Raw genomic sequence first — 66,635 nt, 5'->3', positions numbered from 1 at the left:
GCCACCACTGCTCACACCCGTGCGTGGATTTTGCCCCGTTAACACGTACAGTTAATGAAGCCGAGGGCACAGATGAATTGGCTCACTCCATCCGATGTGTGATGCAGGCGAAACTCAGCACAGGCTTTTGCTTTTGAGAACATCTGGGCTTGGTGATCTCTCATTAATTCCCTGGTATAGCAGACCCCAGAGCACCGGGGCTGGTCGTCGCCTCTTCTTGTCTTTGCCATTAAGAAAAAAGTGGTTTTATGCTGATATGATCAGCCTACACATTTCTATTGGGAATTTCCCGATACTAATGCTTGAAATACTATGCAAAACTCTGTTCGATTTGTGGTTGTACATGAATTTCAGCTGCCTTTTTTGAAGAAAGTTACATGTTCCCCTGCTTCTTCCCTTCGCCCCACTGAGTTGTAGGAAAAACAAGCTGAAAATGCAACCCAAGTATATCCCAGAGACAGAAAGAAGCTGAAAATAACTGAGCACTCTTTTTTTCACCTAACTTCGTGGGTTTTGGAGCTGATCTGATACCCTGCGTAGATCTGTCAATACTGGAGTAAGAACAGAGCAGAATCAGAGCAACTACTGGTGGAATTTCATCTTTTTAATCTCAGTTTTTCCAGGGTTTAGCTATTGATTTTTAAGTTATCATTCTTATTAGTGGCAGCATTTTTATTGTGCTAAATGGATGATAAACACTTTATATCAATATAAGAGCGATTCAGCTTTCAAACAACTGACTTGGACAAGAGCTTGGGCATTCAGAAGCCGCCACCTCTGAGCTGTAGCTCCCAGGAGTGTCACACGGGACACGGTCAGGTCCTGGAAGCTGGAAACACCAAAGCCCTGCAGGGGCTGCTACGTGGGACCTGCACAGCACGGACCAACAGACTTTGGGTACCACGCGTCTGAGGTTGAGATTGGCATTACAATCTAAAATAAGTCCTTAAGTCTATGCTATCTTGCACATTTTAATCAGACTTAATGCTCTTTAGCATTGTAATAATTTCTGTTGCTCGGTTTAAGTACATATTATCCTTTAATGCTGAGTGGAAGGGGAGCCTTTGCCTCCACGTCTGAGGGGATTGCTTGAAAATGTGGAAAAGGCATTGAAGTCGTGGGATGGAGGTCGTGTCTGGTTCTAGTGCAGAGTTTTCCTCCTGTGAGGGGCCGTGGCCATGGCGCTGACTCTGCTTTGCTGATCTTCCACAGCCAAACAAAACGCAGCTGAAATCTGGAATATTGTGTCCAGTTGTGGCCCCTCAGTTCCAGCAGGACAGGGAACTGCTGGAGAGAGTCCAGCGCAGCCACCAAGATGCTGAAGGGAGTGGAGCATCTCCCGTGTGAGGAAAGGCTGAGGGAGCTGGGGCTCTGGAGCTGGACAAGAGGACACTGAGGGGGGACTCATTCATGTTTACAGATATATAAAGGGTGAGCGTCAGGAGGATGGAGCCAGGCTCTTCTGGGTGACAACCAGTGATAGGACAAGGGGCAATGGGTGCAAACTGGAACACAAAAGGTTCCACTTAAACTTGAGAAGAAACTTGTTCCCGGTGAGGGTGGCAGAGCCTGGCCCAGGCTGCCCAGGGGGGTTGTGGAGTCTCCTCTGCAGACATTCCAACCCGCCTGGACACCTTCCTGTGTAACCTCATCTGGGTGTTCCTGCTCCATGGGGGGATTGCACTGGATGAGCTTTCCAGGTCCCTTCCAACCCCTGACATTCTGGGATTCTGTGATTCTGTGATCTGCATTTAGATGCAGTAAACTGCTTGTAGTCAGCAGGCGTACTGTGGCACTGGCAGAGTATTTCCAGCTCCTGGATGTTCACCAAAAGAATTACCCGAACAGTAAGTACTTCTGAAAATGAGATTTGCTTTAATGCTCTAAAATTACAGGCCCTGTGTAATGTTTTGAAAAGAGATACACAGAACGTTACATCACTTGGGATTTAAAACCAGGGATCACAGGCATCACAAATATTGTGCTTCCGGATGTTACAACAAACGCAGCACTTTGTAATACTCATCAACTAGCGGCTCGGTTAATATAAGTGCTTGGCCGTACCCCAGGAAGCTTCCAGATACAGCATAAATCACTGTGTCCCTCCTGCTCTGTCGTGCCACGGCTGCTCTGGAAGGTTACACAGTCTGGCTGCTCCTGCATCAGCCTCTGAAATGCGTGCGGCTCAGGGGAGCACGCGGAGCCAGCGAGAGGCATTTCCAGCTCACTTCGAAGGTATTGCTTTCCCCTTCCCTGTTTGTGAGAGAGAAAAAGGTCCAGGAGCCTGTGCAACCTGTTTGATTTTACGGTACTCTCATCTCTGCATCCCAGCAGCGTGCGAAGCCGCGGGCTTGCTAGTGCTGTACAAACACGATAACCAGGTCCTGGCATGACCAGCAGATCATCGACACAGGAGCCACCCAGACCGGCCACAAAGGAGATGGACACAGCTGTGCAAGCAAGGTGCCAGGAGCACGGGAAAAGGGGGGATTTCTGGCTCACTGAGTGAATTCCTTCGTACCGCGGCAACCTCACCAAGTAATCCTTTCCATACACCGATCGTGCTCCGTGTTAGACAGCAGGGGGGTTTCTTGCCAATAGCGTCCTCCATGTGAGGCTCTTTGCAACCCCTCTGCTGGTTCACAGCTTCCCCACCTGCAGTTCTTCAGTCTATTCCCATGTTTTTGGTTTGTTGGAAAAGCTCTTTTTTCTTCCAGGAGAGTCGAGAAGACAGAGAATTACGAGCACTCTAACATCACTTTTTGTGCAGAAATCACACATGCCCTTTTCATAAATTAGGCCATCTTATTAATACTGTTCTATTAATTCCGAACAGTATCTTTTGTCTGCTACTGTGTTTTAATTGTCTGTACAAGCTGTCTGGGAGCTAGTGGGCATTTAAAATAAAATAAATTAAACCTTGTTAATTATTGCTGTTAGCTTTGCACAGACGATGCCTCAGAGCTCGCTGTCCTCCAGATCCACAGTTTTATTGCTCTGTCCGTTATGTGAGTGACCTGAACGAGGACCAGATCATGCTGCTGGTCAGTTTGCTGGACTGAAACACGAGAGGGAGGATTTGCTTCAATGCGTTCTACACGATGGCATGCGGGCTCCTGTCCCACGAGGTGCAGAGCCCACGGGTCCTGGAGCCGGTACAGGGACATCTGCACCATCCAGTGCCCACGGTGGGGGAATCAGCTCGCTGGAGCTGATCTTTACTCATTGCAAACAAGGGATGTCGAGGGTCCCTGGGTCCGTGCTGCACTGAAAAGCAAAGCAGGGAATTGAGCAGTCCCCCTGTTAACAACAACCTCACTCCTCCGGGATAAATCCACCCCTGGACCTGTTGCCAGGTAGAAACCATCTAAACGCTCCTCTGGGCTCATGTTGCCCACTTGGGCAAGGAGTTGTCCAAAAAACAAGCCCTTGTCTGTGGGTACCTGTGGAGAAGAGAGCAGAGCACCTGCGGCCCGAACCCCCATGTGCTCCCACGCGGCTCCGCTGCAGGAAACACCCGGGTTTTGTTATTTCCTGCGGGAGGTCACATTTGTGCTCTGGACACGACCACCGGTTGGTATTCCGCTTATCCTTTCCAAGCAGGAAATGGGTGCTTGTCATCTGTTTCTAGACCTTTCTGCCCCAAACCAGAATCGTCCTGAAAAGCAGCTCACCCACCGGCACCCGGGACCTGCCTTTCAACTGCTGGACGTAGACAGGGGATAATTGGATTGATTTTAACAGGTTTGAAGCCACAAAGGTTTCTCTTCAACATCCAGAAAGCAAAACTCCACAAGACATTCAAGGACCGATATTTCTGGAAATGAGGTGAAATCAGAGAAATTACAGTCGAAAGAGAGGGTGTGAAAATGCCCCTAAATTCAAAATCAGTCCTTGGGATTCATTTTGCACCACAGCTGCTTCTTGCTGAAGCGCCAAGTTTTCTTCCTGGGGAATGCAGGAGTGGGTCTTTGGTGATTTACTGCATGGTCTGAACTGAAAATGTTTGAACAGGAAGATATAATTTTGGGGAGTAACCAGGCATATTCCTGTCTGAGGAGTCTCCGGGGGGGAAGTGGGCAGGACCGGCAGAAGCGCCTTTATTTAAAGCCTCTTTCTTCTGAGTGTGCTTGTAGCTTCTCATCATTCTCCCTGCTCTCAGCGATCCATTCTCAGAGCTGCCGGCCAGGGGCAGGACACGCACCCATCCCTCCCCATTTGACTTTGCCACCAGCTCACCCGTGTCCCTCTCTGGGCTCCTGCGCTATTTCAGATCCCTCCCCGCTCTGAAGTGCTCTCTGACCGATGATCACCTGCAGCTACACCGGTAGGGAACCTGTCATCAATGGGCTGTAGACACCTCCTATCTCTGTCACAAGCTTGACACCTTCCTCACGGTGTCAGCACCTCAGCACGCACCAGAACACTTAGCAAGACAACCGAGGGAGATCCTGTCTCTTTCTTCTCCTTTCTGCTACTAGATTCCTGGGTTATTGTTTTTTATTGATAATTCTCCTCCTCTATGTTCCACCACCTCTTTGATTATTTGCTACAGTTGTTGTTCCATCTCTGCTGTAGCCCTGCAGGACTTGCAGCCTGTTTCCCGGGTGCTGTCTCAGTGTGGCCGGGTATCAAAGCCGCCGTCCTGCCCGGGGCCTGCACACAGTTTTCTGATGTCCTCAGAGTCCTTTCCCAGAATAAGCTGTTTCAGCCCTGGGTTGCATTGATTCTATCCTTTCATCTCAAGGCTGCCTGATTAAAAGGGCACTTCAACAGGAGCAGCGTGGCCATGACAGAGCGAGGGCACCCGCGCCCTCCAGCTGTTACCAATCACTCCAACATCTGCAAGTCATTACGAATGGCAGAGAGCCAGCCCCGTGCCAGGGAGGTGCCCCACGAGCCTGTAACGTGTTTGGGATGAGCCGCAGGCAACCAGTTGGAATTAATTTCTCCTGAGTCAGGAAACTACAGCGAGTTGGAGAAGGGGACAAGAGCCTGGACTTGGGGTGTTCTCTGAAATCACTGTTCATATTGCACAAGGCTGCCTTGCTAAACTAGGGATCTATCTCCTCTCCAAAACTAGCAACTCATCTACAGGGAATTGAAGACGTTTGAAGTCTTCTACATTGACAAACAACAATAAAAAGAAGGGGATCATGAATATCCTCCCATCAAGACCAGCGAGCTCCTGCACAAGAACCTTCACCAGCTGGGAACAACACAGCCTTGCTTCCCCATCCCCCTGGGCTCAGCTTAAAACCCCCAGATAGATGTACCACACGTGTAGAAAGCGAGTAAGTCAAAATGCTGTTCTGTCTTCTCCACTGCGCATCACCGCTGCCCTGCCAAGGTGAGCACCGGGGTGGCTGAGGAGGAGGAAGGAATGATGAAAATAGGACTACAACATCATACCCCAACACAGGGACTGAGGCTGGTGTCCGTGTTGCCTTCCCCCATGCACCACCACAGGTGCATCTCCCCAGTATTTTACAGAGAGCAAGTTCTTCTTGACATTACACGCTGGTTTAGCCATCATCCTCCTCCCCAGTGCTGCCGTTTCACAGAATCCCAGAATGTCAGGGGTTGGAAGGGACCTGGCAAGCTCATCCAGTGCAATCCCCCCATGGAGCAGGAACACCCAGATGAGGTTACACAGGAAGGTGTCCAGGCGGGTTGGAATGTCTGCACAGAAGGAGACTCCACAACCTCCCTGGGCAGCCTGGGCCAGGCTCTGCCACCCTCACCAGGAACAAGTTTCTTCTCAAATTTAAGTGGAACCTCTTGTGTTCCAGTTTGCACCCATTGCCCCTTGTCCTGTCACTGGTTGTCACCCAGAAGAGCCTGGCTCCATCCTCCTGACACTCCCCCTTTCCATATTGATCCCCAGGAATGAGTCCCCCCTCAGTCTCCTCTTCTCCAGCTCCAGAGCCCCAGCTCCCTCAGCCTTTCCTCACACGGGAGATGCTCCACTCCCTCCAGCATCTTGGTGGCTGCGCTGGACTCTCTGCAGCAGTTCCCTGTCCTGCTGGAACTGAGGGGCCACAACTGGACACAATATTCCAGGTGTGGTTTCGCCATGTTTAGAGGCACACAGAGCCAGGCTGGCTTGAAATGGAGCAGACTGGTGTCTCTGAGCTGGAGACCCTCACGCCGGCACCTTCCAGCGCTCAGGGCTGGGGCAGCTCCTGCGTCCGTGCTGCTGCGCACCAGAGGAACAGCCCAGCAACAGGAAACGCTGTTTGCTTTGTTAATGAAACAACCTAATTAAGTCCATGTGGAGAGAAAGCAAGAGAGGCCGTTTAGCTTCTCTTGCTAAACATCAAGTGTTTACCCTTTGGGCACAGTAATCCAGTGAGTTTATTTCCCTCCTCTCACCGTACACACAGAGCATCACATCACTGAGCCTCCTCCAAACTCACTGTAATTAAAGAGCTTCTCTAACGAAGCAGCATGGCTGCAGCATAAGGGACTAATTAGAACAGAAAATTCCAGTCTCCAAGCGCGGCTGCTGACCGCCCATGAAGCGAGGTTTCGGCACGGCTGCAGGCGGCATCCCACCCCCCAGACCCCCGCAGCTGCTCCAAGTCCAGAGAAAATAAACTGGGTGGCTGAAATCCCAACTTTCCGGGATTATTCAAAGAAGAAGAGAACACAACCAGCCCCTCTTTGCAGCGCCCGGTGCCTTTTCCATTGGTCACCTTGTTATCTTTAGCCCCGATTGAGATGGACCAGCCACGCTGGGTGTTCAGCCAGATGCTCCCTACAGCATCCAGTGTAACTTTGGGGTTTCTGCACTGACCGGCGCTGTTGTTCCAGCATGAAGAGCAGCAAAGTTGGGGCCAGAGTTAAAGATCACTTCCCTTAGTGCTGCCTTTGGAGCTGAGCACCAGTTATGAGCACAGCACCGCTCTGCAGGAGCACAGATGGAGCGGGACGGGTGTTTCAGCCACACTGGGATGCAGCTTTCGGCAGCAAAAGGCAAGTGGTGCTGGCACGGGGCCGGGAGCAACATCCACCATGGGGCACAAACCCCGTGACGGCGGCAGAACATTATGCAATGTCCTATAGCAACAGGTCAAGGCGACTTGAATATAGACACAATACAGTGTTAATTATGTGTTAATTAGGAATAGAAGTGCCATCATCTATAAACATAGCTCTGCAAATCATGCACAGTCGTCTACCCCAGGCTCCTGTGCTGTAGGGTGGGAAGCAGCACTTGATTTCACTGAGAAACTTGTGACGCTCATGCACTTTCAGGCTAGAACCATCGTCTTTCTGGGGTACAAACAGGCTTTGCACCTGTTCTATTACACATGTGTGCATAACAAATGGGAATACGTATATATAAAAGAGATGATATATACTTATATATATATATATATATATATATATATATATATATTCCTTTTATATGTGTATCTATGGGGAAAAGCTAAAAATTCCAGGGACATCACATGCTTATTTGTTTTATAACTCACATCATAAACTCTACCACGAAACTGCCCTAAGCTTAAAAAAAGAATTGGAGTGTTTAGCTGTGGTAACATTAGACCAAAGTGGCCTACAAAAAGAATCATTCCTGCTCCTCTGATCCATCAGGTAGTTAATCAAGACTGTAAGATTGGTGACCTGAATTAAGACAACATGTCGGTTAATGTAATTACAGGACAATTACACAGATCCATTCCCCATGGACTGCACACCGTATTTACAAGAGAAAACGTTGTCACACACCCAAATTAATACCAAAACGCATCTCTAGGGTATCAGACAGGTAATGAAAGTTGTGGAGCTCCGGCTCAGAATTAAAAGCCCTATTGAATAAATTTAAAAAGCAAAACCAACTCTGAGTTTATTTCTTAATGCATAGATGGCATTCCCAGGATTACTTTTATTTTTCTAAGCGCAGGGGGGAAAAAAGGTTTCTCTTTTTTAAGTACAGGAATTTTGTACAGCATTTCCAATAGAAGTGCATGATGTTTTGCGCCCAATGGTAAAGGATCTTCCCTAGGATAAAAAAAAGACATAATTTAACAGTCTAAAGACAACCTGCTTGTGCTTTGCAGTGGATTTAGAAACACGTGCACACACCACTGTGATGTCTCAACCACAAAGCATAACATAAAAATACATAATGCATCTTAAAAATTACCTGATGTTCACAGCGTCTTTATATTGTCCCAGAATTCTTCATTGGCTGAAGGACCCAGGGAGGGGGAAAACAAATTAAAGAGCATGTTTTACACACTGGAATGCCCTTGTTCTTGTTCCAGCGTGCGTTGGAGCTGTGCATTGTCTGTGTCTAGCACCGTATCCTACGTCACATGAATGTTTGTTACGTGGCACACACAAACCGCATACAAGAAGTTTTACCATAAAAATGAAGATATTTATTCAAGAAGTACAAATTTGATGGTACCAGCCATCTTTGAAAGCCATTCCCATGAGGCAGAGAGGACACAAAGTCTCTTGCTCAGAGCACAGGAAAGCGAGTGTCTCGCAAACCAGCTAACGCAGCCATCCCATCATTGCTCAAAAGCCACCTCCACTTTCTAAACATTCCCTGGACTTAAGAGAGGCACAAATAGAGTTTTTAATGCAAGACCAGTTAGTTATTTTAATAAAGCCATCAGCTAAAATTTATTTTCATTTTCCTTGAATTGCCTCCAGCCTTGCACTGGATTCAAATTTCCTAAGGAAAAAAATAAAGGGACTAGGGAATGAGCAGGTGCAGAATTTTTGGAGCTCAAGATGAAGTTTTAAGGCAGGAGTCAGGATTTTAAGTTCTCTATTTGCCCCATGGCTCTGATCGAATGGTCTTCATCTGTAAAATATACAAATACAGAGTCCTACCGGATAAACACCCAACAAGTGGTCCTGCTGGCAGGAACACGCTTTTTCAAGGAGAGTCCAGTGGACACGTTGATGATAAGTCTCAAATCCACAGTCAGAAGCCTGCGGGTTAACACAGCTCATCCTCCAAGGGTTTCACTTCTGCAGGCTCAGTGGGATGCCCCTCAGAACGAGAGCTACAGCTCCATCGCCTATAAACAGCAACACACGCAGCTACGGAGGATCTAAGCGGATGAAAGGTGGAAGAGGAGAGTCGTTTGCAGAGCAGAGCAATCAAAAACGCTTTATGAAAAGTCTTAAAGCGGGCAGGGTTGTATATACAGTCATTAAGCAACGCAAGTGTTTGTAGCTGCAGATGGAACAGCAGGACATTCAACTTCTTTGGGAGAGAAAGCTTGGAAAGTTTAACTCAAAAGGCTTCCTGGATGCATTAACCTGCACAGCAGCCCATCGGCATCTCAGCCCATCGGCATCTCAGCCCATCGGCATCTCAGCCCATCGGCATCTCCTGGGCTTGAAGAACATTTTGTTCTTTTTCCCAAGTAAAGTTTGCAGAACGTATGAAGCTCATCCCCCCACCCAAAGCAAGTTTTCAAAAGCACCTTTCTCACATAACCCCTACAGCCTATTCCAGGTGGATGCAAACTGTCCAAGAGCCACCAGGCACCGTCCAGGAGGGACTCGGAATTACGGGAAGTGGTGAAGGGCAAAGGAAAACCAGCCCATTTCCAACAGAGACCACCTTCATTTCAACACAACAGCAGCGGAGCAGCGCAGTGGAAAAGCCAGCCATATTTTTCTCTTTTTTAAATGTAAACATTCTCTGCATAAGGTGCAGGGTCTGGGATGTATGTACAGTGACATAGAAAGGAGCTTGTAAAATACAGATCGAGTCAGAAACGTAGCTACAGCTTACGCTTCCGAAGAAGAGAGAAATGGAGAAACACACAGCATTTAATTCATCAACACTTACACAGCTAAAGCGCTTTCAAAGCTCCATGGCTAAAAGCATCCCGCCATTGTAACAAACTAAGATTTATTTGTTTTTAATACTTTGAAAAAGTTTTTACATTATTTACTAACAATGGATATATATGCAGAAGCACGTCATACTACAGCAACATTTTGCCTGTCAGCCATCTGCTTTACCAAAGGTTGCGCACGCTGCCACGTGTTGCCTTGTTGCTCCAGCGAGCTCCTTTCCTCTCCTCCTCATTCAGGAACGTTCTGTGAAAGCAAAGAGGAGCTGGGGTTCGGTTTGGTTGCTCCTGGGGTGAGGTGGGTATTTTGTTGTTGTTATTACTACTACTTTCAGCATTGGGGGGGGGGTCTATTAAAAAACCCCAATTTATTACACTGCTGACTCGCACCATTTAGTTTTCCAAAATATCTCATCGATCCAAAGAAGCAAAGGCTTTCAGAAAACTAACCCAAATGCTTGCAGTGCAGCTATTCCACACTGTGTTCTCTGCAGAGGACACCAATGAACTCTGATGCACAGCGAGCCGAGGAAGTCAATGAAATGGGTGGGATGTTCAGAAGGAGCAGCTGTCACTTGGTTGTGGAAGACGACCCCGAGCATCCTCCTGTAGCACCAACCAACGTCCCTACAGCACCCACAGCTCAAACAACGTCCCTACAGCACCCACAGCTCAAACAACACCCCTACAGCACCCACAGCTCAAACAACACCCCTACAGCACCCACAGCTCAAACAACACCCCTACAGTACCCACAGCTCAAACAACACCCCTACAGCACCCACAGCTCAAACAACACCCCTACAGCACCCACAGCTCAAACAACACCCCTACAGCACCCACAGCTTCCCGGAGCTCCCTCGCCCCAGATGCTGCCTGTTCACCCCTCTCTGCTTTTCAAGCTGTTCGGGTGTGGGGACTTTCACCTGGTTATTATTTCTGGGTCAGGCAGAAGCAACAATGAAGAGGATAAAAATCTGAATGACATCAAACAGGCTTCTCACTAACATGGTAAGAAGTGTGATCTGCTGGCATCAGCTCATAGCCAGGACTAATTGAGAGTGACACAAAGGGGTGAAGTGTCAAACAAATAAAATAAAACTTAAAAAAATCTCTTACTCCTCACTCGGCATTGCAGTTCATGGCTGCATTCATTAAAAAACCTGTTGCATTGCTCCAATTATACCCAAGCTCGGGTCCCGCAGGAGCCCCAGCCCAGATCCTGCACCAGCATTTGCACCAAAGAGCATCTCGAAGGACAAAGACCAGGCGTTTCAGGGACAGAAATGAATGTTTTCTCAACGTACGTTGCAACCTCTAGCTATATACAATGGGATAGGTTAGTCAACATGCTCTATGCCTTCATTACTGGTATTTTTTTAATATATATATATATATATATATCTAGAATTTTGAAACATAGAATCTTCTCCTAATACAACTCTTGTAAAATTTGTTTCCGACAGGGTGTTTAGCACATCTGTCACTTTATACAGAAGAGGTTAAAAAGTCTTAACTTGCACCAATGAGAACATTTTATCCTTGATTTTTTTTCAGTTTTAGATGAGTTTAACGGACAAGACGGGGGAGGCTGATAGAGAAAAGAGTATTTTCATGAACGTGTTCTCTGTTCTACTCAGAGGCTGCTCACCACATGGCCCTCAGGTCATCACCTTGCTCCCCAGCATAAAAGCAATTAATATAAAACATAGTCATCTATTACACATTGCAAAACTGAACCTTTTCTAACTAAGAGAGGGCAGAGGGGAAGAAGGAGCTCTCCCAGCCCCTATACGCCATAATCTTGAAAACAGTCCATGATGACAATTGCCTAAAGAATAACGTAGTGTTTTAGCGTTCACAGTTACAGAATTGTCACCCCAGTTTGCTACTCCTTAATCTATCGTCATTTCCTCCCTTCCAGAAGGGACTGCAGGGAAATGACATCGTAAAGACCATTTATACAGTTATGCCATACAAGTAGTGTCTTCCTGGCATGAAACCACCCTTTGCCCAGTGAAAATCCAAGGGATTTTTGAGTTGTTTATACATCAGATATTTTCCCCCCTCTGGAATGCAAAAGATCTGGCTGAAAAAAAGCCAGTATAGTAAATGATATTTTTCTTAAAAGAACCCCACAATAGAAAACTTTTGCTAAAGATCAGTATTTATCTGTTTTGATTTAATATTTAAAAAGAAAAAAGAAAACCAAGTCACTTTGGTGTTGATGAGAACAGGGAACTCACTTTCCTTCGCACAGCTCTGCCGCTGCTCGTCAGTTGTCCTGTCCCACATCAGGGCCGAAGGAGCTGCCAGAAAACCGCAGGCTTAATACAACACAGGGACTAAAATGAAACCTGTGTTTATCAGGGGCAGGGCGGAAAAATGCATATGAAACATGGATCTGTTTTCCAACCATCAGCATAAATTCTGCGCCTGCTTCCATCTGCTGGGAATGACTCGTGACATTGCACGAGTGACTCTGCTGGCTCTGGCTCTGCGCTGATGCTCATGGAGCAAGAATTCCCTTTGAGTCCGAGAAACTGGGTTCTACGGAATCAATGAAAGAGCAAACGTAACAGCTTTAAAATTCTCACTCAAACCCACCAGTTTTGCCACCAGATGAGAAGCAGCCGGGACAACTGTAGCTTTAGACCATTGATGCAGAGAGGGAAGACAAAGCAATAAAAATAAGCTATTGATAGCTGAATAGAACATTTGGCTATGGAATAGCTATTCGGCTGTGGAAGAAGTGAAGTAATTTAAATGATGGCTGAAAAAACGAGCAAACTAGAAATCATGTTTAAAAGGAACAGAGCATTTGATCTCAACCGAAGGCATTGCCAGAGAGGGGTGCAGGGCAGCCAAAGGAACACAGAGAGCATCTCTAACTGAGGGAATCAGCAATTAGATTACCACTACCCACCCCCCCCAAAAAACATGCTCCGATTCAGATTTTTGAGACTACAAAAGGATTTGTCGTTTGCCGAAAGGGCTCCTCGTACATTCTGAAGGGAAAGCACTGGCTGTGAAACGGCACCGTCCCGCTCTGGGCCGCGGGGTGTGCTGGTGAGGACACTGCGCTTGTCCTGGCCGCAGGGTCACCAGAGCGAGGACACCGGTTGCTGCTGCCCACGACGCTCCCATGAAAAGCTGCAAACCGTGAGCTGCTGCGTCCTCCTCACCGTCTTCCACACTCTGTGCCCTCTAGGAACCGAGCAGGAGGAGCTGCAAACATCCACTGCGTCTGGGTGTAAATGCAGTGTAACCTGTGCCTGTCACGGCGGTGCCGCCGGACAAAGGCGATGCACCTCATGCTTAAGCACAGCGCACCGCTCAGCCAGGCTGCTCAAAGCTTAGTTTAACAATCTGAGTGATATAGAGTAATTCGGCAGTTGCCAGTCAGCCAGTAAACCTCAGGCTAAGTCAGTCTTGTAGCAAGTAAGTTTACAGTACAGTACGTGAGAGTATACATTAAGTTATTGCCTAAGGCTCCGGAGGGCTGTGCGCCCAGCTCGGGAGCCAGCAATGGCACAGGACCGTGCTGCCAGCTTGGAATGTACGATCGCTCGGTGTGAGCATCCCCAGGAGCTGCCTGCGCAGGACGGAGCCCGAGCGCCCAGCCCAGCGCTGCACCAGAGTTCGGAGGAACCAGAAAGGAACCCGGGAACACGCAATGCAGGGCATGCCCGGAGCAGCTGCAGTTCTTGCATGAACTGTGTCTGGTGCTGATATGAAATCTTATAAATTGATTAATATTTTTTAAAAGTGCTCTCTGTTGCTCTGGCTCTGTGGATCAGGACACCACCTGCGGTTTTAGGAATCGTTACGTTTCTGTATTAAGTGAACTACAATCTCTTCCCTCCCTCCTTGTACCTCCTCCCTTTTCTCTTCCCCTTCCTTTGCCCTTGCCCTGTGCTGCTTGCTGTTGCATTAGATATGAGATCAGGCAAACCCCAAAGGCCAGTTTACATTTTTATGTTTTGTTTTTGCAGATCTCCATCACAGATGGAATTTTTGCTGGTCATTTCTTGGAACCAATCCATTAGCAGGACAAACCGAAAGAAGAGAGGGCAGTGAAAACAAACCCCACGACAGAGACGGAGGAAAGAAGAATCAATAAACAAGCAGAAATCAGTTTTCCACCGGGGTGGGATTTGCTAAGGGCTGGCTCACAATGACTTGCACCACGTAGTCCTTTGGGATTTTCAGCTCCTCCAGTTTCATTTTGTCAGCCAGCGGCCTGCCCGAGAAGAACCAGCGCTGGCTGCCCGGCTCCACTCCCTCCACCGCGTGCAGCCGCCTCTTCATGTGGTACACGGTGTCCATGCTGCGGACCATGAGTTTGAGGTCTTTGCCTGTGGACAGGCGCAAACGGAGCTGGCATTCGTGCCCTGAATTGGGTGGGGGATCAGGAATATCCAGAGTCTCCAGGTCGCCCTTCTCCTCTATCATGTTGATGGGTGGCGCGAGGCAGTAGACAGGGAGCTGGTACCGGTTGCCCAGTTCATCGTAACACTCCGTAAGAGCACCTGGGGGAGGTAAGAAGGGAAAAGATTAACACGAATGCATCGTACGTTGAACATTGAAGCACTGACCCCACTGTTCGTCTGAGTGCTGAGGCTTTAAAGGATTGATTAAATATATATATCTGAAGTTTTCATTAAAAATTGCTTCACTTCATTTTCATGTGGAAACTTGAGGTTTACTTAAAAGCATCCCCTAAAAGCCAAATACATCCCTCCCTCCAGATAAATCAGGATAAGCTTCAAAAGCTGCGGGAAGGGAGAGATGAGGGAGGATGACGTTCTCCCCACGTCAGAGTATTTCACCCACGGCACAGCCTGAGGTTTGGGCCACGTTTGCACCCAGAAAACCGCACTCGGATAAATTACACGATCTTACACCCAAGCTCTGAAAAGGCAAAATGGCAAAGGCCGAAGGCAAACGACCACTATGAAAGAGAGATTTTCTAACTTCTCAAACATTCAGCAATTGCTGAAACGGTTTCGCACAGGACTCGTGTTTTAGCAAGCGCTGCCAGAACAAACAAACACGACCACCCAAGTCGGACAACGCTGCGGCTCCGCACACAGAACAGTGTCACTGCCCCAGCACACACTTCACATTTGCACAGCATCTGTAGCTCCCGTTTTCCAAGCCTTGAAGTTTCAGGAGTGATTTTTATTTCCCCGGACTCCTGGGAGGTTCCTCAAGATAACCCAGGTGCTCGTGCTGAGGACGAGAATTAATACACTTGCTGAAGTAACGAACTCAAGCTGCCTTCTTCACACACTTTGTAAAGACGTTTCAAGAACTACCCTGTTAAAACAGCAGGATTTTCAGAACGCGTTAGGAGCAAGAGAAGCCCGAAAGCAGAGCCCTGCTGCGTACAGCACACACAGAGAGCCAGGAGGAGATGCAGAGGAAGCTGCGTCCTAAATCACAGCAGAAATCCCTGCCCAGTCTGGCTATAAAAACCCAGATACACTCCAAGCAAATGCTTCTCCCTGTCTCGGATTTACCTGCTATAACAAACTTCCACATTTTTGCCCCTAGAGGGGGCACATTCACTTGCAAGATCACCCATCCCCTTGTAGCTGGAAACGTCTGAAGAGGAGCCAAGTCCTTGAGCTACACAATATATCAAAAAGTCTTTGACTTGGCAGTTGTGCACACAACACCCAACGGCTCCTTGGCAGAAACTAAGGGTTGTTTTTTAGTTGGAGATTTTTTCACGCCGACGGTGAGTTGTCTTAAACTTTGCTGTTTGATCAGCAAAATTACTGCAATATAAATTAATGTTTACAGATATATAAAGGGTGAGTGTCAGGAGGATGGAACCAGGCTCTTCTGGGTGACAACCAGTGACAGGACAAGGGGTAATGGGTGCAAACTGGAACACAGGAGGTTCCATTTGGATATGAGAAGAAACTTGTTGGGGTGAGGGTGGCAGAGCCTGGCCCAGGCTGCCCAGGGGGGTTGTGGAGTCTCCTTCTGTGCAGACATTCCAACCCGCCTGGACACCTTCCTGTGTAACCTCATCTGGGTGTTCCTGCTCCATGGGGGGATTGCACTGGATGAGCTTCCCAGGGCCCTTCAACCCCTGACATTCTGGGATTGTGTGAAAATGGTAACTTGGGGACACACTGTGTCACTCAGCCCACTGTCACAGCAGCATCTTGCACTGGAAATCTTTCTTTTAGACAGAAACCCCCTTTTTTAAGGATAACTTGTGTTGATGAAAACACACAGAGGAAATCTTTGGTTAAAAGGTCAATGTTTTGGGTGCAGCTGCTTTTGTACAGGCAGAACCGAAGCGGCTGTGGCCAGAGATTTACTGAGAAAACAACAAAAGGAAATGCAGAAAAATACCATTATACCACTGATTACAGTCTTGTATCATCAGTAATCTCAGGGCAAACCAGCTTTTATCAAAAGTGTACTGGATCTATATCTTTTGTGGTACTTTGTTATTTACAGACCAGGCCCTGAAGTTCCCATCCTTCGGTTTTGTTTTTCTAAGTCCACTTTGTTCTGTACGCCTGATCTATCTAGTAAATGTCACAGTACTAAATTCTGGATCACAGTTCATAGAAACAGAGAAAAATTCAAACTTCAACAGCCTTTCAATTCAGCCAGAACAGCCAAATTCATATCTCTGTTTAAAAGCCATGTATCTCAAAAAGAATGCTCCCGCTTTACAACAGCACATCAAAGAGTTAATTTTAAATACAATGGGGTCAGCTTGCTAAGGAATTCCTTCGGTATTCGAAGCTGAACTAAGTATGCTATAAACAGTGGATTGCTTAATCAAAATCAGATAAGCAATATTAACTGCTGTTTCAGGGGATTTTTGTTAACTTGGAGGTTTATTTTAAACAAAGAAAAAACAACAAAAACAACCCCAAACAAGCAAACAAAAAAAAGACACAGTAGGGGAAACCTCTTGCCAGTAAAAACTGCACAGTCCCATGCCAGGCTGAGAAATGGTTTATAACATATTGTTAATGTAACGACGGGTTCCCATGAACCTCCCTGGTAATCCCATTCTTCCACCTATACCGGTGAAAACATCCCTAAGATTTTCAAGTCCTGTTACATACCACTCAATGACGTTCTCCCCACTCAATGGCTTTCAAGACTGGATATATTGATTAAACCAGAGAACACAAGTCTTGTGAGCGAAAACCCTTCGCAATTTTGCTTCTGTAACTGAAAGCCATATTTCTGATCCTTCACAGGATCCCAGAATGTCAGGGGTTGAGGGGACCTGGAAAGCCCATCCAGTGCAATCCCCCCATGGAGCAGGAACACCCAGATGAGGTTACACAGGAAGGTGTCCAGGCGGGTTGGAATGTCTGCACAGGAGACTCCACAACCTCCCTGGGCAGCCTGGGCCAGGCTCTGCCACCCTCACTGAGAAGTTTCCTCTCATATTTAAGTGGAACCTTTTCTGTTCCAGTTTGTACCCATTACCCCTTGTCTTACTGGTTGTCACCGAGAAGAGCCTGGCCCCATAAATCCTTCCTGCAAGATACATCGGCTTGGGCCACAAAAGTTAATCAGCAGGAAGCGGCGCTGAAAGAATGTCAGGTTTTTATGAGAAAACACAGAGGAAAAAAAGAATTACTATTATTATTTTATTTTATTTTTTCGGTTTCCCCGTTACCTAGGCAACAAGAGTCCTCACCAGCCATTTATGGCTTAGGAAGGATGCAGCCTCCAGTAAACTGAAGAAGGAAAAAGCACAGCCAGCAGTGGTGCTGCAGCTCAGCCCTGCGCCCCCCCCAGGCACCGCAGCCCGACCCTGCACCAGACGCTAAGAACCAGACGGTGAGGAGTACTTTGAATTGTCACTGCTGATCCCATACAGAAACTGTGCAAAAGGGGCAGATTTGGGGAAGGAAGCAGCAGAGAGGATGGGCGGCAGGCACACGGCCCGGGGGGATTCTGTACTGGACGGAAAAGGCCAAGATGTTATAACAAGATCTTAAATGAGGAGAGGACAAATTAAGCTTACCGGTACTTCATATACTTGAGTACTCCTTGTGTATTTAAACACTCCTCTGTCCTGGTTTTGCTAAAAACAAGTTTCTCTTTTAGTGAATTTGCCTGTCAGCTAAAGCCTTCATATTATCTGCATTTTCCTGGAGAACCAGACACCTGTTTTGGTAAACCTAGCAATGGAATGCAAACTTATTGATAAGCACGGATGGACATCTCGCGAGAGGGGCGACGAGAAACAAGTGACCGAGAAACTGACCAACTGTGTATAACATCCCATTCACGTGAATACTTCATATAAAAGTGGGAGATCATGAGGATCTCGTCCCTTTTGCCTTTGCTTTTTCCCTTCTGCTTATGGCCGACATTAGGAGAGGACCTTGTTAGTCGTCCCTGCGAACTGAGGCCTAATGAGAGACTGAATCCAGCTCCGGTTGGCTGCAGAGTCCAGTCCAGGACTTTGGGTGCCAGCTCTGCAGTTGCTGAGACTTTCAAGATTGGTTTTGTATATTTTGTATTATTTTCTCTATTCCTATTAGTAGTATTAGTAAAACATCTTTAATTTTCTCCAACTCTCTTCACTCTGTCCTTCTTTTCCTCCCAATCGCCTGTCCTGAGTGGAAATGGGGGAGAGGGAGGGGGAAGTGGGGGGGGGAGAGGGGGTTAACAATATATCTGCCAGGGTTTTATTGTCACCCCGCAACCTTAACCCTCGACATCCTCTAAATGTTGACATGACTTTAATAAACTCAGACACAAAACATCCTGATAGCAACATGAAGATCGGCCTTTGAGGAAAGCCAATGACAGCACCAACCAACAAACCAACCCGCACACCCAAGCTCTAACCCTCTCTAACTTCTATCATTCAGAATTAAGCTGCCACAGCACACACAAAGGACTGCTCTGAGGATCTCATTGACCAATTCATTTCTCTGAAAATCTCCCAGTTAAACACACCGCCAAGCAAGCTTCAGAGCCATTCACTATCGAGGCTGCGACACAGGCATGGTGTTAACTTTATAGGCTTGATTTGAGTCAGACAGAAGATACAATGCTAGAACCACAGCGGACGGGATTATTGCAGTATTTCCAAAGCAGTATCAACCTGGAGACTGGGGAATTCTGGAAGGAGCTGTGAGGCAGAGCTTCTTGTTGGTTGCTATCCAGGTAGGAGACAGCTTGAGCATTTAGGCAGGAAAACAAGCAGATGTGATAATCACCAAGCATACGGAACTGGAACATTTTGTAATTAATTGCCCCGCAGGCCATAAAACTTCATTTTACTGAGATTATTAGGATGGAGACATTTCTCTGGATTAGTAAGGGAAAGCACTAAGGAGGACTGGTTGAAACACCACGTCCATCCCCGAACGGTTCAAGTGTGGACTGACTTATCCTTCCATGCTTGAAAGCACCAGCAATTTAAGAGACCTAAATGACACAAATCTAAACTTTTTCCAAAGCTTCTGCAATCAGGCATATATGACCACATTCATCCAAAAACATAACAAGTTTTAATGCACTTTAAAGCTGCACGCCATTCTCTCTTCAGAAAAGCAGCAAATGTATTGCTTTCTGTTCATTATGTGCCTTCTGTTTCTTTAAGATTTCGAGCAGTTTTGAGACTGATTGCTCAGAAAAGCCCAAAACTTAAAAATGGAGCAGATTTCCATCTCGTCTTCCCTTCCCCCAGACAGACTTGCTGCAGGAAGAGAAATTAAAACACAAACCAAAGCCCAGCATTGCAATGAGACTAGCTAATTTAAGGAGCTTAAGTGTCTGTGTATAACACATTTGCCAAAGGAACAGCTGGTTCATTTGTTTTTCTTACTGAAAAGCTCCATTCCAAACCCAAGCTGAGCCTGGATTGCTGAATAACTTGGCAAGAGTTGAGCTTTCACCTGTAAACTATTGGTTTGGATCCAATATAGGTCACTAACACCCGAATCTCATGATGAGCATCAGAAAACAAGTGGGTCCTGCAGTACAGCAATTCCTAGAGAGCAATGACTGAGACAGAAAAGCTCAACTATCTCTTAATCTTTCTTAGTCACTGATTGCAGGTCACGGCTGGGAAACACAGGATCTTATAAGGAAATAAAATCCGTACTGACGTCAAGAGCACGCGAGGGTGATGAAGGGTGACTCTGCTCAGCACACGGACAGGATCGGGACAAGTGCAAACACGCAGTGCTTCGTTCCAGCTCACCTACAACCACCGTGAACTGGGAGGAGTCAATAGGAAAAAAGCTCTTTCACATTAAACCCCATATAACTTAATAATGACTAAAATGGCTTAATGCCGCAGTTAACAACTGCAGCTCTGCCGTTTTCTGGAGGGCAACGCGTGGGAGTACTCGTGCAAGCCTGTGCCTTGCACCACGTACAGAGAACAACAATGGGCTATACTCATTAATTGTGTACGTAAACACATAAGCCCCTTCTCATGCTTCTTCCACACTAATCTTCCAGGGGCTATGCAAACTTAGACTATCATACTGTACAAACTTAGACTACCACACTGTACAAAGCCTTTATAAAGGCACAAGTTTGTTTCCTAAGCCACAGCACAACTGCAGACACAGAACAGCTCTGCTCTCATCTTCAGCCTCCCTTTTGTAATAAAGTGTGGGTTTTGTAGATAATAAGTGTTAAGCATTTAACAGTTCTCATTTCCAAATCGCTGAAAACCAGCTCTTCCATTATGGGAACATTATTGGTCTGGCTCAATTCCACAAAGCAGAACAACTCCCAGAGCCAGCAGTGCTCCGGGAGCTGCTTGGTGTGCGGGGACCAGCTCAGTCCCACTGGTGGCAACTGGCACAAGACAGGCTGGAATTGTGCTTGGTGCGTTACAGCAAGGGGAGGGAGGAGAAAATTAATACACTCTGCTACTGCCTTTGTATCATCCCACCCTGTTTCTCGTAGCTGGTTCACTGATTCAGCTGTTGCACTGCTCATGCTCATCTCCACTTGGATGTTCCTTAGAAAACCCAGCTCACCCAGGCTCCGAGATTGCTGATAGAATAACATACATTCAACTCTCCGAAAAGGCTCTGCAAGGCAAGAACCTGAGACACACTTACTTGCAGCAGAGGGTTGGAATAGACAGCCTCAAGGTCCCTTCCAACCCGAATGATCCTAACTAGTTGCTTTTGCTGTGATAATATTATACTTTAAGTGCAGATCTCAGAGCACCTAGCCAAAGATCCCCCGTGTCTAAGTCATCCTGCTTCAACCTAAGCACACCTTACCCCTGTGTGGGGCAGGTTTGTGAATCAAGCTGGCGATCTCATGAGTAAACCATTCTTAAGAAACAGTTTTAGAACTCACACCTGCATGCTGGCACAGGGGAGGAAAACCCAAACCGCTATCACCGAACCAGCAGCACCCAGTACGTACTGGGACCAGAGGGCAGAGGGACCAGGAGCAGAGCTGGTGCTCTGAGATGGCATCATTTCCATGCTCCCCTGCCAAAGAAACCAGGATGCATCTGAACAGCGAAGCGAGACAGGGGTTTGTACAGCCCCTTGATCTGCTGGCTAAGAGGGATGTGCCATGGTCACCCAGCTGAGGCACGTCCCATCCATCTCTTGCAAGTGAAAGCCAACCTGTGTGCCATTTCTACCTGTGTTTGTCAGAAACCTTTTGTTCAGGGTGGGATTTTGGGCAGAGAGAGCAGGGAAGGCGCAGGGGGTGTTTATTTTGGGAAAAGGCAGGTGCCGATATGCAAGGTGCGTTGCTGGGCATGCTGATCCCCTCTCTTTACCATAGCAGAGCACCAGCATCAGCTAATGCATTAGCACTAATCAACTAGGCTGAAGGTGAAAGATAATTAAGATGAACACAGTCTTCTGAAAAACAGAAGTTTCTGCACTAGATAAGCAAGCCAGCTATCTTTAAATTTTAGTCCCAGCTGGTAGATGTGCAACCCTTACTGTCCCCATGGTGCCAGATGGGGAGAGCAGGGCAGGAGAGAAGAGGGATTAGCTGCCATGGGAGGAGGGACCCATGGGGACAGAGAACAATCTGGGAAGGAGAATCCTTGTGGGAAAAGAGGGCTCAGGGCTCTGAAACAACTCCCTTAAAATTCCCCTTAAAAATCCTCACCAATGCCAAGAACTGCAGTGCCATACCTGTCAAAAAAAGCGGGACCTGCAGCCCCACTGTGCTCATCTGCCAGAGAAAGGGGGAAACCTACGCCAGAAAACTCAAAACTTGACAGCCACGTAACTTACAGAAGAGAGCTAATTCTTCCTTAATACAATTGTACTAGGGCACAAACAAACACTTAGAAGCCTACACAGTTCATTGGCTTTTCATCTCCGCTGGCTGTGCCAAACAACTAAGACACCACCGGGCTGTACGCACCCGTAACCCACAGCGCGGCCAAGGACCGACAGTCACCAGACCAGGGCTCTGAACAACTACTATGAACTAAACAACGAAAGAAGACGGTGAATTTTAACTGTGACCATGGATAACCAGTCACACAGTCATGGAATCCTTTATGACAAGTTTCCCTATCCCTTTCCTTGCAGGTTTTTGCTATAATACAAACTCTAGAACAGACCAATTCATCCATGGCTCCTTCTTTATCCAAATGATGTTTGATAGAGAAAGTCAATTATTTATTAACACTCGGTAGTTGTCATGTTCTCAATACCATATGTACTGCCACTTCTACACTGCTCTCTAAACTTGGATCTAATACTGCAAGAAGGTACCAGCTTCCAAGAAACATTACATCAGGGTTCAACGATAACAAGTCTTTTTACTAATGAAGTATTCATGTACTATTCTGCTTTGCATGTCATTCAAATAGATGTCTGTCTAGACAGGCTTCTTAGATAAAAATGTAAAAAAATATCTGGTTGGTAAAAGAGCCTCTCTGCATACCCTCTTCATTCCCATTTGCTTTTCTCCATTACCCAGCTTGTCAAATGGGCTGGGGAGATTTGCAGAAGAAAAGAAAGCGTTGTATCACAATTACCCGAGCCTGCACCGTACCCCTGCACAGACAGCTGACTTGGCAATGGCTAAGGTGAGCAGGTTATCTGCTTGCATGCGAGTCAGACCTGCATCATCCCCTAAACGTGCACGGAGCAGAGCATTTGGGGATCTGCACAGACCCCGAGATCCCAGCCAAACTAAGAACTCAAGGCCTTGCTGCAGTTATGACCTTCTACAAAAAACCTGCTTGATTACTATGGAACAAATTAAGGCAGCTCTGAGATTTCATTACTTCTGTATAACAACTAACAGTAGAAACATGCACACACACACACTTCATTTTGTCGTGAGTTTTCTTTGCAATAAGGCTACAAAACACACATTGATGGGGCATTTTGCAAGCACCAGCAATGACAGAAACAAGCAGTACCACCTTTGAAGACCATCTTTCAGACAGAAGGCAGCATTTAGGGGGCTCTCATTGCCTTACACTGAAATTGCCAATGAGGAATAAATTTTAAACACTTCATATTTCTTTTTCTCATTTTACCAGCAGACAGCAAGGCAGAAACAGATACCCAGATTCACCACTGTAAGCAGCCAATGATGGAGCAAATGTCACTCCTGTGGAGTACCTAATAAACTAGATTATCACATCCTGACCACTATCAGATACCAGAGGAATATTAGTCACTTAAACATATTCCTGTCTGGAAGATCAGCAACATGCAGATCAGCAAGCAGTCTGCAGCTTCTTACATGAAGAATCTGCGATGTTCTTTTGTCATGAGTCCAGGTTTATTTTGAGCATTTAACGACCATCATGTAGAGTCAGTAATATCTTTTTTTTCCTTTTAAACAAGTTAGCTGCACTTTACTGGTCACACATTAATGGTAAAAAAAAGGCAGTTCTGAAAACAGTGTTGTAGGGGCACCTTCACTGCACCAGAAAAGGCAAAGTGAAACCAAAGACAGGAAACACGGGCCTAGGGGAAGAGACCTGAGTCAAGCAATTATGGTTGATGAAGCTCCTCAAAATACCTTTCAAATAACAAAAGCAAAAGTTAAAAATATTTAAGGAAAACAACTGTAGGATGTAGCCATAAGTGGCTTTTTATTTAAAGAGTTCATAGTTTCTAACCTGCACTTAAGATATATAAATACTCCAGCCAGGCACAACTGCTTTTCATCCTGATGGTTTGGTTCAACACTCCATTTGAAGAAAACACGGAAATCCAGCATCCCCCAGAAAGGATGTTGCGCATCTATTTTAAAAACATTAATCACAGCAGAAATGATGGAAATCATCATCTTAATTGCAGCTGCAGATTGAAGAGGCTTTTGAGCAAACAGACTCGGCTTCAAAGTGAGGAGGAGTGCGGTGAAGCAGGACGGTGTAACGTGTCCCGCACCAGCACCGACGCGCTGCACCCGCGGGCAGACGGAGCTGTGAGGGGGCAAGGAAATTAAAGCAATTGCAAAATATGGATGGGTCTTCTCACCATCTTCCACAGTAACCCTTTGCTTTAAATCAGCACAAGTCGCATTTTACCCGGTGAATTTGTGTACTTACTCCTCAGTGTCTGGGTACTGGCCCAAGCACATTAGCTGGAATTATCTGGAATTTTGAAGAGAGTGGAGAACAAAAATAAGTGAAAGGAGCGCACCATCAGAATAAAAGCACCTCCAGTAGTGATCCGCTAACCCAATTCCAATGATTATCTTCAGAAGACTCAATAATTAGCTATCGTAATTTCCCCTCATTCTCAGCTTGCAAATCTCTGTGCTCAGCTTTCCAGCACATGCTACGCACAGCGGTTGCAATGCAGAAAGAACACAAATATTGGCCAAACTTTAGCCTGGCTGTTATTTGCTTCCTTGAGAACAAGAGAAACACCAACGCTGTGGAGCACGACGGGGCAGGCCCGGCGGACGCAGCCTTCTCACGCGGAACTCACAGATTACACAAGAATTTATTGGCATTTCTCTAATTTTCAGTCAGGGGATCTCTTGAACAGCTCGCTTTTAAAAGAAGCATCTCTCTAATGAAAAGTACCACACAAAGACGCGGTTTTAATTCAGCCACAAGCTGCACGGTGGCAGCCTGGCAATGGCTGACATTCCACGCATCTCTGCCTCTCACTTCAACCACATCCAGCTGAGCACAGTCCCGGGACACGGGGGAGACACCCTGGTGCTCTTCAGAAACCTGGAGCCCCAGCCAGCCCAGGGGGTGGAAATGAATAAGCCATTTAACGGTGCTGTTGAGAATCACTTCATTATGTGGCAGATGATGCAGCGCGTCGCATTTTAAAATCACTGCTGGTTTAAATCCTTCTCTTTCTAAAACACATGCAACTGGGTGTGAAAGTAAAGGCCCTTCACAATGGTCCCTTCCCACCACCTGGGAGGCTGTGGATTCACAGAGGTTTTTCTGAGCAGCAAAGCCACCCCAGTATGGTCTGACTCTCAGCTCCTGCTCATTCCTGTTGTCACAACATCCATCGAATCGCCCTGATATAAACTGCACAGGGGAAGCGGTGAATGTCAAAAGCAACCCAACGTTGTGGCAAAGGACATTTTAAACCCAAAGATGCACACTGACGCTGCTCAGCATCCTGCAGCTCCAGGGACGTGCAGGGGAACAAGGAGGTTCACTTAAAAACAAGGGTTTATCTTCCTCAGTTTATTTTGTGCTTTATAGGTACCTTCACAGTAACGTGCTGCTTTCCATGGGTCCTTTCAGAGTGAAAACCGGAGCGAGGATAAAACAAAACGCAGCTGAAGTGCAAAAACAACTGTCTGAGACTCCAGGTCAATGCAAGATGGGGTTATTTCCATTCACTCCCTGCCCCTCTCCCCTAGAAGGCTTTCAAAAGGGAAATGGGGAAAGCACTCAGTGTAAGCGTTCACAACTCCACTTAAAACATCAAAACCTAATCAAAGGTTTCTCCAAAGCTTCCAACTCCCAGCTCTGAAGCGGTTACTATGAAACAAGGTGTTTCTACTGCATTGGAGTCTATAAATTAATGCTGCAAACTTGCCCTTTTTCAGTGGGAAGGTAAACAAAATGGATTGCTTTAAGCATCCAAGAACTGAAATAACATGCTGTATTTTCAGCCGGGAAGAGCTGTTTTCTCACTCATGTTTATAAATTGAATATCTCCTCCTTGAAGTTCCAGTTTAAAAAGAAAAATGCAGCTAAGGCTGCCAACTGTGCCAATATCACATGCTGAGGCTTTTCAGATTTGACAGCGCTGTTCAACCAACCAGCAGCAGAAAGTGGTAAAAGAGAATGTGAAACGAGGCTTTGGAAAAGATGCAAACATTTGCAACTTGCATCTACATTTTCAGTTCTCAATCCCTTTTCCAAGGGACAGTAAGAGGTGAAATAACCGGCGTGATAATTGCCTTCTGCCTTTTTAAATGTGTGCTTTATGCTGTATTTCTCGCACCGGCATGATCTTGGTATGTAAAGTTTTCATAAAACTATTGCAGGAAAGAAGTCAGAGCAAGGCAAAACCTGTCAGCCTGACATTTCCCCATCAGAACGGTCTCAGTAAGGATGGACAACCATCCAGTGATCAAAGTTAATAAAATGCCATCCTAGCAAAGGGAACATACAGACAGTCCAGCAGCACCGGGCAGGATAAAAACACGCTGATCCCACCATCAATAACCCATTTCGTTTCCAAAAAACCTTCAATAATTCTTCTGGTTTACTTTGAGACCAACGAGAGAAGGTGAAATATGAGCTCAAGCAGGGAGCAGAAGTTTTCCAGCCCTCCCTGTGATTTACTTCAGCCGCACAAAAACCTTCTCGGGACTTCTCGCACAACGAACGCGATCAACGCTAAAAGCAACGCTGACATCTTGCCAAACGCACCCGTGCTCTGGGCGGCTCTCCTGTTCACCCCAAATCATCCTGTTCCATCGGCTTTCCCTATCACCCTCTCTCCCCTCACCTTGCACTCCAAAGGTCTAGAGCAACAGCATGGAACCATTTACCCAAAAAATGGAGTCTTCAACACAGCAGAGAGTAAACTTCTTTGTTGGGCACAACTAATAAAAAAGGACGACCAAAAGCAAACAGACCCAACCTGATAAATAGGGAGTGTGTGCATCCCAATGGTCTGTGGAACCACAGAGCTGTACCCAGACACTGCTGCAGAAACAGAGAATCACAGAATCATTTTGGTTGGAAGAGACCCTCAGGATCGTCGAGTCCAACCATAACCTCACTCTGGCACTAAACCATGTCCCTAAGAACCTCACCTAAATGCCTTTTAAACCCCTCCAGGGATGGTGACTCCACCACTGCCCTGGGCAGCCTGTTCCAATGCCCCACAGCCCTTTTCATGAAGAATTTGTTCCTAATATCCAACTTGAGGCCGTTTCCTCTGCTCCTGGCGCTTGTTCCTGGGGAGCAGAGCCCGACCCCCCCTGGCTCCAAGCTCCTTTCAGGCAGTTCAGAGATCAGAAGGTCTCCCCTCAGCTCCTGTTCTCCAGCTGAACCCCCAGGTCCCTCAGCTGTTCCCATCACACTTGTGCTCCACATGATGTTGTGTAACGTGTCCGGTCGGGCTCAACAGCCTCCGAACCCCCAGCACACGGGACAGGGGCAGCACACAGGGGGGCACAGGGCTGCAGGCCTGGCTTTAAAAGCCGCTCTTTAGCATGCGAAAACATCAGGCCCAAAGGCAGCAAATATCACAGTGTGATGCACAGTTACAGGTCAATAGGGAAAAAAAGAGTTCTGCCAGAATCAGGAATTTGCGTTTGGACTGGGGTGAACAGCAGAGGTGAAGCATGCTTTCCTCTACATGCTGCTGTTGGCTCTGGCATTGGGTTTTTTTTTTATGGTTTTCTGTTGAATATTTCACCCAAAGGGGAAAAAAATGCCCTATTCATGGCAAGTACATTTCAGTAATTTCACCTGCTTTTTCCCCAGCATTTCAGATAAATACTCACATCCCCACTTTTCATAAGCTCAGGTGTTACACACAGTAAATGTGACAGCTCTGCTCGCTCAGACTGCCCGCTGAACATCCTATGGGAGCTGGTTTAAGGCACAGACAAGTCGGCTGCTCCCCAGCACAAAGCCGCTGCTTAACAAGAGGCCCTTTTATCATTTAAACAGCATTAAAGGAGTTAAACGCAATATACTGGTAACTATGCTACAGCAGATTAAGTGTCCATCCCGAAATTTTAAAACTCCACTTAACCTGAGACAGATTCCGGTTAATATTAACTACTTTCAGGACAAGTTCAGCTCAACACCAACATCTGGAGCAGACTCTAATGAAATACTACACACTGCAACGTTTCCTTTTTGATAGCTAATATGTAAAACTGTCCTTCGTTACATTTAAATGGACTCATTAATAAAATATCGAGGATGTGCTACCTTAAGACATCAGGCAAAAAAAAAAAAGCATAAACTGGCGATAACGTTATTTCTATTTTTAAATACATCCCACAGAGGTACCCAAGATAGATGAGAAGTGCTAAGCCCATCCCACAAGCTTATTTATTTATTTAATACTTCTTACGAGCTATTTTTAACCACAGAAGCCAGCAAAAGGCATCCATTAGAAAAATTACATTGGTTAGAGGCCTCCTCAAACAGGTTAAACAAGTGAGGTATCTGGCTGAATGCAGTGTTAAGAGATGGGGGTTTTCCCTTCCTTTCCTATTGGTTTCTGGAATAAAAAAGAGCAATTTTATTTTTGCAGCATCAGCTAGACCAGAATTTTACCTGCAAACCTCTGTTAGTCCTTATTCCCTTCCCCTCTTCCCACCAGGTTTAATTTTGTAAGTAATGCAGAGTTTGGACGCATACACAACATGCTGAGCACACGGGGACAGTGAAAATGGAGATGTAGGAGTTCAGCTGGGGGTTTTTTAAGCCTTGGTTGCACACATAGAAAATAAATGAGAGGAAACGCTCTCCTAGTATTGCATCATTTTGCAGAAGACCTAAAGAAATTTAGCTTGGTGTTGGTAACGCAGTTTTCCTTAAGAATCAAGATTCTTTGGTAAGCTAAGAAACCAAAGGAGGAACATCGCATCTTTGACACCCAGCCCCACCACATATACAAGTTTGCACGTACAAAAATGCCAGAGCTACATTGTCAAGTTATTTACTCAGGAAAACAAAGCTGACTTGATTTCTAGATGTCATCTTCCTAACTGCTTGCTTTCTCTGGGGAAATGCAAAGGTTTTACAAGCACAGCCTGAGCAGCATTTTCCCCTTTCCTCCCATCTGAAGACACAAAGCCTCAACTCCAAGGGGATCTCTGGTACCCTGAGCAGCTTCTACACACAACAAAACGGGTATAAAAGATGAAGTTTAGAGGGGATACAGGTCCTGCGCAGAGCCCAGCTCAGCAGATCCAGGGTAAATACAGGTGGTTGTGCGAGTCAGGTAAGCACAGGTCGCTTCATTAATGCCGCACCTGGATTTCTTAACAACTATTCCTCCACCTTTTTAAATTTTGCATAAAGTAAGATTTGTTAAACCAAAGCACCGAGGTTTTTGGTGTCACTTGGAACAAGGACAGTTTGTTTGTTCTATCTGCCTGGAGAAAGGCTCAGTTTGCTGATAACAGACATTACACTGAGCCCATAAATTGAAGGCTTTTATCCATCATCTGTTCACACATGGTGCTAACAATGCTTGATGACTAAGAAATACTTGCATTTCTAAAAGCAGCAGCTTTCTCTGTCGTGGAAAGGTCACATTGCACAGAGCACTACGGAAGCAGTCGATGCACAGCAGTGGCACCAGCAGAAAGCTGGATAGCAATGCAATTTTGTGGGTATAAAAATCACTACTAAATTTGAGATCCTGGATACCCAACATATACTCTGTATTTGGAATTGGGACTCAGGTCAGGCCTGGTTTTCGCAACGGAGCTTCTGACACCAGTTTGATTCCTGACTTATTTTGGAAATATTCTGAGTATTCCGCACGTGGGCATTAGAAAGCAGACTGCAGTCTGTGAGTAGTAGGCAGGACCCCAGGCAAATTGTCTGCTGAAAAGCCAAGTTCAAGCGTTCACATATTTCTTCCCCCTTAAGTATTACACTGGATGACATTAAAGGGCTAATTTCCAGGACACACCATCCATCCAACATTCCTCAGACTGCCCAGAGAGAAGAAACGCAAATTATTTGCCCAGTTTCAAATTTTTGCTTGCAACCAGAAACTGCTGAGACTCAAAGCCCTAAACTCCGGATAAGCTGAATAAGCAGTGATTCGAGAAACTAAGAAATGCTGTTTTCAAACTATACATCACCCATCCACTCTTCTTGTGAGCGAGGAGCACGGACGTACAAGCGATTTACCTCCGAAGCCAAGGATGCATCCTCCATGCAGACTTAAACCTTCCCACTTGAATCAAATCCTCCTCCACAATTACAAGTTGTTACGCCGCTTGAACAAGAGGAAGCAGAGACCTAACATGTCAAACGGCTTCTTTACATGCCTTGATGCCGTACGTTCAACATTTCTTCTGGAAGTGCTGTTCATATGAACACTTGTGCAGCATTTCAACTGAAAACATAATCAAATGCTGTCAAAATACCTCATTACCGGGGTCTCATCAAATTCCATAATGACATTATACAAATAATATCCCTCTCACTGCAAAAGCATGCTTGTGATTTGAGTTTTCATTTACTAAATGAATTATGCTCTATCAGTCTTTGATGTCAGACTCCGACCCTAAGACACGATTCACACACTAAGACACGATTTTTTACGCTAAGCCAAAGTCTGACCTGGGGACCAGCTCACGTAAGCACCAAGTGACCACAGTAATCTGTATTTTGTGAAACCTGCCCCATATATAACATTCTGTTTTCCTGAGCTCTACTATTTTAATTGTAGCAACTAAGCAAAACAACGCAGCGACTACTTTAGGTCTGCAAATACTCATTCTCCAAGAAATTATTTCCATTTACTTGAATAGGGACTTAAAATTACCAGTAATGTTTGTTAGTATTTTGCCAGACCCCTCTCACCTATACAATTATCTCCAGCTCACAAGCTACTTAAACACCCAACTTCTTCTGGGACATTTTCAGCAACAGAGATGTTTTGGAAGATCAAAAATCCAGCAATACTATTGATTTAGAAGGAGAATATTCTGTCGCTTTCTGGACACAAAATGCTATTTAAAGTTCATTATTGATATATAAAAAAAATCAAGAAACCCAGTAGGTATTCTAATTTAGGATTTCCAGATTCCGACCAGTTTTATGCACTAGTGCAAGGAAAGAAACACGGTATGAGAAGCACAGGCAGAGGTTTTCTGGTACCAGTTCCGCACTAGACAACCCAACTCCTTTCTCCACCTTCTGAAAACCACACCAGCTTATGGCACTGAAATTATTTGCCTCTCTCTATTGCATCAAGACTAGAATGTACACAGACCTCCAGCAGGTCTGTCAGAGAAGACCCGATGTCTTCTTGGTATTGGCAGGTTCTGGAACCAGCTGACAAATTTCTCTTTACAGCTACTACAGAAATCATTTCCATTGGTGTAACTGCCCTGAACAAAACCTCACCCATTTATCAGTCAAATCAGCAAAACACAAACCTCCTTGAAAACAATGATCCAGGGAAGCACAAAAGATGGCCCATGAATTCTGGAAAAGCCAGGTCGCGTTGCAGCACTGAAGGTTCCACCTCTCAGTGATGCTGCTCAACGGGAGAGGGGAGGAACAAAACCCACCGAGCGCCAACCACCAGTGGTGTTTCACACCTTCCTATGGGAACAGACAGACCCCCAAATCCACCCCTTCCAAACTAAGTACATGATCAACTGCAACTACTTAAGGAAGTAGAGGTTAATATGGGCTGTCAGTCTCACAAAGACTAGTTATCCTGGAAAGCGAGGCAGGCAATCTTCCGTATCATCCTTTTTCTCTTCCCCTAATCCGCATATTTATAATGTCTTTTATACAGCATTCAGCTGCACGTGTCTGGAACAAGTTCATTACTTGGTACAATAATGTTCTTCGTGCCCCTTCTGGCAGGGAGGGCGCCCAGCAGAACCTCCCAGAACGTTTGTCACGGCTTGGTGGGAGGTTTGGTTTGGTGTGGGTTGTTTTGGTTGTGGTTTGAGTATTTTTATTTCATCCTGATTCTTTCAGGTCACTGGAGCCACTAATCCATTCATATTTTTTTTAGTGTAGAACTTGGAGTGTGTTTCAATTTGGAATAAAGGGGATTGATAAAGGGAGAAGAGAGCTTGAAAAATAAATCAGAATTCAGAACAGGGTGAAAAGGAAAGCACCTGAAGTGCGTGCTCACACTTCATCCTGATGCTGACAATTTGCTCTAAGGTCTTGTACATGCTTTCGGGAAAGGTTTTCACACTCTTCAGAAAAGAAAAACAAACACACACAAACAAAACCAACCAACACAACCAAACAAAAAAACCCCAATCAATTAAACAAACAAAACCCCGAACAAAACAATTCAAGTGCCAAATAAACCCTTAAGATCAGGGAAAACAATCTACTCCATTACAAAGGGAGGCTGGAAGAGAATGGAGCAAACTGTACCTTTGAGCATGCCGGTGTTTGATCATAAAAAGTGTTGCCTACAGAGATGAGACTCTTGTGTACTGCAGCATGTACCTGATCATACACTGACATGTAGGTAATGATAAAAAGGCAGATTTCTTGGTCACGCTACACACTAATATAGTTTTGCTTTGAAACACTAAACAGGGAGACATTGTGCATACTGAAATACAGGTATATCAAACTATTGCACCTAAGAACATTTGCCTTAACCTACTGTTTCTCTCAGGCCACATCCACCTTCGATGCACCTACCATGTGGTAGTGTTATGTTTGCACCATCAATGATCGCCTGTGCCAGTTCGTGATCGTTGCTCTCAAAAGCGTGCGCGGCAGCCTTGAGCGCGTCCCAAATCTCCTTGCGACCTTCGAAAGCCGGCGCCGTGTCCCAAAACTCATCTCTCTTGCTGCGCAACTGTCCGTCTGTCATGGGGTAATCACTCTTCCATTTCGGTTTCTCTTTCTTCAAGGGCTGATTACGACCGAGCGCAACTGCGGAGGAGAAAGAGGAAGGAAAATTTAAAAGACGTAACAGCACAAAATGATTGAAGTGCCCTTTAGTTATTCTGTTTAGTATCTATGGAGCTAAAATTTCCTTTTGAGCAATTCTGATCCTTCTTCGAGCCATCGCCTCGCTTTCCTGGGCTCCACACAATACTCTGGTAATACATGAGTTTTAAGAGGCTAAGGATGTTTGTTTTGCATCATCACCTTTTAAACAGTTTTAATTCAGAGTTAAGTATATATAGAAAGGCAAATAAGACGCACAAGGGCTAGAAACATCAGAGAAATAAATCTCTAAAGAATGTGGGAGACTATGGTGGATTCCCTGATGGAAGGCATGGGGACAGAAATTGGCCTTGAAGACATTAAGGCCTACCCATGAGAAAGATGGGAGTAAAGGAGTATCTGGGGATGTTAAGGATGTACCTGTGAGAGAGAAGGGAGTAAAAGAGTAACATTGATGATAGCAAAAAGAGCCAATGAGACGTTACTGCTGTAACTTGGAACCAATAGTGAAGAGACACGTGAATTGGTAAAACTGTATAAAAATGCACTTGTGGCAATAAATGGCATCTACTACTTTCACCCTGGAAGAACTTGGTCTACGTCGTTTGTCCGTCTCAACCGCGACAAAAGAATAACCCAGGAATCTATCAAGCTTTAAAAAGCGGTTACCTCATTCACAATGAGCATTTGTTTCATTCTATCTACAGCTATTTATGTGTAATAGTCAGTTAGGATAATCACATAGGTGTGATGCTGGTGGACTAAAACCACCTGCTCACTTTAAATTACAGCACTGCGCTAAAACCGCCTCTTCCATTTCTGCGTGTACGGGGTTATTTCAATTTCTGTTGAAAGGAAGAACAAAGGGAGCACACTTCAGTGCGCACCGGGAAGGATCTTCTCCCTGCAAGAGTCAAAACCCCATTTCCGTCAGCCCCTCCTGGACATACGAATCTTGAGAATCTCGCTGCAGTTGGACCCTGCGAGGACAGGACGGGGAAGATCGCGGCGACAAACCACTAAAACACAGCTCAACACTGCAAAATCTTGAATACACAGTCCAAACGTCTTCAACAGTTCAACTAAATGTAAGCACGTTTGCAGCTGAAAAGCAGCAGCCCCTCCATGGGACACGTTGTAGGAACAGGGTGATGAGTCCTGAGTGCTCCTCAAAGCCAGATGAGCTACAGAGGACTGAGGGCAATTAAAGATCCCACCACACGTGCTGCTGGAGATCCATCCCCGCCTGCAGTCCCCGGGAAGAGCCCTCGCTGTCCCAAGGGGTCACAGGAGCCCCAGCTGCCACCAGGCCAGGGGACCACAAACAGACACCGTCTGTCACCCCACGGCCACTCTTTGGAGAACGAGACAGCACAGCTGCTGCTTATCTTGTCTGCGAGGACGGGAGAGCACCAGCAGACACACGGGTTTACATTCAGCGTTCTGTAGCCCATGTCCACCCTTAGAGATAAAAACAAACACTTCCTTTCTCCAGACCCTCTTATTTTTTTGCCAGAAAGTTGACAACAGCTGACAAAAAATCTCCTTATACCAGGCCTCAGTTTGCAATTGAAGAATAGTGTAACGTCTAAATATTCTCCATAGTTTTTAACCTAGACTTACACTGTATCTCCACAGTTAACTACATATTTATGGCAAAGAGTGCGTGTGAGGGACATGGCAGAGTCAATGTATCATAAACACTCGTTTCAGGTGAGCTGTAACATTTGCAAAAACACTGTTTAATTCAAATATTCCCTTTCCTTTGCATTCAGCTGTTTTCAAAGCCAACACCAAGCGCTGGCTCTCAGGGCTGACCATCAGTACCTGGTGTTGCAGGAGGCCAAACCACACACATGAGGTTACACCTCACGTCCTTACACACTCTGACTTTATGTGATCAAAGAACTACCCACTTCAGTTAATAACTCAGAATGACATTCACACTTCAGACGGTGAGACTTAAGTAATTGAAAACAGCGTATTTAAAAGACCTCTCGATGGTAAGGTGACATTGGCAACTATGTCAAGGTATAAGCTTTCTGATTAAAAAAGCATAACAGAGGATATATTTGAGTAGAAACAAAGTCAGATCATAATTAAAAGCAGCAAACAATTGCATGGCACATACGTCGTGTCTCCAGCCGGTGTCACGTATCCCATGCAGAAACTAACAATAATAAACTTCGGAGTCCTTTCAAGTGACCGCAAGCATTTATTGCTTTTTGTTTCCATGGGATTGCTCCCATTTGCTCCTCAAAGCAGCGCTGCCCATTTCACAGATTTCAGACCAGCAAACCCAGTGTCTGCAAAGCACGGAGCTCCCTGGCTGAGCACACGCGAGCTGGCAGCCCATGGTGGCCCAGCCCAGACGAGACGCACTGTGCATTAAACACTATATTATGAAACTGTCAAAAACATACGTGCTAAAACAGTTCAACAAGGAATTGTTTCCTTATTAAGGCTCAGCAGCCAAAGCATGAAAATTTCAGACAGACAGATTGAACAGGACACTGTAGGAAATTTGGGTCAGTGGGCATCTTCCATTCTACTTCAGCTAACATCTGTTTGCATGGACACTCAATGAATGCTAATTTATCCCACAGGGCCCTCTCCTTCTCCCCAAACATGAATTATGGAAGCGGGTTAAAGGCGCTTCCCGCAGTCCGCAGGCACACGGACCCGCCTGCCCGGTACCCGCTGATGCTGCAGAAACCGCCACGGCCCATCGCTCTGCCCAACAGCATCCACTCTGCACTAGACAAGAATAGCAAGGGAGAGGCTAAGGAGACAGAGATCCTAACAGCCTCCAATAACTTCTCCCTGGAGATACAATCCTTCCTGCACAGACAGCAGTGGTGATAAACCTGGTGATAAAGTCTGTTTTTTTCCCGTTGGAAAGAAGGATGGTGGAAGAAAGTGACTCTACAAATGGCTCTAAAGCCAAATCCACTCTAACAAGCCATCCATCCCAGTACTAAGCCTTTAAACACAACTTGGCGCCACAAACCAATATATAAAAAGGTCTTTAAGGTGTTTACCACTTCCTATAAGTGCTTCATGGATCCCCTAAAAACTTTTGCCTCCCCTGAAAAAATATTAATCTCTCTCTAGCTGTGTGGACAGATGGAGCAGAAGGGGATACAAGAAACTTAGGACCCGTAAAAAAACCCTGATATGTAAAAGGGCTCAAATCTTTCACTTTCCACCTTGTGTTTTAGTCACTAAAGAGAAACATCACTACACTAATTTCTACGAAGTGTTGGACCACACCAGAGGACTTTCCCCTTCCTGTAATAAGACTGATAAAGACTAGTCAAACTAGGGAATGAAACCAACATCAGCAGTCTGAAACACACTGTCAGCTATTCACAGCGTCAGTTTTATACTCCTCACTTTGGAAGTAAATTAGAGCTCAAAAGAAAATGTTGACTTCATTTAAGACCAAGCACATCAGAGGCACAACCAGCTTGCAAAATCTGGAAGAGAAAGTAACAGCCACATTAATTTTTCATCTTACATCACTTCAACATAAGTAAGAAATTATTAATACACTGCTTGAAAATATGAAGAGTTTTACAAATGCCAAAAAGGCATGTTCTCTCTGAAGCAATACTGAAAGTTGCACATCTCACTAGATGTCAATGGTTGATATTTTTGGCAAGAGATTTATTCGGAAGGAAATATCAAGACTACCACCAGTCTACTTTTCAACAAGGAAAAGATCAGCATATTAGTGACACTTCAAAATAATTTAGACTGTTCTTGCCCCGGTAGCTCACAAATACTCAGGTGGTGCCATGCATTTCAAAGAGGGGTGAGAAGCTGCTGACAACCTGAAGGACTCTGCTCAAGAGCAACAACCTCTGTTAGTGAGGAGAAACCACATATGTGGCCTTACAAAGGATTTTCCTAGGCTGCTCAGAGGAGTTACTGCAAAGAGATTATGGATGCTCTTCATCCTCCTGGACATTTGACCTTTTCTAGCCTGCGAGTTGCCTTAAAGATGCCTCCTGCATTGTTCCTGTTCCCTTCCAGTCTCAACTGCACCTGCTACTTGCCCGGCACACAGAGCACAAACTCCAAACATCACCTGTAGGACTTGCTGAGGTCCATTCAGGGTAAGGGCAGCAGGAGCGATGGCTAAGGAGGTAAGAAGTCCTGTGACTTACCAGCTTCATCATGAACTTAGGGCTCAGCGTGCACAGGGGAACCCCACACCCAGCCCGTTAGGGACACGGCACAAGGCCGGGGCAGGACAGGGGACGGCAGCAACGGGCTGGAGAAGCAGGTGAGGAGAGGCTGTCGTGTCCAGACTCAGCACGGCTGCCATTCAGGTGCTCCCTCACACACAAAATCCAAGCACTGCTCAGACCCCGTCCCCAGCCAAGGGTCCCTCATTAGACTGTTTAATGCCACAAAGCGACCCCAGACCAGTGGGGGATGAGCAGCTGGCTGGTTCTCTCCCATTAGAATTTGGCTGCATAACATGTTTCCCCTTCACACATGGAGGAGTATCCTGGAGGCAGCTACTACCGTCTGACCCACTAACCTTAGCTCCTGGAAAACTACAAAGTCTGATTTTTCAGAAGCAAAAACATATTTCTCCACTCTTTGCAGGCTATCTTATAACCCAAATTACAAAGGTTTGTTTCCCTTCCTCACAGTTTCCCATCAAAGCAATGGAATCAGTAAGGTTATCTACACTTCTTTTGAGTGAGCTTCTGCAGATAACTCCAGATATTTAAATCAGTTTTTTAACAGAATGTCAAAAAAATGTCTGTGCAGGGCTCTTTCTTTAACAGCTGTTGTGCTTGTTATGTCGCTATCACTGTGGATCACAGTATTGCTGCCTCCTCTAAAGCAGCCCAGATGAGCAGGAGCAGCTGGTAATGGAAGAGTCTCATACTAAAAGCCAATATCCAGCTAAAGCATTCATAATTCCTACTTTATACACCCATGAACTATATAGCACTCGATGATCAAATTGGATAATATTTCTGCCCCAAAGGGCTTACTGTCAAATCAGATAAAGCAAATGCAAGAGCTGAATGAGACATCAGACAGCTCCCAGCCCTGCTGAGGGCAGGTGGGTCTCTGCTTCCGTCGGGAATCGGATTTTCCTCCTTCCCAGTTCCTGACCACCCAGGCGACCCCTCTAAGAGGGGCCACGGGGTCTGATCTCCTGTTAGAGCCCAGAGTTACCTCCAGCAACCGAGCTGAAATTTAAGCTTTTGAGGAAACGTCTCCTTTGCTGACAGTCAGCCTGACGTGGGCTTTTCCCTCCCACCTCATTTCTTCAAGTATCTTGCCTATACCTTAAAATAACGCTCAGAATAAAATTCGGCATGTTGAACTCATGAAAGTGCTCCACAGTGAATTTCTTCCTTTTCCTTTGAAACAAAAGCATCTGTTGCTTGTGGCATTGGTGTTTTGCTGCTCTTGTAAGAGGTGGGAGAAAATGTCCCAATTTGGCCCAAGTGTGTGTCGGAAAAGTCTCCATGTGCACGCACAACCCACCCAGTGCACGGATCGCCTGGCAGAGCAAGTCCCAAGAGGTGACACCTGGACTGGACATGCTCCATTTTAGGACCGGAGGCCCAAGGCTGTTGATGTCCATGAATCCACCAGCAGCTGTGTGCTGGATTTACAAGAACAGGACCTGTGTGTGCTTTCCGAGCTCCGCAGGCAGGTGTGGAGATGGATGAAGATGGATGAACAACAAGGAACAAGCGCCGGGGAAGGGTGGCACCGAGGGACCCTCCGCCTGCGGGGCACAAAGTAACAGCTGATCCAGGCAGGTATTAGAAGAGAACATCAACATGTTGAAATTACAAGATCTGGTGATACTTTAATTGTTGTTGGTGGTTCCCACCCCCTTTGTTTTGTTTAGGAAAATATCTAAAAGAAGAAGAAAACCGCTTAAGAGTTGAGAGATGAAAAAGATTTTGAATGAACTGTGAGGAAAGGAGCAGGAGCGGCGAACAGAAGTCCTGAAGGAGGGAGAAAACAAGAATAAAATGAAATTAAAAACAAACTAACAAAAATGACTAAAACCCTAACCAAACAACACCCCCAAACACAACAACAAAAACCCACCAAACCAACCAACAACAACCACACACACCAAACCAGAGCCTATCTGAATGGGAAAGATGAGATGTGGAGAGGGTGGGATTTGCCAACTGCCGGCTCACGGGATTAGGACAGAAATGATAAGTGGTCAAGAAAACCACAAAACCCAAGACTTGCAGAGCTGAGCCCAGCGAGGAAAACGTGGCACACAGGTACAGTTTGGTTTGCTTAAACCAAAGACCCGGGTTCAAGAGGGGAAGCGATATCCTCCTGGGATGTGCAATTTGAGAAACAGCCACGGGTAATTATTTGAAGACAGGCAGGAGAAGCTAACTAAATATTATTCAAATTGAACTAATGATCAAAAATATTTTCTTTACAAAATTGCCTCCCTGTTGAGGATCAGTTGCTAACAAAGTATTTTTCTAAGACAAATTAAATGCACGGTAACGGTTTATTACCCATAAAGTTTCTTTTAGTAATAGTCCCAAGGGTTTCCCTCCCTGCAATCAGCAAGTTATACTCTACTTTATCAAATGAGTCTCAATTTAAATCTATTTTGCTCCAATTTCCTCATAAGGTATCTTGTAATTTGCTATCAATATCTAGATCCAATTCATCTTCATAATTTTCTCTGCCTCATTCTCTAGTGTAATCCTTTCAATCGCTGAATTACAACAGCGTTTGGAGGAAGAGTCAGTACCCAGGACGGGTACAGAACAACAGCGAAACTGGGGAGGGGACGGGGAAATACGGCATCTAAGAGGCAGACAATTTGAATTACATTAAGTAGCATTGGCTTACACAATTTAAATTACATTAAGTAGAACAGGCTTACACAACAACAGGAAGACGGCAGAATCTTATCTGTTTATTGCTAGGTTTTGGCATTTTTCTTTCTTAAGAAGGTTACGTTTTTGCAAGGCAAGAAGAGTCGTTTTGAAAGGAAGCATCCCTGGATAGCAGTAAAAGATTTCCAGCCTTACAAATGAAATATTTCACTGAACAATTAAATTCTCCTAACGAGGAAATGAAGCAGCACTGATTTTTTCATATGAAGACTAAAGGAAATATCTATTAGTACAGTGTGGGGGAATTCAGAGCACAGTGATATTTCTGGTGGTCTTGTGGTCTGAGAAAGATGGGAGCTTTCCCAGTTCTGTGTGTAGACAGACAGACTGATGCAGATGGACAGATATAAAGGCAATGCTTGAAACTGAATTGTTTTAGGCTTTTTTTGTGAAGGGAGACTGAGAAGGGCAAAATGAACGCTGCAAGAAAAACAGCTCCTGATAGAAATTCAAGTTATGTCTTTAAACAGATCTATAATAAAACATCAGGCTATAGACTCAAATGCATGTTATAATGTTCTAGGCAAACCAGTTGATTTTGAGCCAGGCATGAAGTGAACTTGTGGTGTGAGGCTTTGTTTTCTCCTCAACTCTTGCCCAATACCTTCCTCCAAAAGGAGTTAATGACACAGGAGAACCTGTAGTGAATAAAACGCGAGTTACGCTGGTAATTACAGGCAGCTTTGGACAAGTCACCCGTGCTCACTGCCTCCCCATGCACACAGTGCACTAAAGCTTTGCCGAGTCAACCCAGAGGTTTCACAGCATGAGACATACAGCACATGAGAGGATGAGGCCATATGAATATGCTGGACAAAGAGCAAAACTGGCTCTAATTACCAGTTATTACACTGTCTCTTCCATTTCTTCCACCATTTTCAACAGGAGGTACGGAAGAAATCAAGAGAGCTTGGTATTCCCAGGCAGCTCATCACTAATCACTCCTTGCATTTCAAAGCAGCCAACAGTATTGCAGTGAGGAAGAAAAGCTTCACACGTTAGAAACCTGCTCCCTGATGGTACAACCAGATCCCAGCATCGCCCCTCAGCCCAGCACACGCGGATCTATCCAGACGGCCCAGCCGCGATGCACACACTGCGCTGGGACACCCTGTGATAACACAGGTCGCCACATCAGTGTATTCTGTCTAACCTGAGGTGCAATTCAAGAGATGAACTTCAGCCTCCCGTCTGTTCACACAGCTTTTATGAGGACGGTTCCTCTGCTCTCAGGGCTGCGAGAGCAGGACGGCAAAGCCCAGTGGTTACAAACACTCTGAGTAAACAGTGTTGGATAAAGCAATAATTCAAACAAAGCCACTGTGAAGTTCTCTACAGTTATTGCCTCAACATTTCAAACAGCTTTTCAAAGGTAATTTTTCACACTGGTCTCCCACCAAAAGCTCAGCACTATTTCCTAGCATCAGGTCTATGGCTTTGTTATTAGTTCACAAAAGCTCCGTGGTTCCTCCCAAGCCCTGCACACCCACCAGCTTCCCGCTGGAAGCACAAACAGAATGTTTCCCAATCACCTCGATTAAGCTCATGATGCAACAGCTCTTCTCCCAGCCGCTGAGAACATGGAACGGAGCAAACCCCTTTGTTACAATCACCACCTCAAATCCTTAGCACCTCAAAGAGTGACCACGGGTAAAGCAGGAACACGCCAGACTGTCCATCTGTCCTGGAATCACCCATGAGAGGAGTCCTGGAGTCACTAATCCTGCTTCCTCAGCTGGTCAGAGGAGCAGTGGCCACACCGGCTGCTCGGCGTTAGCTTCAGCCTCACAAGAAAGCCCTGGTAGTGCCACGGTGGAACCGCTTCAAGGGACACACATTATCAATGCAATTACCTCTCAGCACTGCTTACATTAGAATTTAAGGTGTTCCTATCTCTGGTAGATGCATGTTTTCAGCTGGATTCGGAACAGGATAAAGATTTACCTATTTGTGTAACATGGTGTGCAAGCACCAAGACTTCAATCTGTACCATCTACAGTGCACAACCAGACTATCTTTTCCGAAGCCTACGACAAGCAACATTAAGGGTGCTGTCAGCAACATGAAAAATATTCTATTTGAGATAGGCTGCATAATGTGCACGATTCTTTTGACTTGTGTAAAGCTTTGTTTAAGATAAGACGTGATTACAGCCAAGAGCTTGGCATCAATGCAGCATGCAAACCAAAGTAAGCGCGGTACGCAGCACAGCGGAGCTGGCAACAGTTGTGGGACGGCAATGGGAAGCTGTGTAGAGCTTACCTATTAAAATACCAAAAACAACAAAAAACAAACAAAAACCAACAACACCACCACCACAAACAACAAAACCCCAAAAAAACACCCCTGGTGCTTTCTGTCTCCCATCATGAGGACAAATGCAACTCAGCAACTTCACTTCTGAAGTATGAAAACCCCCTCATGTCTTCCTCTCGATTCAGTTAACAGGGAAACTTGAGACACATCAGATAAAACCACGAAGCAGCAAGTTCCCAGGACTGGCCAACTCGCTGCCGGTGTCTCACCCTGACCTGGGCACCTGCCCCGACTGCCAGTGCAGGTTTAACACAAGATCTAGCATTCCCAGCTGCAAATGAACACTGTCCTGGCTCGGGAGACCCCGTCCTCCTTGGTAACATTCTCCCTCTGACCACTGCATAACAAGCGTCTATATGAACTGCTAAGGAAAGGTTTAAAGACATTTACTAAAGGCTGAGACTCCTCCTGCCAAAACACAACAGCCAAGTTCTGTGCGCTTTGAGCAAAACACAAATCAGGGTCTGCCTGAGCGGCGTTTAAACTAAAGCTTTGCTTTTTTGTTGGCTTAAACTGCGGGAGCAAGGCAGCCAGTGCCAGGCTGTCGCGCAGCCGGACCACACAAGGTCAGCACAAATTCTCCGGGTTTGGTAAGTGACAGACGGGGACATCTGCTGTACATCTGGTCTGTGTTTAACGCACCGCGAGTGCTCCCAACTCTAGCACAATTTCCATTAAAAATAAAAAAAAAAAGGCAGCCTTATCTTTCATCCTTCCAAAACGTTCAGAAATATTGAAGTGATAATTTTCTTTAAACAACACAGCGGCTCCACCCGGCCGGCCGGAGCAGCCTCCTCGGCACAGCCACGTGCAGCCTGCGCACGTGGTGCTGCAACTTCTGAACGATGCCACCAGTGAATTTAGGTCATTAAGTAAACCCAGACTTGTGCAGCTCTTCACTGGGTTGGGAGGAAGGACCAAAAGGGAAGACAGAAAGAAACAAGCTCTGTCAGCACCACAGAGATTCACAACTAGTTTCGACATCATTTAAACCTCTTCGGGTCACCACTACAGCTCAGGGCTACCTGGGAAAATTTTAAAACCGACAGAGATCCTAGAAATCCAGAGTTCCCCTAAAGTCAAATTGCTTATGAGAAGCTGCAGAAGTCAGCACGACTTCAGATCCCATCTCACCACACTGTTCATTTGCACTGGGCTCTGTTGCATTAAATCCTCCCACCAAAATTTGAACTTGAACACGGTCTGTGTAATATAAGGTATAATGCACAAGCCAGGTGGGCAGTGTGGTGTTTCTAATGAACACCAGGTGAACACGGCATTGCTTTGCCACGTCACTTCTCCCATGCACAGCAGGCACAAATCCCAGAAGAGAGTGAACAAAAAAAGCCTCCAAGTCAGTAACTGTCTTCACAATGACCAGTGATTAAATGAGCTTAGTTACAGGATCTAACACCATGTCTTGAATTTATTCCAGTGTCACAGTTCTTGGCAGGGATAAAGTTTCACATTAGCCAATTAACTAAATGCACTATTACTGTATCTCAGCTACTTAAGCTCATCAGTTAATTAAGAGATCAGTATAAGCTGAAAATAGGAATCTTACCTGACACACATACCAAACATACATTATCTTAATGATTTAATTTTACAGTTCTGTATTATGTTTCACAGGTGCCAGTTGGAAAACTGGAAGGCAACCGCTCAGTTTAAGGAACAGGTGAAAGACGCCTAAGCAAACATTTAAAGATTTAATCTAAGAAACTGTATTCCTTGGAACGATACTTGCTGCTTTGATAAGCTCTATTTTACAAGGTGGTTTTTCATGATAAAATTACCATTTCACACCCATTATAAATGACTTCTGTATCAATTTTTAGATGCTTTCAACCTGGTGTTGAAAGAAGCGTTTTATCTTGCTGTCTAACACCTACTACTCATTTTCCCTGGTAATTTCTAGAAGTGTTTCTGGCAGCGTGAGCTGAGCAGGCAGACCCGGGGCACACGGCCGTGCTGAGCACCTGCAGCTGCAGACAGATGTGTAACGTAGGATAACGCACCCTCAATGCTCCTCAGATGTCAAGCTTCTTTCTGCAAAGCAGCCTCTTACCCAGCTCTTAAGAGCAGGTGTTAACACCTTCTGTAGTAGCTGCCAAGTCAATCCTGCCATGCCCAGCACACAGAGCTATTTAGGAGCAGAAATTAACCTACCTCACTCGTTGAGGTTCATCCTTTAGAGTCACACAGCACAAGTCACGACACCACAGCATCACTCGAGACTCCTCCAGAACGTGGACCTGGTTTTCCACCTACCAACAAGCCCATCTTTTTGGAATATTTGACCCTCCTGGCAAGTTTACAGCCAGAGGATAAAAAACCAAAACCAAACCAAAGCCTTGCAAGGGGAAAACTGCATTTCTGCAGCAGGTTGATTAAAAACAAACATTAAAACCCCTCAATCTAACAAGATCCCCTCTATATTTCAGCTGCCCTTAGCACAAATGGCTCTTCGTCCCCAGAGAAGTTTTCCACATGCTACAATATTTTACCTAGCAGGACTCATTCTCCTCCCCTGCTGTCCCTGCTTTCCCATCAGTTAACAACAATTTGCCACATTAACAAACCAGATATGACCACAGCAGCTAAATGAGCCTCCAGGTGCTCCCAAACAGTGAGGAACCAGAAGAACAAGGTCCATTAGCGTTCATGTATTCGACTGTGCACACTGAAGTTCTGCAGGGCAGAAGTCTGACAGACGGGGGCTTAACGCCCTGGCAAAATCAAACACATTCACTTCTCTTCTATAGCCAATACTTTCTGGATCCACAATCCAGTTAATAAGCTTGAAAATTTATTCATGGGAGCACATAGGCTCACAGCCCAAGCAGACTCCAGCTCTGAGTTCAATAGCCCGTCATCTAAAACACGCAGGGGAAAAAACAGCTAAGGGAAAATGATGCAAGTTGGATTTTTAAATAAGCAATTTTGAAACTAAATTCTTATCTGTTCTGGACAGTCATTCTCCAAGAAAGACCAGCAGCCAAGACTAAAGAAAGCTCAGCAGCTGACAGGTCTATGAATGGGTGTGAAGGCCAAGCAGCATCAATAGCTCAAAGGTGCAACACTTGGGCTTCTCAGACAAGAGTCATTTGGAGCTATCGGTGGTTGTCTTGGGATGCTGAGAAAGTCTGCTCCTCCCCAAACCGCCACCAGGGGTTAGAACATGCAGTAAAGAACAACTGAAGATAAAGTCGGAACTGTCTCCTAGAAAATTAACTCCTGCCGAAAACCCTGGTGGGGCCAAACCTACATTTAGTTTTCACCCCACGTGAAGGATACGAACTTGCCTTAAAACAACCTGTGAAAGAGCCACAGAATCTGAAGCGGACACTGGGATCTGCTTAAGTGACCGCATTAAGTAGTAAAATGAAAGCAGTTAATTGCAGGAGCTGTGAGGACCCAGGAGCAGCTTATAGCAACTGACTGACAGCTCTGTTCTCCAGCGGGAGATGCTGGAGATCACAAAGCACGGGAGGAAAACAAACCCAAACCCAGACATGAGAACAGCTCAGAGAGGGAAGCGCCATACTAGGATCACCCTGAGAGCATGGCAGCAGGATAAAGGCTGCCTTTGGAGGAGGAGAAGCAAGGTTGGATCACTTCCCCATCCCCACGTCCCAGCCGTGTCTCTCGGCATGTGCAGCTCCTCTCCCACACCAGAAGGTGCCCCGAACGTGTCACCTCTCCTCTTGCCTCTGGTCTCCATGGACATCTAATGATGCAGATCTTGGAAGAACGGCTAAACCACACCATGAGTTGAGTTTTCATAGTTAAAGCTTGTTTTGAGCTGCAATCTCCAAGGAAATAGATTCTATTCTTCTGTAATCAGACTAACGACTGGCTTTCTATACTCTTTTGCTGAAAAGAGCTCACTAGTTAGCATGAAAACTGATTTTAACACATAAGAATCTGCACTGAAATACCTTGAAACAAAAATATTTGTTTTGCGAGAGAAACGATTCCTTATTTATTGGCCTTCAGCATAAACAAGTGAAAGCTGGAAAGTTTCAAAATAAGAACAAGAAAATAAACGGTGCGGACGCCTAAATCTGAATTGCATAGGAGAGATCCTTCAGCTGTAAAAAACCCTCACGTTAATTTCTAATAACGAAGTGAGACATGTGAAGGAAGGGAGGTGAGTGCCCTGAGCAGCTAGAAGTTCACTTTATCAACGGGAGATGAATTCAGCTTGGAAATTTGGCAGGCAGAGGGATCAGATAGCAACAGCACACTCGAGCAGGCAGCCCTGAAAGAGCTTTAGGACAAGATTAGATCAGTCGGTAGAATTTCTAAGACAGAATATCCTTTTTGACACAGCACTGAACTAGCAAATACAGAAGCCCCTGCCGGCACCGCCACCTTGAACTTTGCACAACCTTGTTTTAAGCCGAATTGTCACCCCTTAATAAAACAATTCCTTCAACAGGTGTGACTGTTGGATAGCAGCGCTCTTGGCATCTCTCTGGATGTCACCTGCCGAGAGATGATGACAATGCAGGACACCGGCGGGACCCAAACGCTGCCTCCCCACCCCCAAGCATCTGTAATATTTTCCTAACTAAAGTGGAGCTCAACGCAGATTATTAACTCTTGCTAATAAGTTTCCCACTGCAGTAAGATAAAATGCTAATATCATTTCTTCCATAGTCCTGCGGCATACCATTTATATGATTTTCTCTGAATATAATCATCAGAAAGAACATAATTGGAGTAAAAAAATAGTACTTACATTCCTAAGATAAAATACCTGTCTTCTTCGGGATGGATAAAGCCAGAAAAAAGTGAATTCCATAAATGAACAGTTATATGGAACGCAGAAGAAATACTTGCTTATTTTCCAATGCAGTGTTTTGAGGAAGCTGTGGTAAATGCTGCTTTAAATACGATTACTTAGAAATTCTTGAGAAAAAGTTGCTCCCTGGGAACCGACGATGACGGACCATGTCCTGGGCTGGCTGAGGGCTCAGAGCCCCCATTCTGCAGCCATAATCGCTACTCCAAGGTGAAGCGATGGGCTAAACTAAACGCACTACATGACACCCATAGTGTTAAAGACGAACAAGGAATCCAAATCCCATGTTTTCCCCACTGCTGGGCACAGACTCTCCAAAAACCTGTGGAATATTTCACTTTCCAAGCTGTCTAAAAAAACTGGAGTGGTAATTCAATCACAAACCATGACTTCTCGTCCTCCTCCCCAACTTAAAGCTAATGACTAGAAAAATGGTATTTCGGAGAATTAGATGTACAACAGACTGGGCCAGCATCGTTCCTTTGGTTCAGTTTATTGTATTCATGAGCTGGCACAACAGAGACCCCGACTATGACTTGTACTCGGGTATTGCACAATTCCGGCTGTAAGAGCATCTCCCACAAAGAAATGGGGTTTGAAGAAGAGACCAGCAGGGCAGAATCCATGAGAGATATGCAAGGTCACGAAACTGTGAAGTTTTCCTTTAAAAGTGTATTTTGGTCACATTTCTTTCCGTAAGAAACAACAGGTAGAAAAGGTGATGGAAACCTGGATGTGGACACGTGCCGTTATTTATGTCACGATCTCTCCAAGGCATTGGTGGCCCAGGCAACTCTGAACCACACGCTGTTTCCCAGGGATTCACACCATTAAAAAGGAACATCCAAATACAGTTAAACTGTTTTTCAAGGTTTACAGCCAATCTTTCTGCATGCTGGATTGTTGTTTCCCATTCACATTGGTTTAGAAAGTCTGTATCATGAGCCACAGTTCAAGAGGTAGAGGATTATTTAAACCTAAAGGACTCTCATTCTGGTATTGCTTTACAATACCAAACCACAATACTCATGCCCACTTGTCCTGACAACGCTGCTGCTCCTTTTTTCTCCCAGAGAGACTAAAATTATGCATTTTCCCTTGTTCCACTCCGAAGCAGTTTTGGTTAAAACCAAACCCCGTGCCTATAGTGTTTCTGGAGCTATTTTTTGTGCTGTAATATCATTGCAGCAGCTGGAGTGTCCTGGATATGTACAACGAATCCGCTTGTTTCTGTCATATTATTAAGGCAGCGATGGGAAGTTGCATTGAGTAACATCAGCATGAGTCTATACAATACATGTCTGATTTAAAGCATGTGACTTTAATCGAGCAACGTGGTTTCAATACTCATGTGGGTTTCTGTTGCAATTCAAGCTGTTTTGGCACCAGAACAAGTTTTAGGTTTGGATGAAGATATAATGGAAGCCCACAGATGTGAAAAACTTATCTCAAATGAGCATTTAAACCTGCCTTAGAATAATATCTGATATTGATAAGCACTTTACAGCACATATTTTTATTCGATAATTGCTTGTATTTATAGCAACCCATGTTCTTTTAATGTACTTCTGTGGGCACATAGCGAAAAAAAAAATCAGTCTGTTCTGTATTTTACTGAGCCAAGTCATCAACATGCAATTCACAAGCAAGTTGCAACTCTTAAAAAGAAGTTTAACTAGATATTTGACGGCTTTTCCCTTCTTCACCCCCTAAAGTAAAGTGCCAACCCTCAGCTGGGACCTGGGACTTCCAGCGCTCAAGGGGTCTGCTCATCACATGCACGGGATGTATAGAATGCTGGGGCAAAGGATGGGATTTGCTCACCCACAGGGTGTTCGCATTGCGTCCCAAACAGGCTCCAGACCGGATCCGGGCACAGCGAAGGATGCTGCGACGTGGAGGTGTGAAGGACTGGAGCGCTGAGCTTCATCTGAACGTATGTTTAACTGCCAAATATAGCCTGCTTGCGAATGCATCCAGCGAGAGCTGGGGAAATTGTTAGTCCAAGCTTCACGTAACGTTTATGCTTTCCAAACTATTTAACACGTGTGCTACGCTTTGCCTCCCGTTAACACTTCCAAACTGCTTATTGCTGGTGTCTTCTCACCCTCGCTTCAGCCCGTGTGTTAACGAGCTTGGAGCAACTAGAGCTGATGATCAGTAGATGTGGGACTTGTACCTGCAGTGTGGTCCTGTACCAAAACAACATCTAAAACGCGCTTCCATGTTCAGAGACACTGAGTGCCCCCTCTCCACTTCCAGCACGTTCCCGCACACAGGACAGGTCCTCTTGTCCCCCATGGGGTACGTACACGCAGCACAGTGGCTCATGCAATAGAGGTTCAGATGCTTTTGTCGGGTGCAAGCCCAACTGAAAGCTAAACATCCTGCATCAAAGACGTTATTTTGACATCCACAGCTTTAACTTGCATCAGAGATGAAGCAAATGCATCTGAAACCACTCCGAAGAAATTGAGAAGTCCTGCATTTATGACATTTACAATGTTTCCCCCTTTGCCAAGAAATACTTTGTGCAGGACATATGAAGTGTGCGAATTAGCAATTTTTACTCAAACCATTTACCTTTTCGCCAGTCAGCCATTACGCTGTGATTGCTGATGCTCTACAGGAGGTTCAGGTGCTCCAGCAGCAGCGGGTTGCCAAGAAAAAAATTGGCAGAAACAAATGGCATTCAGCAGCTGCAGTTCTACCTGCTATTTCGAAGGTGCTCTTTTACAAAAAGACCGTATTTACCTAAACAGACAAGAAATCACAGGAGATGATAGTTCCGTGGCGGAAAAGTAAAACGACAAAGTAAATGCCATGAGAGAACCTGCTCATGAATCCAGAGTGCCCTTGATCACAGCGTGGAAGCAGAAATTGAGCTACATGGCTGAATTTTAACACTAAAAAGCTAGGAAGCTTCCAACCCCAAGCCGCTGTACTCTGCTCCCGATGCCATCCCAGGCAAGAGAATTATTTATAGTTCCTGCATTTATTATAAGTTATTCTAAACTGTATGTTGTTATGAACTGTAAATGTTTAGTTATTTATAGAGAAGTGTCAATAACAGTAGATTGGACAGCTGTATGTTTTAAGGGTGAACTTTCCCTATTAAACACGTGCAAAGATAACATGCAATCTACAGCATCATATGATACATTTTAGTCTCTAATCCTTTCCCCCGGGGCAGTTCCTGTTCTTGCTGAAAACTACTGACACATTCACTGCCATTTGTAAAGCACCTTTTCTTTCATGTTTGAGATGCGGTAAAACCATGGGATGGATCAGAAAGTCCCCAAACCCCCTCCCTTCTACCTAACCTTCAGCACAAGGATGTCTTTTTATATATCCACATATATACAATCCTACAGCACACCTGAGTATCTACAGAAGTGAAGAATCATTTCTTCAGAGCTGTGCCCATCTCCTCCCACAAATGGCTTTCAAGCAGGGCTTTGAATTTTTCCTTTTAAACCATGTTTGCTAAGGAAGGAGGAGATGAGAAGCAGACATTGAGAAAAGGATGAAGGGAGGAGCTGTTTAAGTGATTTAATACGCAAGCACGGCAGCAAGGATCCCCATCCCCACCACTATTTCTGCTTTACGAAGTATAATTTTCAAATGCTTTACCTAATAGGTCCTAACAGGTAAAATGGATGTAGAACAGCTCCTGGAAATTAATAGCACATGAGAATTGCTCATGCACTTATCACCTGCAGAACCTGCATCTCTCAGCACTACAAAGTCTCAGGATGACAGGCTACTTATGTCATTTTAAATATTTAAGGTAGCCTAAGAAACTCCAGCCCCCTTCAGCACTTAAGACGTAGCTTGTAATTTACTTCAACGGTGGGAAAACAGAACAAAACCCCTTTAGACAGTTTGCATTGCCCCTTCTTTTATCCACCTCTCATTTGCACAAACCTCATCTGAGTGTGCAAGGAGAAACCTCCTGCCTGACCAAGAGCGCGAGATCTGCCCAGGGTCAGCAGAAGACAGCAAATGCAAAATTCACGTTCCAGCTGAACCTTAAATAAACCGCATTAGGCAGCCTGCTTATTTTACTGCACACAGGTCAAGACGGTAAGATACCAAGTTACATCCGATGCTATAGGTGTTGTCCATTGACTGTACAAGCAGCGCAATGAGCACTTGCTGCTTTTGGATGTGCCAACCCAGTATGAAACACTGAATTAGATTCTACACTTTCCACACTGGAAACAAAATCCTGATGTGAGCAAAAAGTTACAGGTGTTTTTTCTTCTTAAAAAACCTAAACCTGCACTTCTTTTGCTTCCCAAGTAGCAAAACAATTCTCTTTCTTCAAACCCTAGATTTCAGCCAAACAACATATAGGCAGCAGATTAAGTTGTAAGTGAAAACCTCAGGGTGCAAGTAAAGCATTCCAGTCAATGGCCAGAAACCAGGTTACTGACTCCAGCTTTTGTCTTCTTCCTTGTGCTCCACCTGCTCCACAGAAGGGGTCACTTCCCAGCCTTTCCCTCCCGATTCCGGATAACCGAGCCCTGTCGCTCTCTCCACACTCCCATGCCAAGTGTGGCACAGACGCTGCCCCGGCGAATGGATCCGACGTGTCCCGCGCACTCACTCCCAATGCAGATCCACCAGCCCTGCCAAGTCGCAATTCAAGTGCCAAAGGCTTCGCATCACTGGGAGCAACCAGAGCCCACAGGTTTGTGCCAAACAAAGCAAGCAGACACCACTGGAAGCCCCACTGTACACGTGCAACACTCATCACCCAAGGTCGGCGCCTTTCAGCATCCCAAAGAGGCAGGACATCCTAGGACATCCACCTCATCCGCTTGTTTTTTCTATTTTTACTACAATTATGATGACTACAGCTAAGTGCAGTAGTGTTTAAAACCAGAATTCGCAAGATTTAAAAGGCTCGATTTCATAACGTGACTTTTGCAAAGGAAAGAGCTTCCAGCTGGGGACAATAAACCACATAAACTGCACCCAAAGCACCTGTATGTGGGAAAGGTGAAGGTGAACCAATGCCTCATGCTTTTAAGCTGCCACTTAGACACTGCAAATCCATGAGAGGCCACACGCCGACCACCCTGCTTCACCCTGGCTGTTGGGTGGCACAAACGCTCTTCCCTTGCCAGACGGGGATGGCGGCAGCTCTGCGAGGGGGAAGCGCAGGGCCGAGCATCCAGCTGCACCTCGGGAAGGAAAACAGTCCTCCCCATGTTCTCCTGCACAGCAGGGCCTGGGCAAGCCCGCTGGGTGGACTCTCTGCAGGGGAGGACGGACACAACCCCCCGGCCACGCTCACAGAGTCGGTTTTAATCTGGTGAGAAAGAATTGAAAGGATCATGAAGGCCAGTATTTGCATCAAAAGTCTGAGTATTAAGGCGGCGAAGCAGAGGTAGCAAATTGGAAACAACTGCCTAAAGATGTGCCTGATTTTTATACACAGCATTTGTCTGCAGGACAGAGTGAAAGCACTTTTTACATCAAACCCTGTGAGATTTACAGTCATTTTTTGCTTCGAAACCAAAGGAACAGTTGTGTTCATTTCTCAAACACAGAAGTTTTTCACATATTTATTTTCTTCCTTTTTTCCCCCCAAGAGCTGGGTGACCGCACCAGCTGTAGCCACCTCGGTCCTTCTCTGTACCTGCAAGAAGACCTGCAGGAATTGGCACAATTTAACTAGCAGAATAAGCTTTGTTTCCAGCTTCAACTGTATTATAATTTGTGACTCATGAATTACACTATTCAACATTCACATGAAAAATAATAGCTATCCTATTACCTGCTGCAATAAGAGTGGATCATTACGTTTTAGAGTTTATTCAAACAGGCAACTAATAATATTTTCCATTTATCAAAAATCTCCAAAGCAGAATGAATGTTCCATTATTATATTTAATATTCAGTGAAGGAGGATGTTGTTGCTTTCAACACTGAAATCCCAAATCAAGAAATTAAAACAAATCACTTCGTCTAGAAACCAAACAAACAATTACATGGAGGAACAATGCCAAAAAGGAAACTCAACAGCTGCGTTTGTCAGCCCTTATTAACACTAAAAATAACACTTTCTTTCATTTTCTAGGAGTTACTTGTTATCACCTGAAAATAAAACAAAGTCTATTAGTTTATAAATTAAAAGCATCATACCATCCGGTAGAAAAATCCCTGGGACTGAATTACCAGGTGTTCTCAGCAGAAGATCCACACACAGACCCTAATAACCTCGAGGGGTCACACCAGCTCTGATGTAATATTACATTATTGATTGATTTAGCGCAGCATTTCAGGGACTCAGCAGGGACCACCTCAAGTCCAGAGCCACCTCTTTCAGTGGGGAATGAAAGCCCAGCACAGACATGCACATCATCAACCACGACCAACCAACACAAAACGCTGCAAAAGGCGACGTGGGCGCGGGAGATCCTTTGTGTGCCCCCATAGCCGGGCTAGGCACCAAATGTCTTAACTGCTTGGTCATGAGACGCTTGTTTAAGCCCCTGTGCAAGCTGTGCATAGCCCTAGTGTATTAGTCCAATTGTGAGCAACAAATCTGACTGCTTAATATGCAAATTCCCTTGGTCACTCTTCCATGGAAGCACCATGAAAGCAGTTATTGTAACTTCAAATTGGACATGTGATGTGCAGCACTGCAAAGGAAATATTTAAGAAGTTGCTGTCCAACTACCAAACGCAGCGATTGAGCACAATATTTGGCTCTCTCAAAGTCAATGAAGCTCTAGCGCTGCATCAAATACTGCGGGAGGAACTTGTATTTTTAATAAACTCCTGTTCTGGCACATCAGTCAAATGAGCAGCCCTATTTCCGCTCGTCCCTGTTATCACTGCTGGATGATGGGGCAGAAGTAAAGACGACAGATTTCAACCAGAATCACCGTCTTTTCTAAGAAAGAAGGGTGATAAGAACACCGGCAGGCAGGCGAACATCACGGCAAGGAGAGCGCAGCGGCAGTCGGACAGCGGCAGCCCAAAGGCTTAATCGGTAATGACTTGTCATGCCCATACTCCTAGAAACAGGATCTCCTGCCCTTTCCTTATTCCACACAAATAACTGCCTTGCTGAAATTTACCAAGACAAAGTAATACGCAACTTCTAAAAGGGGTAAGAGTTTGCCAGAAAATGAACCTGTTTGTTTGTCCTTTTCCTTCCTGTTGTTCCCCTCCAAAGAAAGAAAACAAATTTAAGACGACCCTCCAAAAAGGACTTGTCTGTGGGGATGGCAAGCTGGCAATGCAAGTTCTCCTGTTTGTGCTCGTCTGAACATACCTGATCAGCTCTTAAACCTTTCTTATAGGCACAAACACAGTTTTCCAGCACTTAACTCCAAACCCGATGCTCTTCTGAACACACAACAGAAGAATTCAACCTGTAAGCGGCCAGAGAACAGCTCTTTCTCCCCCAGTCTCACCATCCTGCAGAAATTCGGTCACCTTTGGTGAGACACAGCAAACAAGTGTAGTGCTGGGCTCCTGAAAGCTTGGAATATCTGCTGGGAGACAGCTGAGCTAAAGGGATGGGGAAAAAAAGACCCAAACAACACACTGTGTCTATAGAGCACTTAACGATCATCATTTATTCTTCTTCCTATCTCCTTTAAAGTGTCACCAATAAATCAATCTCACCGTCCAGGACTCCCACCCACCACAAGAGAGCTGCACTGGACTACAATGCACCAAGCATCGAGACAGGAACTTTTTCCCAATTAGAACAAACAGTGTTCTGTCAAAATGCAAACTTGCTAAAAAGAGCAGCTCTAATGAAACAGCTGGTACCAATCTGCAAAGCCCATTTCACTTCCAGCAGGATGGGCAGAGGAGCATCTGTTTAATTCTTGTTAAGGAACAGACTCCTCCTGCTTCGGTCAATGCAAACAGAAACGTGCAATAAGCTGGTATACATGTAGGAGAGCTAGTATGTTTTATTAACTCAAAATTACGCACAGAGACACACCTGAGTATATGAAAAGACTCTCTGGATACACGCGAGCATCTTGACCTTGAAAAATACCCCCGGTAAAAGACAAAGGAAGCCCAAGCGGTCAGGGCACACTGTCAGCTCTGCCAAGCAGCACAGAACTAATGGGAAGTGCCACTGATTGACAAAAGGACCGAGGAGAATACCGGGATGTGACAAATCCTCGTCTCAACTCCAGTGACACAACTGAGCGAGATTCCACCAGCTCCTCACAGGACTCTAATAGATTGAGACCGGTATGAATCAGATTGGAGACGCAGCTCCCACTTTGACACAGCATCAAGTGCAGCTATTACCATCTAATCAATCACTTGACTACTTGTAATTCTCCAAAAACTTTTCCAGTCTGGGGAAAAGATGAAGCCTCCCCCAAATCAGTCCAGCACTGGGAACACTCTGGTCAGAAGTGAGATGTTCCTGTTCCAAAATACCTTCCTGAGATTTATAAATGATCTGGCCGTGCTCATTGACAGCAACCTGCAAGTGAACACACCAAGGCAGGTCACAGCTCAGGAGCTGGAGGAAATGAGCCTTATATGGGAAACAGGAATAAACCACCTTTCTGCACAGGTCCAGTCACCACCACATCGTGTGTGCTTGTGCTTCAGCTGGCTCACTTGCTGATACCTCAAGACACACGCTCTCTCTTGAGAGAGCAAGTTACATTTCATACTTGGCATGAGCACGTTTGCAGATATTGTAAAGCCAAGAGAATTAGTGCAGACTGGACTTTGACATCTCAGGTGTTGGATTTATAAAAGATATTCTGAGGTTCTTTCAGCTTAACCTACACCCCCTTTTCTTGTTGAAAGGCAGGAACAGATACGTAATGTTACAAAACAGGCTATTGCACACTGGAGCTGATGGTTTAAGACAGTCCTAAGAAGCCCATAATTCAACTGAAATTTCATCACTTCTCACTTCAGCGAGACAACCTTAAGGAACATTATCCTTAGAGCATGAATCAACACGAGCCAGCTGACATGCATTTCACATCTCTTACATCTCAAAAAAGCCAGCTGCTGTTCCAACGCACTAAGCACAATAGGTTATTTAACCCCAAAACAGCAGCGTGTCCCGGCGCGTAAACACCAAGCAGAAACGCGCTCCCAGCTGGTCCATCCAGGACAGCACCCGACGACCCTTGGATGGATACTGCCCACCCCACGCACCGCTACCGCCTGTGTCAAAACACTGTTCTACAATATCAGCCAAACTCTTGATATTTTTTCCCTCCTATCATCTCATTCATTCGGCAGCACAGGCAAGATAAGAGTGAGGAAATTAAAGCGAGGTTATTTCTGTGACATGATCTCACCTCATAACACCTAGCTGCTGAAGCAGGTTTAGGAACAAACGTCGGCGTAGCTTTTCACGGTATTTTCTGATCAAGATTTCTTGGGTATGTGATGATTCCTGCCATTCTTTTTCTTCTACTTCTAATATGCTCTGATCCTTTCCACACTCAAACTCTTGCATTTTTTTACTGGTTGATAAGTCCTCTTAATACAGATGCATTTTAGATAACCCACTTCTTCCCCCCCACCCCCCCTTTTTTTTTTCAATAACGGAAAAGAGTAAGGAAGACTCATACTAGTCACAGCTGTAAAATTCCTTTTAATGACAACGATGTGACTACATCCTACACACTTCTTAGCAGCTGGACTTTCTGGTATTTCTATCTGGTATTAATCAGCAGGTGGCTGCTTCAGATATAATTGTAAGTGCTGCATTTTTTTACATTATGGAATGACAGCAAAGTCACTGATATGACAGAACACCCACCAGCTGGGGCATCTGAAATGAAACCAGGCTGATAAATAATATTGCATAAGGCACATGGGAAAACGTGGACCTAGGTCAGCAATTTTCAACCTGAAATCTATGGACCCTGCATGTGTGAGGACTACTTATAAGTCAAGTTTCCCGTTGGTAGGCTGCCTTTAAATGACTATAAAGCATATACAGCTCAGCAGGAGAACATCAGGGGTCCACAAACCCAAGGCCGTTGAAAAAGCAATCATTCACACATTTAGGTAGAGAAAAACACAAGGGTAAAAGCCGCTTCCACTGCAGCAGTTTCCACACAAGCCACACTTGCTCAGTAGGTGTGCACCTCAACACTCGGCTGCTCCAGCATCTGAAGTCGCTGGAAATTGATTATTTAGCATGGTTAATTTTGGCTGGAGGAAAGCATCCATGTTACTTGGAGCAAATAAAAAGAAACAAACAAACCAACCCGCAGCAGTGCCAGGATCTAAGTTGTCTGAATAATTCTTTTCCGCACACCACAAGGAGCTGAGCCCAAGGAAAACAAAGTTTGGGAGCCCCAGGCAGGCCCTTTCCCCGGCCGGTCTCTATTTCAGCAGCCGCCCAGGCCGGCCGAGAGGCCGCTCCGCGGAGCCCCAACCACAGCGGGGCCGCCCTGCCCGCGGGGCTGCGCCCGCCCGGCCCCCGCCGAGCCCCGGGGGTGTGTGCCGGCCGGGGGAGCCCAGCGCGGCCCCCGCGCACTCCCACCGCCCCGGGAAAGTTACGGCCCGGGCAGCCGCACCGGGGCCGGGCGCGGGGAGGGGGAGGAGGCGGGCGCGGCGCCCCGAGGCCAGCGAGGCCAGCGCGGTTCCCCCGCCCGCCGCCCGGCTCGTCCCCGCCGCAGGCCCCGGCCCGCAGCGCCCGCCCCGGGGTCCCCCCGCGGCGCCGGGGGCGGCCCGCCCGGCTCCCCCCACCCACCCCCGGGGTCCGGCACTCACCTCCGGTGCCGTCCGAGTTCTCGTTGAGGCTGCCCGAGGAGTCGTGGTGGGAGCCCACACACCCGCCCATGGGGCCCGCCCGGCCCGCAGACCCGCCGCCGAGCCGCCCCCCCACCCCCCTCCCCCTGTAGCCGAGCTCCGCCGCCGGCCGGGCAGGCGCGGTGGCTTCGGAGCCGCCTCCTCGGTCTGCAACACCGCCCCCGAGGCGCGGCCTCCTCCCGCCGCCCGGCTCCGCCTCCGGCCCGCCGGGGCCCGCCCCGGCTTCGGGCTCGCCCTGGTCCCGGCCCGCACCGGGCAGGCCCGCCGGTCCGCCTGGCCCTGTGCTGAGGCGCCCCGCGGGCCGGGCCGGGCAGGGCCTGAACGCGGCCCCGAGGCCGCCGAGCCCGCGGCCGCACCTCATCCCCGAGCGGGCTCGGCGGCCCCGCGGGACAGGGCGAAGCCCCAGTGGAAGTTGGCGGACGGCCCTGGGGCGTCGCGATCGGCCCCGCCGCAGGGATCGGGCCGCTGGCACAGGGCAGCCGGGGGGGGAGGTCGAGGGCCGCGGGCTTCGTCTGGGGTTGCGGGGTCCGGCGGCCGCGGCTGCGGGCAGCGCTGCCGAGCGGCCCCGGGCGGCTTCGGGCTCGGAGGGCGCAAGGGTCGGGGAGCAGGGCCCGCCTGGCTGGGTCGCTGGGCCTCAGGCGGCGAGATGTATTTACTTTTCCTCACTGTGCCGTTTCGGGTTTTCCCGTGCTCTCCCGCATTTCATCTGCACATGGAAATAAAGTACCCACGCACCCAGAGATAAATCTGTATCCTCCTAATAATCCAACCACCTCTTGTGTTCACAGACTGCCTGTTTAAATTAAAATAAAAACTAAACAAAGTCACTGCTTCTTGGTCAATCAGCACCTGACTTCAGTCCTCTGAGAAGAAAAAAATTACTTCTGTGCACTTAGGGCTGCAACGGCTTATATTGTTTCAGCAGCAATCTTGACATGGGTTCAGGGAGTTAGGGTTCATACACTCTCAGATGTATTGACGATCTTTGAACCAACCAGCAGTAAGTCCGAACACTGAGAAATAGTGCAAAAAATAAAGCGTAGTAACAGCTCTGGGCTCCACACAAGCTCTGCTACAAAGAGAGCTCAATGCTCTGATGAGTAAAAGAGCAGAAAACCAAACTGAGCCTTGCAATAGCACATCAGCACTTGTTATTCTGGTATTTGGTACTGAACTCTTTCATAAGATACATTGTTGCTCTCCACTCACACTGTTTGTAAAACATACATATATGTGCTGGTGTGTATATAAACACTCGAGATGGGCCGAAGTCAATATTTACTGTCTGACCCCAGGTAAGAGGAAGCACTTGCAAGGTGCTCATAAAGTGCAAAAGACAAACCAAGACTTTTTCTAAATGTATTATCTCTTTTGAAAATTATATTCCTTCTCAAAATAAGCTTCACAGGAGGCAAGGACTGAACTTTGCAATCCGAGTTTCTGTGCTCTCATCTCGGCTCTGCCCTAGACACCCACTGTGGCCTTGGACAAGTCACATAACCTCGGTTGCTCTATTTCTATCAGTAGATTAATGTTTGTCTACATATCTCTTGGGTGTATGGCTAGGATTAATTAATTCTTACTCTTTATTACTTGTTAACTGCCTGCAATATGTGGGATGTAAAACACTTTGAAGATCAGAAATGTCATTTCACAAATTAAATGGTGCAGTGAATTGACTGTTCCATATAGGTACAACTACCCTCTATGGTTGGAAATTATTCTTTGTGGGTCATAAACCCAACGGTGCAAACAGCTGAAGGATTTTGTTTGGGCACAAGGTGCTGGACTGCATGTTGTACTAGAAGGGCCAGAGTGGTGGGTTCGTGGCCCAAGGTAATGCAGCATGTAGAGAATCCCTAAGTGGATCTACATTTGTATTCCTATATATTCAAATATTTTGTACTCTTCACCAGTTTTTCTCTCCAGCTGGGATCTCACAGTTTGCTTGCAGTCAATGGTGGTGGGTTTTGCCATCACATGATGATACTGTATGATACATCCCTGTTCTCTGATGATTCATCCTTGCGTGGGAACTAGTATGAGATGCTGGCAAATTGCACCAATGCTGAAACTTCTGTCTCAGGCATCAACATTTGGATTTTTTATCAGTGCTACCCAGAAGTGTAGTATTGAAGTCTTATCACTTACAGTGAAAGTCTACCCAGATCTCTTTCATCTTTTGACAGATGAGAAAGGGAGACACGAGAGATGAGGCTATTTGCCAAAGATCCTGCAGGAAGCAGAAGCAGGAAAGGACCATGGAGTCCAACCGCTGTGTGATGCTGAGCCCATCTTTCTCCTCAGAGAGTCTGAAGAAATTCAGCAAGTTGCTATTTTCAGATGTACTTCTGCATGGCTCTCCCTGAAAGCTAATGAGGCTGTAGCCCCGTTTTCACAGGCGACGTGGTGGAGGTTTCCCTGCCCCACGTGATGCGCAGCACTCACAGTCAGATGCGGTTTTGAGGAGCGCTGGCTGCCATTCCAAAATTCCCACCAGCGATTGTTTTTAGGCCGATTGCAAACTAATGTAATCCATCCCTTAGAAAGCCACACCAAGGCGACTGGGATCAGTCTCCACCACCTAGAGACTGCAAAGCTGTGTGGGAACGATGCTAAACCGAGTGGAGTTTGTTTTCCTGGAATGACCAAGGGGAAGAAATCTACTGCACAGAGATGTGACCCCATCAGGACCTCTGCGAAGCCCAACGCCTGCTCCTGTGGACTGCTTTGGCAGCTTCTGTATGTCTTCTCTGTTAATAACAGGAGGAATGGTGATACTTCAGCTTTCCTTTGGACGTTTCTGCAGAGCTCTGTGGTTTCTCTCCTTGATTGCTGTAGAAAAGGCATCACTGGAAAGGCTAAAAAATGCTATTTAATGGTGCAGCATCACAGATAATGGTTGGAATCTCCAGGGGTGGTGGGTTCTGCTGCAGGAACCCATGAAATTCCCCCAAATATTCCTTGCTGGCAGTTTCACTTTGCAGGAGCCCCAGAGGCCAGAAGGTACCAGCGGCACCACCCTCTGCCAACGGCCTGGGAGGGGAAAGACTCATTTTTCCTTGGGCATTTCAGTACTGATGTGACTTTACAGCAACTGTGCAAATATTTTGCTTTTTAGCCTGAAACCTTGAAAATGGATAAATTAATCAGTCCAGAGTTTAGTCAGATATTTCTCCCTTCATTCACATCTTTAAAACCAGAATTTTGTTGTGTCTCTCAAACGCTTAATTTCTGTGGGAAAAGAGTTGCTCTAACTTCAGGCAGTAGGTGTATAAGCAATTCCACTACATGTTCAATTTTTTGTCTGCACTGGAAATCAAGAATTTACAAATTCATTTTTTAACTGGGTAGAGGGACCATATATCTGAAAGTACGAGGTGTTGACCGGCAGGTGCTGTGCTGACAGGCACGCAGGCAGCTGGCAATTGAGCTGTCCGCTTTCATTTTCTGATTCATGACAGCTTTATTGCTGCTCCTGCCTTTAAAGATGCTTCTCATTTTCAATAAATGCTGAATTCTGCAAGCTGTTCTGAAAGCAGGGTGTTTTAACCCACTGTCTCAACCAGCTCCTGTCAACTTAAATTCTCTGAATCTTCCCGGTTGATATTTATTGCTTTGTCACTTCAGGGAGCTTTACCCAATGGTCAAATATGAAAAATCGCCTTGAAAACGAAAGAAACAAAAGTGAAACGCTGCTTCCCTCCTGTGGCGAATTTCCTGACTGCACACCGAGACGCTCGGTACAGACAAAAGAAATTAATTGCACGTTTTAAGCGATTTTTGGTTTTAATTATTCCGACAACATTCAAAGAGTATCGCTCCCTTGCTAATCTGCAGCCAAGCAGTTGTTCACATCCTGCTGTTATTGTTGCAGCATTGGATTTAAGTTTTCTTTTCAAAGCTGAGCGAACCGTACTCTTGTAGCATGTGAAGTGCTAATCGGCTGCGCTAGGAGCCGTGAGAATCGTATCTCATTACGACCTGCTGCTTGTGGACAAGTTCTCCTCCTCTTTCAGCCGCATTTGAATTGATTCTCTACCTGGGTGGGTGCGGGAGTGTTATGTGTCCGGGTGCTAAATAATGAAGTGGATTAGTGGCAGCAGGACAAAGAGATCAAGCGTGGATGTGGGTCCGACCCCACCCGCAAACTGATGCAGCAGGAGCTGTTTTATGGGCTGCTGGGTCACTGAACCAGCGCAGAAGGAGAGGCCACACAAGTGGGTTATGTTATTACCATTTCTGCGTGTACTACAATTATCAATATTGCATTTGGTATCTGGATGGCTCACCCAGGATCCTGTTTCTCTACCCGAAAGGACACTGAGGTTTCAAAGGGAAGACATGGGGGTGTAGAATGTGGTTTAGCATAGCAGGGTGCATGATAGAAATATCTGTGGCCATGAATAAGTGAGAGGAAACAGGGTAAGAGATTTGGATTTCCTTTTTGTTGTTGTTGTGCAAGAATGAAAGCATATACTAGCAATGAGAACGGGGGAAGCCAGAGCTGATTCAGGAATGTGTAACTGAGTAAAGAATGGAAGAAATGCGTAATGACCCAGGACTCTGCAAAGCTTGCAGAGCTCCATACGTGGAGCTGAAGGCACCTCAGGGGTGTCCTGGCTCCTCTGTACCTGCTGCAGGGCTGGCTGCACCTCCTCGGGATGCAGCTGGTGCTGAAAGCTGGATGCTGGAATGAGAGAGACCCCAGGTGCAATGTGGCCTCCCAATTGCTGTTAGTCTGTTGGCAGAGGGGTTTTCTCCATATTGGGAAGGAAGAATCGTACCGGTAGAGTAACAGGCGTGTAGGTAAAGCTGCTCACTGCCTGGCAGGGTGGAGGAAAGGAGACAACGAGGAGAAGCTTTGCAGTGGCTGATTTATGACCCATTGCTTCTCTTTCGGCTTAGCGTTAACAAACACCAGAAGTTCCTTTGGGAAGAATTTTGAGAGTTCCCTCGTTCCTTGATTTTTAGCTCTGCTTCCCAAAGGCAAAGCATTTGAAATCAAAGCTACTTCCTAGACAGACTATACAGACAAACTTCTCACACAGGACCAAAACCTGGGTTCATTTGAGGAGAAATCACACAGTCTTTGGTGGGAGGAGAAGGGGGGGTAGAAAAGGAAAGATACTAACTCCTGTCAAAATGCTTTTGATAAAATTGAAGCTGAGCCAGATGGTAATGGTACAGGCTAATGTTACCATATGGCAGGATCAGTCATGCAGGAAATATGCTGCTTTAAGGAACGTGTGAAATTGAGAGATGTTAATATTCCAAATATTTGAGCTTTGTGTCTTGGGCATTCTCATGGGCTGCAGAGCTGGAAGAAGATGCACGTGCTCAGGAAGTGTTCGCTTGGGCTGCAGACGTACTCCAGTGGGATATTCCTTCCTCCTCCACTCTCTTCAGCAGTAGGAAACATCTGGCCGAGCTGTTGCGTTGCTCTCCCTGCTCAATGCTGGGAGCACAGCACAGCAGCGCGTGTGTCTGGGCCCAGAAGGGACACAGGGGCACAGAAAAGGACAAGGGCTCGCTGCACACCCGGGCAGGTCAGGGACGCCAGCACCGCCAGTTGCTCCCCGTTCTGTGGGTTGGCAGGACGTCAGAGAAGAGGCACCACCGGGTGCCACAGCCATGCGGGTCAGGATGTCCCACACCGTCCCTGCAACAGCGGAGGGGAAGGAGAGGAAAAGGGCAAGGGGTGAATGAGCACAAGCTCCAGACCCATTCATTTCTATCAGTCATAGAGATAAAACCAGAAATCAAAACAATGACAACAGTAGCTATCGCTGGCCAGGCGCTACCAAGAGGAGAAATGATACAACTTCACATCTCCCAGGCTCTTGCCAGCTCTTAGTTCCCAATAGTGACATGTAGTATTCAGAGGTGATATATTTTGTTTTCTTTTGTATGACTGAGCTTTGCATGGAAAGGGAAAATAAAACCCTGAACCAGATCCCCAGCATAGCAGGATACACTTACACTGAATTGTTGGATGGCTTTGCCTGGATGTACGTCAAATGCTTGTCTCTTCTTATCACAATTGTCTCTGAGGAGAAGCTTATTTCGTATATACTGTAACTCTATTGAGTTGGTGGAATTACATCAGGGATGATACACTTGGCTGAAAATCTGTTTTGAACTTTTGATAAGCATATTAAAAAAACAATAATGACAACAAGAGATCTTGGCTCATGACAGCTCTTGTTTGTCCCCTATACTGTATACAGCCTCAGGATTTAGAATAAGATCCTATTGTTATATTTCCAATAAACAAAGAGGCAGTTTCTCCTCCTGCGTTATTAGATAGTCTTTCTGTGAACTGAGGAAAATAACACGTCTGTGTGTGATGGAGCACGGTGTAAACGACCCTCCTTGGCCTGTTCTGCTGGAGACGTGGCCTCCAGCACGTGCAGGGAAGCCAGTGAGGGACACACAGAGCCAAGTTTAAAAACCAATCAATTCAGACGAGTAAGCGTTGCTTTAATTTGCAGTTCAGCACTGTGTACTCTGCAATCTAAACAGAAGTGACACAGGTATCGGAGCGGTTCTGGCAGGGTTGGGAACCTCGGAGGAAGCCAGTTCAGCTGAAGTGATGCTAAGGAGCGACCTCCAGTATTTCTACCAGGAAACTTCCTCCATTGTGTTATGATTAACACCGCAGCCCGGATTCATGTCACCTCACATCACACCTGAAAGCTGCTGGCCAAAGGACAATAGGAAGGGGGTCACTTCTATTGTGCAACATTAGCTTGTTTCCTCCACCTAAGCTCCCCTCAAAATAGTTACTTTTTAATGAATAAACCTTGGAAAAAGAAATTTTCTTGGACAAAAATAAAAAGCATGAACTTCCACCAGCTCTGTCAACATCAACACTATCTGTGCACAGCAGTAAATTCTAGGTCAACCATTGTAATCAGAAAAGAAATCCTCCACACGCAGACAAGTGATAAAGTAATTGGTATCATCACCCTTTCAGAGATGCTTTGTTAGTTATTTCTCATTTTGTATTTGTACATTCTATTTCTTCTGCCTGAGCACGATCTTTTGCATTTGTCCTCATTGAGTTTCAGCTTACAGATTTCGTCCCATTATCTAGATCAATTTGAATTCAGATCCTGTCCTCTGTATTGTTTACAATGCCTTCCAGCTTATGAAATTGTATTATCTTCACTATCATACAAATCAGTTATTAATGGACGTGATGAACAAACCAGACACCTCTGTCCTCACTTGAAATGGCCTGTTTGGGAAGTGCTTTTTTCTCCTGCTTATACACTTAAATTATAGCAATTTTGTTTATGTTCCTGTTTTGCTCATATGCCCCTAATCTACTCATGAGATTGTCATGTAATACTGAGTACACAGCCTTTTTACGGTCAGGATATATCACATGTGCTTCTCTCTTGTCCACCAGGCCTGTTATTCTGCCAGAAGAGGAAATTAGATTGATTTGATGTGATTTGTTCTTGAGAGATCCGTGCTGGCTCTTTCTTATCATTTTATTATCTTCTAGGTGTTTATATTGATTATTTAATAATTTGTTCCAGTATCTTTCCAAGAAACAGAGTTAGGCAGGCTGGTGGATAACTCCTGGGGGCTCTTTTTCTCTTTTTTAAAGCTGGGACACTGTTTGTTTCTCTTGTCCCTTGGGTCCTGCCACCATCACTTCTCAGAGATAACCACTGATGCTTTAGAAATGTCCTTGGCTGGTTCCCAAGTGCTCCGGGATGAATTCCGTTAGCTCTGCCAACTTAAGGACATCCCCACACTTCCACACGTGCTCTCCCCTAATTCTCACCTGCATGTGCAGCTCCTTTCCAGCCCAGGCACCAGGTGATGCTTCATGTGAGGGAGGATGTCGTGATGGAGCGAAGCAGCATCTCTCCAAACGAAGCCCAGACACAGACGGGCAAGTGCCCAGGCCAGGAGCTGGGGAGTCCTGGTCCCCCAGCAGACGTGGACTGGCCGATTATAATGGAGCTCCAAGCTGCTTTACCCACACCTGCTCATTTCAATAAACGGTGCCTCTTGTGCAGATCTGCGGGAAAAATGAGGCAGTGGTTTTGCAGCAATTATCCCTAAAGCTCAAGCTACTGAACAGCGATTGTTTCCTGATCATGGGTTTATTCATGCGAGATACAGAACACTATTGTAGTGCTACTGAATTATCAAGCGGATTGTGAAACTCTCTAAAATGTTGGTTATATACCCAAAGTCGTCTGTGAGGACATCTGTGGCCCAGAGATGGATGCGGATGCATTCAAGGGTTTCTGGAAGTTTCGAACTTGCAACTGCAACTTTGAAAAGGAGTTGGAATATCGAGCACAGTCCATCCGCTGCTCTGGGAACTTTGCCACTCTTCTCTTGCTTATTCAGCCATGGTCCAGATGATGGTTCATGTCCTTGGGCTGCTGTTTTGCCACGTCGTGACCTGCAAGAAGGACGAGGCATCTTCTGCGTCTTTATTTCAGTGCATTTTTGCCCAGGTCTGAATCCATCAAATTCACACCAGTGCAGCTTTACAAATATTAGAGATCCTGATGGTGCCCAAGGCACTGGCACAGTCATGATACGAACACATGGGACTTTTTTGGGGTAGCGTAGCTGGTTACACTGGGCCAGAGGCATCAGGGCATCTGACTTAAACACAAAAGTGTTAATTATGGTTGGCCAGGTAGGTGGGGAGAGCAGAGTGTAAGCTTGACATTTCCAAGTAATTTATTACATTTATTAATTATTAATTCTCAGACTGTTACAAATACATTTACAAGGTCTGGGAATGAAAGCGGGCAAGATTAAATCATGCCCATATCTTTCACAACAATTCAGCTTTTTATTAAATTTCCACCCAGGAGGAGATTTTATGCTGATGAAATTATTTGAGG

At 45.9% G+C, this 66,635-nt stretch overlaps 1 protein-coding gene across 2 annotated transcripts; it reads right to left on the bottom strand.

Annotated features, from left to right (window-relative positions):
* Window positions 1–7,854: 7,854 nt before the first annotated feature.
* On the bottom strand, window positions 7,855–57,869 carry UBTD2 (ubiquitin domain containing 2). Of its 2 annotated transcripts, XR_010466091.1 has the most exons (4): window positions 57,709–57,869; window positions 32,653–32,889; window positions 12,083–14,368; window positions 7,855–10,083 (listed from the first exon to the last, which is right to left on the bottom strand). XR_010466091.1 is itself a non-coding variant. In XM_065029508.1 (3 exons), the coding sequence occupies exons 1-3, from the start codon at window positions 57,776–57,778 to the stop codon at window positions 13,971–13,973; spliced, it is 705 nt and encodes a 234-aa protein (XP_064885580.1). In that variant the 5' UTR covers window positions 57,779–57,869; the 3' UTR covers window positions 11,223–13,970. The 2 variants fall into 2 exon arrangements, 1 of the variants encoding a protein (XP_064885580.1); XM_065029508.1 differs by lacking the exon at window positions 7,855–10,083 and having other exon boundaries at window positions 11,223–14,368.
* Between the last annotated feature and the right edge of the window lie 8,766 nt (window positions 57,870–66,635).

Source organism: Columba livia, chromosome 14 (genome assembly GCF_036013475.1).
Source record: "Columba livia isolate bColLiv1 breed racing homer chromosome 14, bColLiv1.pat.W.v2, whole genome shotgun sequence".
Taxonomy (NCBI): domain Eukaryota; kingdom Metazoa; phylum Chordata; class Aves; order Columbiformes; family Columbidae; genus Columba; species Columba livia.
This window is presented reverse-complemented; position numbering and strand designations above follow the sequence as displayed.

Bases quoted from the DNA above. Each gene is read 5' to 3' on its own strand.
- UBTD2 (XM_065029508.1), bottom strand. From the start codon at position 57,778: ATGGGCGGGTGTGTGGGCTCCCACCACGACTCCTCGGGCAGCCTCAAC. The intron at 32,890-57,708 runs GTGAGTGCCGGA...TCTCCTCCGCAG, and splicing joins GAACTCGGACGGCACCGGAG to TTGCGCTCGGTCGTAATCAG. The intron at 14,369-32,652 runs GTAGGTGCATCG...TACCTCCCCCAG, and splicing joins AAACATAACACTACCACATG to GTGCTCTTACGGAGTGTTAC.